Genomic DNA, 72,089 nt, shown 5'->3' on the forward strand with positions numbered 1-72,089 from the left:
TCTTTTTCATTTTTTTATATTTTCATTTTGTTTATGAATAACTATAAATTAAATTAAATTGTTGTAATATTACGTGAAAATCAATTATTTGTAGATTGATGGTAGATCAAACAATAATAGTAGCCAAGTAAATTTTAACAACTTTGATCATAATTTCATAAACCATCGAGAACAAAATTACAATGTGAGGTCGTTAGTTTAATTGTCAGTTAGTGTCACTTTTATTTTATTAATTCAAAAACAATTGATTTCAATTTCTTTACTTGAGTGGTAACGAATAATTTATTTTATGAGAAAATAAATGTGACTCGATTAACCTTTTACGTTTCCTTATTAGTTCGATTTCATCTGGAAACTTTAAGTTTAAGCGGGAAACTATGGTCATGGGGTGTCATGTTAGTTCTTCTTTAATTCCTAAAAAAACGTTAATATTTTTTTTTAATAGAAAAATAAAGGTCACACAATTGACCATTACTGTTTTTTACCGATAAAAAATTAATATATTTACTTATATTAAAAATTAAATATGACTAAATTTGACTGTTCACACTTTCGTTATACCATAAAAATATTTGTAATAATAAGAAAATATCATCATTTTACTAAATAAAACTTTTCAATTCTTTAAAAAATTATATAATTTATTAATCAAGATATATTTGTATTGTACATGCTATAATATCATTATTTGTTGTTTAATCCCCTTAAAATCCTTTTCCGGGAAAAACTCGAGACTCGAGAAATATTAACATTAGTTTGGTGATACTCGGGAAAAGATTTTCGCACTTTATCCACTGTACCTGTTAAATAACGGTCTTTACTTTATAAAAATCTTAGTTTTAAAAAATCGGTTTGAGTACGTTTTGTTTAACAAATTATTTTTCAAGTCCTAAACATGCACATGTTTCTTTTCTTGCATTTAAAATTGTATGCTAATATTAAAATGACGATATACTTGTGATTAATGTCAATAATTATCGAGAAAGGTACCTCACTTATCAAAATACTTTTTTATAAAAATATCATAAAAGTATTTTGAAATTGTTTATATAATTTTATATTTTATAGAATGGTTTGGGGATTCTAATTAAAAAATCATATTTTAAAATTAAAAATCTCAAACAAACGAACCCACTAATTATCTTGTTGTGGGCGTTGGACTCTTGATCACGTGAGAGGGATCCTCACTCAAGGCTAAGACTTCTCGGATGGATGTAAGGAGCCCTCACTCGGGTATGGAGCATCCTTGGTCGAGTGTAGAGGGTCCTCGGCCAAGGCTAGAATTCAACGGTCGGGTGTAGAGGAGCTCTTGGTCGGGGTTAAGATTCCTCGGTCGAAAATCATGTAGGGCTTTTTTCTTGATCGAAAATCAAGCCTAGACTAAAAATCCCTTGGTTGGGTGTAGGGAAGGGTTAGATTTTCTCGGTCGGAAATCAAACTCATGCGGAATCCTCGATTGGGCGTCAAGAACATCAAACTATAGGTTTGATGATTTTGACTAGGGCATTTATCTTTCAATCCAAGGGTATGGGGAGCTTCGTCTAGTCTCAATGATCATTTATAACATCATCCTGATGCATCATTCAATCGGGATGATGTTCCATTTATTCAAATAGATCTTTGAGCAAAAAACGTGTTTTTGATTTTAAGGATTTTATTGGTATAAAGATTTAGGGAATCTCAATCCATTACACTAGCTGCAGTAACCGTTGAAAGAAGAAGGGGACAGATTTATCAACATAAAACAAGACCAATGATGTTTTAACCAATTCAAGAACTGAATTTTTTTATTCTTATAAAAAAATATGTTTGATCAAACATGATCAGGGTTACTTGGAATTTATCTAAATATTCTCCTAACACCCTTAGGAAAGTTTTTGAGTCACTCTTCTTCAGTTAACAGAAACCTGATTTTGAAAATTTTCAAAATCAAATTTGGGTACTTTTGATTTAGATCGATTGATACAAATTAATTTCAAAAAAATCTTGTAAATGATCTTATTATCGTTTTCAATCAAGAAATTGAACAATCATGCAACATGTAAAAATGAAAGAACTGAAATATAAATTTTTTAATTAGAATTCATAAGTTGAATTGCAACATGTATGGAAGCTTATAGTGAGTTGGAGAACACTCTTGAAATCTTTTATAATCTTTGTGATTACCCAGAACCGAGTCTTACGGGCTTATACGAAATTTAAAAAATTTCAAGAAAATGAAATTTTTAATGGTAGATTTTGTATGAGATTGATTGAGGGCTTGGTAATCTAATCATTGCCTTTGTTTTGGCTGAGGAGAGCTATTTATAGCCTCCTTAAGTCGTTTGATTGATCAAGTGGATCAAATTTCAGACAAAACACCATTAATGGCTTTTGTGTGTTCTTCATCTAGTTGATCATTGTGTTAGGGTGATCATTTCAGCATTTGAATCAGTCAATTTGATTGATTATCGGCCGAGTTCCACTTTTTTAAAATCAAAAGTTTTGGTCGATCATCATTGATATTCGTCGAGAGGAAGTAGATAAACTAAAGTGGAAACGACACTATTCGCTTCTTCCGCGTTTGAGCATTGAGGGGTCTTGAAACGACATCGTTTCTAACCAAAGTGTGGACGCCTATGCATTCCGTCTGCATTCGTCAACGATGCACTCTCCAGATGTATTTTGACTAACAACATTGAGGCGCACGTTAGTCGATCCACTATTTCGAGGATGTGTCTCTCTTTCGTTGTAGTGGGCAACGCGACTAGCTGTTGGGTGTTGGATGAGATTTCAGCGCTCATCTGATAGTTATGGGGTCTTTTGTATTTGTTTTTTATTTTCGGATGTAGCAGATCACGATCATTTTTTAGTCTTAGGGCTTGTTTGAATTTTTTTTCATCCTTTTGGCTTTGTTTTCAACCTACAAAATATTTTAAATAAACATAATATTTATTTTACCTATTTATTTTTGTATTAAATATTTTTGAGATTTTATAAATAATTCATTTATGATAAAATGGATACAACTGTAAGCACTAAAAATTTACACTCCAATTTATAATATTAAAGTAATTAAAAACTTTTTCTTAGAACAGCGACACGAGAAAAAAGACACGATCAGAACGGGCGGCACGATATTGTCTAACACCGTAAGTCATCAAATCGTCGCCGAAATCACCATTATCAAAAGAAGCGCGATCGGCACAAGCGGCACGGCACGGGCGGCACAATAAGCACAGGAGGCACGCACTACAATAAAATTTACTTTCAACAACCCTTATATGTCAACCCATATTAAGCGTTGGTAAAAATCAAAAGAAAAAACTTTTGCCAACCTTTATACATTTACAACAACCTTTATTAATTTCTTTTATAAACATAGTTGACAACCTTATTTTAACTACACTAAATTTAAATATTATTTATGTTTTATTTTTTAACTTTATAAATATTTTAATTTTTTAAATTAAATTTGACATAAAATTTTATTAACACTAAAATATAATAATTAATTTTTTATAACATAATAATTAAAATTTTATAACATTAAATTTTTTTATTAACATCAATTTTTTTATTAATTTTTATTTAAATTTAATTAATTAAAACTAAAAAAACTAAAAACTAAAAATAAATTAAATTTAAGATTAAAATTTAACTTATAAACTTTTTTAATTAATAACCACTTTTAGCCAATTCTTCCTCTCTGTAAAACTACTCTCAGCCCATTTCTTTTTTTCTCCCTCAGTAAATATGAACCTACATCAGCCCAATTCTTTTCTTCTCTTGTAAAACTAATCACTCTCGCGACTGTTTTTTTTTTCTACCCAAATTCTAAGTTTTCTTCTCTATCTCTCTAGATTTTGCAGGTCGTAGAGCTTACTTTTTTTTCCTCTTTCAGATATGCGATCAACAATACAACTCATTTGTATACTTCAGCTCCACTCACAGTTCTAGTAAAAATACACAAGGTATGTGATTCTTCTTCCCGGCTTATATACATACCTATCTCTGAATGCATACTTATCTTGCATTGATTATGTCTATCTTCTTTACATTTCTAAACAATTGATTGTATAGCATTGCAGTCCTTATACCTAGAGGAATGTAACTTGGCCAAAATTTTGATTATAGTTAATTGGTGCTTCGTCATTGTACTATTTCAGCTCTCACCATCTTTTTGGAACTTATCTGAATTTCCTATTAAATTTGCCTCCATACATTGAGGATAAGTTGTAGTTTCATATTGTTCCTTTTAGTTGGTATCCCAGTTTAGAATTATTACCTGTTGTGTGCGGAGTAATGAATCTAGTGAAACTTGTTCTAATTCATTACATACTATTAGCCTTCGTTGAAGTGTATAGTGTTTTCTGTGCAATGATTAACCCCGTTGTGGAGATCATAATCCACATTTTCTTGAGTTGTTATTGTTTGAGATGCATCATAATCGGATGACTGGCCTTAAGAATAAGGTTGTTGATCTGGAAGGTTTCCAACTTTGGCCCATAAGCACCTGCAGATCTGGGAAGAAAAGGAGTGTAGTGAAATCCCTTATCAATAGCACTAAACCGGGTCATGAAAGCAAAGATCCATCTATAACCATTAAAGGTATTTCAAAAATTAAATCTAAAGCCCCCACATGTATGTCTTCTAATCCTAACTCTTTTAGGACTATGTCTATGCTAGATAGTTATGAGACTGAGAACCTGGATTCTATGAATGTGGATTGCCCTTGTCAATGTAGGAAAAGATTGTCTGTAATTTGCAGGTTGTAGTTCTGTCTTACAGTTTACTTTTTCTTCATCTCTTTCAAATATGCATTCAACGATACAAACTCATTCGTATACTTCATCTTCACTTTCATAGTTCTAGTAAAAGTACACAAGGTATGTGATTCTTCTTCCCAAGTTATTTACATGTCTATCTATAAATGCATACTTATCTTGCATTGATTATTTGAGCAAATGATATAGTTGTCTTCCTAATTACAGATGTTAACTGTTCTATATATATATAGTTTTTTTTAACAATGCGACAATTTGTCGTCTAAGATTTTGACTCATTTTGTTATTGAGACCGAATTTGCATAATCTGGTAACAATGTTGCGACAAATCCTTTTGCAAAAGTGCTAGGGACCAAAATAATATACTTCAGCGATTTACTTTGCATGTCAGTTATTGGATTTGAATATTGACTATATATGTGAAATCGTCACGGTCAGATTTGATTATTCTTGTAGAGAGGAATTCACAGTAGAAACAAGAAGGTGAAGGAGTACATAGCCAAATGTTGGAATTCTTTTAAGGAAATTGATAGAGTAAGGGATTATTGGGACTACAATGATGTAAAGGTAATTCCTTTCCTACGGGTAAACTCAACGTCTTGATGGAAACTTTCATTCACCATTTTTACCATCACTTTCATGTACATTCTAGGGTATTGCACTTGTTTAATTACAATAGTCCTATTTGTAAAAACTTTTGTCGTGGATCTGGTAGAGAAACTGCCAATAAAATCCTAAATTTGGGTCAAACTAAATTCAGATACATCCCGTTTCCAAATGAAATTAATAAGTAGGTATGAATTGAATTTGGATTAGGTAGTTGTCATCATTAAAGTATTTCCTATCATTTGAATGAAAAAAGTTTGTTTCACGTTCAATTTGATTCTTGAATTGTGATATTGCAGACGGCAAAGGAGAATTTTAAGTTAGCCCTGTAGGTTGACAATTCAAATACACAAGCTAGATACTTTTTTTTATCAAAGTTACATTTTAAATATCATACACCTAGGGCATGTGTAGTTGTGTAATTGATAACAAGCTCTAAATCTTGTGCCTTTTTTCCTTTGTTTGTTTCGTCGGCTTACTTCTTCTTCGATGTTTTTTATATTTTAAGGGATAACAATTGCATTCCCCTTTTTAGCTGATTATTAACTCCTCTCCTAGTAAATTGTTTCTGTTGACATGGTTATATCAAATAACTGGGTAGTTTGTCTACTTTAAACAGAGGGGCTCTTTTATTGGTTGAAGCTACATCATGGGTGATCCAGATGCACAATATGAACTAGGTTGTGAACTTAGAGTTGATGTTATTTTCTTATTCCTTCTTATTTTTAATAGTTCTAAAGATCAAAAATATGTCCTTATGAAAGTTCTCTCTTTGTGTTGGAACAGAATAAATATGTTCAGTCGGATCATCAAGCATTCTATTATTTGGAGAAGTTTATTAATAAGGTACATTTTTTTTGCTGCAAAGGTACGGGTTTTTGCTTGTATATAATAGTGTCTTCTGAAGAAAAGAAATTCTTTGTAACGTTACTAAAGCTCATTTTGTGCTTGAATAAATTAGACCAATAATTAATATTGGGTTTCATTTTGCTAGCTTCATCCAGTCTTTCTTTACCTTCTAAGAGCTGTATTTTCTGTTACCGATTATAAGTGAAGCTGCCAAACTAAATAATGAGAAAAGTGAAAAGCTTAGTGAAATATGATTTTGGCATACAAAATTTTTCATAGAAATTTTTCTGTAGAATCAATATGATAAGGAATATCTTATATGTTTATTATTTTCAATAATATCTACAATAATATCTTATATGTTTATTATTTTATTTGTTTTTTATACTAAGATCAAGGTATGACAGTTTTATACTTTTATGTTTGAGCTATAATACTATAAAAGAAAAAATAATCCTCTGTATTTGTTTTTTTTCTTTTGACAGTATTGAGTATTGATGACAGTATTGATGACTGGATGTAGTATCTAAAGTTCTATTTTTGGATTTAATCCATTCCAGGTTTGTCTTGTCTATCTTTGTTTGTTTGATTGTTGATTGAATGTTTCTATATAACATATATATGATATCTTCCAGATATAATTGTTTATAGAAATATTTGTTAGTGATAGATATGTGCACCAAACATCCTTATTAATCATGATTATCAAAGAAATTCGACAATTATTATTGTTCATCTTTATATAATTAAAAACATTATATATTAGTGACTTAAGTAGATTCACTAAGGTATTCTACTTTAAATAGTTTATACCTCTCATGATCTTTATTGGTTATTTCAAGTCTTTATTTTCCATATGAATTGTCTCATGGAATTTGAAAACATCTTTAAACTAGATATTTGTATTTCCAATGCTATTATTTTGCCAATTCTACATTGGAAACTCTTTTTTTTGTCTAGATTTATATAGGTAAACTATTGATGGCACTTTTTTGGATTGAAATTATAAAAAGTTGGGTTATTTGGTGAACTGACTTAACATTTATTAGTATTTTGGTTGATAAATTAATTGATGATAGAATAGGTAAAAGTTTTTGGATTATTTGAAGATTATTCAAATAACCCAAATCGATTAGTCATTGATAAACTGAAAAACTTATTTATGTTTCTGTCTTAATCTAGATACAAAACTAGATATAAAATGTATTTTCAAATTGGGTTATATAGAATTCTAGGACATGTATATCATTCATTTAGGGCATGTGAAACATAAACATAATCCAATGTAGATTCATATTTTGTAGATTCATATTTGGTTGAAATGGTATTTTTAAACCTTCAAGAATTTTCAAAGTTTATTCTTGAAATTTTACAATGAACAATCTTAATATCTAGATTTTAATAATTGAAGATCAATTCATTTCCCTTTTAACGGTTTAATTGTGAAGAATGAATGATTCAGGTGTTATATGCTTGTTTCATCCTTGAGTTGTCAATTGCATGAAGAAGCAACGAGTTTTTTTTCAAATTTTGTGTCTATTTAATTCACATCAATAAACTATTTTTCTTTCTTATCTTAAAAATAATTTCTTTTACATAATTGCAGTTGTGATCCAAGAAGAAGCTGATGTCCAAGAAGAATATTAGTGGATGAAAACCATTGCAACTTTGTTCAAAAAAAAAATTTTGTTTGAAATATTTTGATGTTGTAAGAATTTAGGTTAATTTAGTTATTATTAAAAATGTCACTAATGATTATGCAAACGTCTTTTTCAATAAATATTTAATTTCAAAAATGAAAATTCGAATAAAATTGTTAAAATAAATCAAAAATAAAATAAAATTGTTTTTAAAAGTTATATTAGACTTTTGGTGACGCTTAAATTGATGTTATCGACGCTTAAATAAGCGTCGTTGTAACTTGCGCACACCTTGCTTATGGCGACGCAAGAATAAGTGTCGGTGATATTTTTGGTGACGCTTTTAAGGGTTGGCAGAAGTCTTTTTAAGCGTCGTCGTAAGTCTATTTTGTTGTAGTGACGACACGATCGGCATAGGAGACACGGTATTGTCTTGTGTCATTCAATAAGTTTCTCTAGTCTAGGGTTTCTTGTGCATTTGTAAGCGCCACCAGAATTTGCCCTCGATTGCAGTTTATCTGTGATTATCTCTTAGGGCTTCTTCAATTACTTTGTTTCTGCCATTAAAGAAGTTATGGATTTTGTGTTGGAAGGAATTAAGGAAACAGAAGTTAAAGAAATTGAAAGAATTGTTGAAGAAATTATCATAGAATAACATGATACCAAAACAAGTAAGTAGTCTTCTCCAACTGCTGTTGGGAATATTCCTATTGAAAATAATGCAGAAAAATAGGGGGATAATGAAGGAGCTTGGAAGATACGCTATAATGAAAGAGCTAATCTGTTTGGGCTCAAAAATCAGATTATAAAGCTCCTTATGCATGCCAAAAGGAGAGAAATTGTCATCAATAAGGAGAAAGAACAGTATATTACAATTCAACTCAACATCCACTATCTTCAAGACTGAAATCTGCTGAAAAAATAAGAATATGAAGAAATTGTTCAATGGTCAGTTGCTACAATGAAGAAGCTGATGAAGGCTCCAAAATCTAAGACATATACCATGAGCAACTCGACATGGAAAACTAATGAAGTCTAGAAGAACAACAATGCAAAAAAAAGTCAAAAGATCATGCCTATAAAGAGAAAATTTACTTGGACAATACACAGACAAAAGTGGAGGTACTTAATTCTCTTTTTGAATTTAAATTGCCTACTGAAGTATAGGAAAACTATATAAAGGAATGGGAAAATGTAGTTGTGGGAAACTACATAGGAAAAAACAGAGTATCATTCTCAATTACTATAGATACATTATTGAAGCAATGGGAAGAAAAAGGCTAGAGAAGATTTCAGCAAATGTCAATGATTCATATTTCCTTAAATTCAAGAAAGGATTTAATCTAGAGGAAATTCTAGAAAATGGGCATACATATATAGGATTCAACTGTATAAAGTTGGAAAAATGGTCCGAAGACCTAAACCTATTGAGTAAGCTAAAAGAAACTGCATAGATATGGTTCAAGCTCTGGAATATACCTGCACATATGTACAATTTTGAAGCCCTTAGTCATTTTGCAGGTTTATTGGGTAGACCATTATACATGGACCCAATTACTGAAGGAGGAGAGCACCTATCATTTGCTAGAATTAGCATTGAGGTGCATCCTAGATGCACACTGCCGAAAAGTATGACAGTAGTAGACAGGAAAGGAAAATCTACTGTCATGAAAATCACTTATGAGTGGAGGCCAGACAGATGTTCTTTCTGCAATACTTTCCAACATGCAAGCCCAAAATGTGATTTGGCTAAGGAAGAAGATTAGAAAATTCATAAATGTCAGAAAGTAAAGATGCGAGAAAACAAAACAGAGGTGTCTATTTTCAAAGAGCAAAATTTGGTCAAAAAACATGAAGTAGAAGATAAAGAAAATTATGTACAAGAAGAAAGCAGTACGAAGAAGGAGGCAGAACCTCAACCTAATCATGTTGAAGAGATAGTTGAGGATTCTCAATCAAATCAAGTTGAAGTGGTTTCTCATGAAAACAGAGAGGAAGATACTCATACTAATCAAAATGAAGAAGAGAATTATAAGGTTGATACAAAGGAAGCCAAATTTGCTGAGGATTCCAAAGCTGAAGCTGAAAGAAATAAAGACAATGATCTCGAAATTCAAGTTGAGAACATCAAGGTGAAGAGCCCGGAAATCCTGAATAATAATTATTTCTATCAAATTAGAACGAGTTCATATAAAGAAAGAAATCAAAATGAGAATAGAAAGTATTCATCAACCTCTTCAGTTCATCCCCCTTTCATTACAAGAGGAAGAGGAAGGGGAAGGGGAAGGGGAAGAGGAATGATAAGGGGAAGAGGAAGACAACCTGTTGAAACATCAAGTTGGTATGGAAATAAAAATCATGATTGGGATAATTAGGATTTGATACAGTTTGTAATCTTTGTTTGTAATCTCAATTTCTTCTATGTTTGATTGCTATTAATCGGGTTCTTTAGCGTCGTTTGTTTGTCATCTTTTAATCATAGCTAAGCTTTGTCTAGCTTTGATTTTTGACCCTCCCACTTTTGGAATTTTAATGAAATTGTTTTAACCGTTTTCCAAAAAAATATATTAAAGTAATTATTTTGAATTATTTTAAACAAATAAAATCAAAACAACTAATCATATGGACAAAAATCTATTTAAAACAATTAATTATGATTAGTTATTCTAATTAATCAAATTAATTAAGAGTTAATGTCAGAATAAAAAATAAAATTATTTGGAATAAATATTATACCCATAATGTATCAAAATAATTTTAGAAAAATTAAAGGATAAAAATAAATAATTTTGAAGAATTGTTGTATCCATTTCATCTAAAGAGAATTATTTATTTAAATCCTAAAAATATAAAAATGTGTAGCCGGTTGTGTCCAAAGCAACGCGCACCCGTGCCATAGTGGAATGGCTAACGCCCCATTAGCTAGGATACTAACAGAAGGCCAGCGTGTATGGGAACGCCAACAAAGCACCATCGAAACACTGGAAAGTGCTCAAAACGACATCATTTTGAGCGCCACCTTTGTCTTTCGCGACCGACGAGCAGATATACATGAAGATCCGTGGATGATCTTCTCAACTTGGAACTCAGCCGTTAGTCAATGAAAATAGCTTATTCAAAACCCAGAATGATCACCCTACGATGTTTATCATTCTCCCCTACGACAATAGGGATGAATCACCCTATTCCAGCGACTACATGTCAAGAATAGTCAAAACTCATTAATATCTTTGACTAATTCAGCCAACTAAGATTCCCCAACCAACCTTGGGACAGTATAAATACCTCCACTGAAGTCATTCCAAAGGCAACCTACCAACACATAACCCTCAAATCGAATAAAATCATAATTCGCCATAAAAGCTTCAAAGCTTCAGATTTTTCAAATTTTATGTTTAAGGCCTTCAAACTTGGATCTATGCATCCAGAAATTTTCCCTAAGGATCAAGGAGTGTTCTCTAATTCTTGGTATGGTTCTATTCAACCTCTAATTCATACTTACAGGTTGAATTTGAAATTGTTAAATTTTAAATTGCATAAACTTGTGTGCTTGATGTTTATGGTGTTTTAAGGTTGAGAATTCATCCATAGATGATTTCTAAACTATATGGATAGGATAGAACCGATCAATCGATCTAAATAACAAAAACTCAAATTTAAATTTCAAAAATCATGAAACAGGTTTGCTATTCTTGGGTTAATTCAATCGAATCACAGTCCAAAAAACTTCCCAACATGATTCTAATTATGTTGGGCTACTATTTGGATCATGTGTGATCCATCCCGATCATATTTGATTAAAATCATTTTTTTCAAAAATAAATAAAATTTTTGAGTTTTTGATTTGGTCAAAACGAACAACTAGTGTTCTTGTTTTGGTATAAATCAAGTATATGTAGTATAATCAAGCTATTGGATAGTTCCTTACACTTCAAAACAATATTAAAATAAAAAACCCAATTTTTTATCATAAACTGTTTTGAAAAAATTAATCATCATCCAGGTCAATACATACCTTAAGATGATGATCAACATGTCATGGGAGCTTTGTGAAGCTACCCAAGCTCTTATATCAAAGAATCATAGCTAAAAAAACTAATCTAAAAAACCTACAATTGTGTTTTATAGGATCGAGGCTTGTTAGTCTAGGACTGAGAGATCTGGTTAAGGATCCTCGGTCCGGACCGAGACCAAGGACCGATAAAAATAAGCTAGGATTGAGACCTAAAACCGATGTCCTTGAGTTAGGACTGAGATCTAGGACCGATGTTCTTGACGACCAGGAAATCTGGCCGAGGATTCTTGCCTAGGACCGATAATATTCAAACTTAGAACTAAGATGTTTGACTTGGGACATAGACTCCTAGGTGTCACAACTAAGAAATCCAAACCTGGGACAAAGACTCCTAGCACCGAGAATTACAGACCTAATACCGAGAGTCCCAAGACTAAGAACTGAGTAACTTATCCTAAAGTTAACCCCGAACCGAGAAGTTTATACACCTCGACCAAGAAACCTATCCCCATGCTAGTCTAGGACCGATAGGTTTTACACAAAGACCTGTAAGATCATCCAAGGACTAAGAGTCCTTAGCACCTCGACTAAGAGACTCCGGTACATAGACTGAGAGCTCCTGAGCCTAGACCGAGGGTCTTTGGACCCTAATCGATAAAATCAGACCCAACCCTTGTGACTCTGGTCCTTATGCTTGTTTGGTTCACTTTTAAAAATTCAAAATTATTTTTAATATTTTGGAACTTTAAATCATTTTCTAAAAATTCAGAAGAATTACAAAATGCATTTTAAATATTTTAGGATATTTCCATAAAAATATTTCAACAAAGGCTTATTTGGTGTTTATTTCTAAACCTAATGCCTTTAAAAAATGACTAATATTCTTCAGGTATCTCCACCCTAGTTATCATTCGCAACAGGTACCAGCATTTAAATATTGATGTTTTAATACTTTAATTAACATTAAACCTAGAAGTTTGACTAGGACCGGGAGAATAATTGGTTAAAACTTAAACGTTATTGTAAGAATAAAAAATTACGCTCCAATTTATAATATTAAAATAATTATTTTAAATTATTTTAAAATAAATAAAATCAAATAATTAACCCAGTGGCCAAAAGCCTATTTAAAACAATTAATTATGATTAATTATTGTGCTAATCAATCAAATTAATAAAGAGTTAAGGCTAAAATAAAAAAATAAAATTATTTGGGATAAATGTTGTACCCATAATGTCTCAAAATAATTTTAGAAAAATTATAGCACAAAAATAAATAATTTTGATGAATTATTGTGTCTATTTCATTTAAAGAAAATTATTCATTTTAATCCTAAAAATATAAAAACAAAATTAGTAAAATATTAGCCATATTTATCTAATATTTTTTGTATTTACAAGATCAAAATTAAAAATAAAAAGGTAAAAGAAAATTTAATTTCAAATAATCCCATAAGGTTTTAATAAAAAAAATAAACCAGTAATCTAGTGTAGCGAAACCTGAAGGATTCACTGTTGTAGGATTCATGGTCATTGGATCAGCGCAGGATATTCATCTAGTGCCCATGAGAACTCTATGTAGCTAGATGTAGTCGAGGAGATGCGCGTCTTGGGCCACAGCGGATCAGGAGACGACCGTTAGTTGAAACGCTAACGAACCGCCAAGACGCCAACGGTGTCAAGATAGAATGCCAAAAACAGATGAAATGACGTCGTTTTTGGCTTCGGTTTTCTTCTACATCACGACGCCGCGAGGATAAGGATAAACAACCCGTGTTAATTTTGTCCTTTTGGAACTCAATCATTTGTTGATTGTTTTGACTAATTCAAAAGCCATAATAATCACCCTACAATGGTGATCATTCTCCCTACAAGAATAGACCTTATCACGACTATTTCGGTGACAACATGCCAAGAACAGTCAAAAGCCATTAATGACTTCTGACTGATTCAAGCCACTAAAAGCTTCAACCGACCTTGGGGTAGTATAAATACCCCCTGAAGTCATTTCGAAGCTAACTACCAACACAGAAGCCTTCAATAAAAAATTAAAATCCACCATTAAAGTTTCACAGTTTCAGATTTTTCAAAAATTTTGTTTAAGGCCTTCAAGCTCGGATCTGTGCATCCAGAAAGCTTCCCTAAGAATCAAGAAGTGTTCTCTAGTCCTTGGTAAGGCTCAAATCAACTTCTAATTCATATTTATAGTTTGAATTTGAAATTTTTATATTTCAAATTGCGTAAGCCCGTCTCAAATTTTGTTTTTAACTTGGGGTCATAACATTTATAGCTCGTTGATCGTTCGGATTACCCAATAAAATAATTTTTTACTATTTTGGGATCAAATTTTCTTTCATTTGGCATATAAGGTCTTGCCTCAACGGGACATCCCCAAATATGAAAATGTTTTATATTAGGTTTACGATTAGTCTAAAACTCATAATGTATTTTAGTAGTTGCTTTAGTTGGTACTCTATTTAAAATATAGGCTACAATCTTTAATACCTCTCCCCATAGGGATTTTGGTCAAGTTGAACGACTAATCATACTCCCTTACCATTTCCTTAAAAGTGTGATTACACCTTTCAGCCACATCATTCATTTTAGGTGAACCATACATGGTGTATGTTGGAAAAATCTCACACTCCTCTAAGTATCTAGCAAAAGGTCTTGGACGTTTTTCACCTAAACCGTCATACATACCGTAATATTCACCACTACGGTCATATTTGACTTTCTTTATCCTTTTATTTGTGTTAGTTTTCAACTTCAATTTTAAATGATTTGAACATGTCCAATACTTTTGACTTTTCGTGATTTATAAATATATATCCATATCTTCAGTAGTCATCTATAAATTATACAAAGTATTACTACCCATTCCAAAAAAATGTAGGAAATGGTCCATAAATGTCCATATGTATCAACTTTAAGACGTCAATTTCCCTTATTGCACACAAATTTTTTCTCTTAGTTTGGTTTCCTTTACTGTATTCAATACATACATTAAAATCTGAAAAATAAATTTTATCTAAAATTCCTTCGGAAACAAGTCTTTCAAATCTATTTCTAAAGATGTGTATTAATTGCTTGTTCATAAGAAACTTAAATTTTTATTATTTACTTTACGCTTAGTACCATGTGATTCCATCTTCAAGGTTTCCTTGTAAGAAACAACGGTTTCAAGCAAATAAAGATTGTCATAACTATAAGTGAACTAGTTTAAAAAACTTTAGAGTTAATAGATAAATTTAAATTTGTGTTTCCAAATTAACAATGATATCCCAATTTGTCCATACAAACAAAAGAAAATTAAATTACGTATAAATGACGGTACAACAAACATATCTATTAAATCCAAATAGTAACTATTACTTAATAACAATCTAAAATGCCTTATTGCTTCAACTTCTAATGATTTCTCATCTCCCACTTAAATGTGTCTTTCAACATCAATTGGTCTTCGATAATTCAGGAAACCCTACAATAAAATACTTATTCTAGTAGTAGAACTAGAGTCTAACCACCAAGTATTCCTCCATACTAAAGCTAAATTAACTTTAGAACAAACTAAATTAAGAAATGTACATTTCTTAGCACGCCAAATACGGTACTTAGGACATTCTTTTTTTTGTGTCCATCCTTCTTATTAAAGAAACAACTTTTATCAATTTTAAATTGAGGTTGAGCTTGAGTTTGTTTCTTTTGTGCTAAAAATTTATCTTCAGTAGACTCATTTTTCCTCTTTATACATTTTTATTTAGAAGTGTTTACTAAATGAGCACTTTCAGTCTTGTTTTGCATCAATCTCTCTTTCTCTTGTACACAAAATAAAATGAGCTCATTAAGAGATCATTTTTCTTTTTAACAGTTATAACTGACCTAAAATTGACTGAATTGAACAAAAAGAGATATAAGCACCAAGTGCACAAGTAATTTTTCAGATATCTCGAGTTTGAGCTTTTAACTTAGAAGCAATGTGAGATATTTCCATAATGTACTCCCTTATTATTTCCTTGTCTTTAAACTTCATTGAAATTAGTCTCTTTATAAGAGTGGTAGTTTTTGCTTTATCGCTTTTTTCAAAGTACTTTTCGATTTTGGAAAAGAAATCTTTGGCATTGATTATCTCATCTGATATTACACCCCTAAAAGTCTCAGGTATTCCACGCTTTATGATTATAAGACTCAAGCGATTAGAACGGTCTCACTTCTCATATATTCTCTTATCGTGAGAATTACTATCATTCGTAATAGGAGTGGACTCATCCATTTTAAACGACAAGTCGATATCCATGCATTCAAGAACAATAAGAATGGTCTCTTTCTAATCCTTAAAATTGCTTTGATTAAGGATTGGAACTAAATTAGCATTATCAGATAAAGTAGCACCAACTGAATTCAAAAAATAAGTAATAAATTACATTAATAACATGCTGAAATTTATAATTTTATGTATCAACTAAATTTAAATAATAATTTATCTCATCTCAAAATACTTAATACAACATTAATATCAAGTCTTTGGACATTATATTAACTAAAATTAGTATTTTGTTGTAATAATCAAATATTAATAATAAGACCTGTCACGATGGATTAATTATTCACATAAATGAGACTTTATAATTATTACATATTTATCAGCACAAATATTTATGTAAACCATTCAATTGATTTTTAGTTTTTAAGCAAAATAATATAATCACATGAATTATACAATACTACATTCAAAATTTTCTTGAATCAATGTTAACCAACATTGTCACTTTTGTAATTATTTGTATCAATCAATTCAATTCAAGTAATGAATAATAAATCATTAATTTAAACTTAAATATCATATTATTATTGTTGTATATAAACTAAAACAATAATATATAATATACCAAAAAAAACATATAATTTGTTTTGATAAATGACATATAATTTATTTTATTTTAATATAAAATAAATAAATTTATACAGTCTATCCAAATTTAATTCTTAAATTTGAAATTTTGTAATACATAAAGGACTCCCTTTAATGATTTATTCAGCTAAATTTCAAAATTTCTTATAGACAATACATGCAAACTTAAAATTTTCTTTTATTAATTCTAAATTTATTAATATTTTAATATATATATTATTATTTATTTAATGAGAATCTAAATATTCCTAAATCTAATCTTAACATAAGCAAGTTAAAAATAGAATTCAAATATCTCTAAATTGATTAGTTTTGATCATACCATCATACAACTTTATATTTTACACTAAATTATTTGAAATTATATATATATATATATATATTACAAAATTAAATTAGGTTGTTAGATTTATATGAATTAAATCCTAAATTATCTATTTATAAAAAATTAAAACTCACTCAATATTTTTTTTCCTTATAATAGAAAGATTATTTAATCTTTATTTCTTTAGAATGGGATGGTTTTTCCAATTAATAAGTATGTCAATTCTCTTTTTTTCTCACTATGTAAGTTATTTTGGTTTGAATAATTCTAATTTTGTCTTTTCATAAAATTAAAAATATCATTTAAGGTATTTTTACTTTATATTCATGACAAATACATTAATAAGTCCATAAACTTAATTTCACTTAGTTCCCATTATTTTTACTAGCTTATGTAAAAAATAAATTTTGCACAATTATTTATTATACTTGTAATCCAGCTCTTAAAAGTTATACATAACAGGGAAGCTCAAAAGATATAAAAACAATTAATGTCTTTATTACAAAATAAATTAGTATGTGTGTTTGATGAGGGGAATTGGAATTAGTATTGGAATTAGCATTGGAATTCTAATTCCAATTCCATGAGAATTGGCATTGAATTACAATTCAATTCCTATGTTTGGAAACATTAAAGAATTGTAATTCAATTCCAATTCCTATGTTTGGGAAAATGATAGAATTGTAATTTAATTCCAATTTCTATGTTTGTAAAATAAAATATCGGTTCAAAATGTTAACTTCTTAAATATGTTTTCACATTTTTGGCACGTTTAATACGTTTTTGACATGTTTAACACGTTTTTGATATTTTTAACACGTTTGACACATTTTTGGCACGTTTAAACACGTTTTTGACATGTTTAACACGTTTCACACTTAAAACACATTTTCACACGTTTAACATATTTTTCACGTTTTTGGTATGTTTAACACGTTTTTGACATTTTTAATACGTTTAACATGTTTTTCACACGTTTTGACAAGTTTAAAACATTTTTCACGTTTTTGGCACGTTTTTTGACATGTTTAACACGTTTAACATGTTCTTCACATTTTTTGCACGTTAAACACGTTTTTGGCATGTTTAACATGTTTTCCCCTTTTTTATACGTTTAACACGTTTTGGCACGTTTGACACGTTTTTCACATTTTTGGCACATTTAACACGTTTTTGATATTTTTAATACGTTTAACATGTGTTTCACACGTTTTGATAAGATTAACCCGTTTTTCACGTTTAACACATTTTTGACATTTTAACACGTTTAACATGTTTAACATTTTTTCACACGTTTAACATGTTTTTGGCACGTTTAACACATTTTGGCACGTTTTACACATTTTTGGCACGTTTAACACTTTTTAACATGTTTAACACGTTTTTGGTAAGTTTCACACGTTTTGACAAGTTTGACACATTTTGACAAGTTTGACACATTTTTGGCACATTTAACACGTTTTTCACGTTTTAGCATGTTTAACACATTTTAAACATGTCACAAGTGTGTATGGGCCAAAATGTATTAAACATGTCAAAATGTGGTAAATGTGCCAAAATTTATCAAACCTGTTAAACGTGCCAAAATGTGTTAAACATATTAAAACGTGTTAAACGTACCAAAAACGTGTTAAAGGTGTCAAAACGTGTTTAACGTTCCAAAAACATGATAAACGTGTTTAATTGTTAAAAACATGTTAAATGTGTCAAAAACGTGAAAATGTGTTAAATGTGCTAAAAACATGATAAACGTGTTTAATGTGTTAAAAACGTGTTCAATGTGTCAAAACATGAAAACGTGTTAAACGTGTCAAAAACGTGTTAAAAACGTGTTAAACGTGCTAAATTTGTAAAAAAAAACTTGTTAAACGTGTCAAAACGTGCAAAATGTGCCAAAATCTGAAAAACGTGTTAAACGTGTCAAAAACATGTTAAACGTGTTAAAATGTGTTAAACGTGTTAAAAACGTGAAAATCGTGTCAAAACGTGTTAAACGTGTCAAGGACGTGAAAAATATGTTAAATGTGTCAAAAACGTATTAAACGTGCCAAAAATGCGTTAAACGTGCCAAAAACGTGTTAAACGTTCCAAAAACATGAAAACATGTGAAAATGTGTTAAACGTGTTTAATGTGTGAAAACTTGTTAAACATGTCAAAAATGTGAAAAACGTGTTAATTTTGAATTACAATTCCGTCCTAAAAAGATTGGAATTGAGAACTCTCAAATTACACTATATTGAATTCCATTGGAATTCTAATTCCATTGGAATTCTAATTCCATTGGAAATCTAATTCCAATTCCAATTTCAATTCCTAATATTAAAGTGTCTAACAAATATAAGAATTGAAATTAGACCTTCAATTCCAATTTCAATGCCGGGTTTTCTTTATAAGGAATGAAATAATATAGGACGCAATATATATTATCCCCAATATAAACTATAAACTGGAATACCCCTCTTCTACTAATTTTGTAGTGTTTCAGATTAATAAAATCGTGAACCCTAGGATTTGGGGTTGTCGCTTCTTCTTCTTCAACACGATCTTCATCTTTGCGTCCTTTGAGTTCGTTAATCAGCCGCGATCCAAAGATTTAACAGTCTCTCACCTTCGCTTGCACCTTCACTCGTTCCATTTGTAACCATCTAGGCAGAGTCGGCCCCGATGTTTGGGATGCCCCAACCTAAAAAAACGTTATTTTTTATTACTAAAAAATGATAAAAAAAAATAAGTTTTTGTGAGATTTGGACTCATGACAAAATGATAATTTTATGTTTTCTTCTCAAACCACAAGACCTATTTATGTATAAAAAATTATAAAAAATTATTCTTTATTTTATTTAATGGGTTGCACTGGGGAATAGACTGCCCTAGTCCGGGGCTTGTTGGGCTTACCCCAGGGCCGGCCCTGCATCTAGGGCCTCTTCTAATTGTCGTCCCTGCTTCAGACCACAGTGCAACATCGACCCCGAAGGAACCATACTGCAGATGTCGCATTTCTTTGGTGTAAGTGTCTATTTCTAAATAGCCGCAGGAATCACCAATTTCCACATAAGCTCTGACAATTGTATTTTTGGATTAGGAGTGATTGTTTTTCTGACATGTAATTCATTAAGTTATTCAGATCATTAATTATGGAAAGAATAAGTTCAGATAGTACCATTCTTTTTCCATTTGCACATTTCTCTTCAATTAACTTATAGGCAGTTTGATTGAGTGTACCATTTTCTCTGTTTTTTGGGTTGTATGTTATGCCTTTTCATGATTAGCTATTCTAGTAAAATTTTCTACTTAATTTCCTCATAGTTATTTGAAAAGAAAGACTTGCTGATCATTGATTCAATTTGTTATTCTAACCGTAACGGCTGACTATTATCTAGCAATAGATCAAACTGAGGATGGAAGTCGTGCTGGTAGTGAGAATCAGGGCAGTGCCGGTCTCGAGATTTGGGATGTCTTGGCCCCTATAAAAAAAAATAGTTTTTGTTGTTTCCCTAAATTTAGTAATAAAAATTGATAAAAAAAATATTGTTTTTGTTGGGATTTAAACTCCTAACTTAAGTAAAATCTAAGTTTGTATCTGGAACCACTATGCTACAATATTATATGTTTAAAATCATATATTTATCTATATATCTTATATATTTATCTATATATAAATTATATATTTTATTAAATGGGCTGCTCTGGGGAGTGGGTTGCCCTAGTCCGAGGGCTTATCGGACTTACCCCGGGACGGCCCTGGAATCGGCCAAGCAAGATGGTGAAGTAAGTTCACTAGATTTATACGTGTATGAATAATGTTTCTAGGACATGTCTTTGTTGTTTGTTATCAACTGATGTCGAATTATGTTGCCATGTTCTATATTTTAGTACACAAGACTCTATTAACAGGTGAAATTTTATTTGCCATTTGTCATTGCTTTTTCTCAGATCCTCCACTTGCAGTTCATGCATGATAATTTTGCACCACTTGGATGGTATCATGAAATTGTAATTTACTTTCACATATATCATTTTCCTATAGAAAGATGCGCAGAACTGTTAAGTCTAATATGAGTCTCTACAGTTTGCCTAGACTTCTACTTCTGGTTTTTGTGCATGACTAAGTTTAGTTAAGTTCTTGTTGTCTTTCTAAGGGTCAAAGTTATATAATATTGGGGATTTACATGTTTCTTTGGGTTATCGTACATCTATGTCCCCTTTTTAGCCTGATACTGAAATTTTTACACATAATTGATGTTCTGCTTTTTTTTAGTAATCAATAATAGTACTAAGAAACATAACAGTCTTTTTTGCAATGGATCTCCTCTTACTTTTCGTGCATTGAGAAGTAGTTGTAATATTCTTCATTATTAAATTTTAGAGGTTTTTTCTTTACACAAGATTTTTTCCTTTTGTTTTCAATAGCAGGAAACAGTCGCTTGTCATGAAGAATTAAAAAAACTAGTGGAGGCTAAGATTGCTCTTCGACAAATAACTTAATCCTGAAAGACCTGGTTAGATATTTCAAATGAAATGTTACTATTTTCCTTTTGTCAGTGCATTCCTTTTAAAATATCAATAAACATGACTAGTAAGCAGTGACCCAGTTCCTTCACCTGATTGATGTTCGGTCTAGGTTTTAAAACTATGCTTATATGTCTAAATAGTAGGTATCTTACGTGATTAATTTAATTTTTTTTAAATGTATATTTTGTGTTTTTAGAGAAAAAATTATATATATATATATATATATATATATATATATTTGAATATGACACGTAAACAATATTAGTGGTAAAAAACATGTGAAGGGTTATATCAAAATCAAAAGAAAATTAATGTATAATTAGCTATTTTAAAATCAAAACCAAAATTATTTAGACCACTAAATAATAAGAAATATTAGTTAACTAATTATGCTATGTAATAGGGGTGTGAACGAACTGAATTAAACTAAATAATACAAAAAATTTAATATTCAAGTTCAAACTCGAAAAATATAAATGTATTTGAATTCAATTCAAAGTTTGAAATTTTAATAAAATTTGTTTCGAATCGAGATTCAAAGTAAAGTTTGAACTTGAGTTTGATTCGAATAATATCGAACTATAGCTCGAAATAGTTTAAATTCGCACTCGCTGTCGCAATTATTCTTTTTCACAATTTTATCTATTAATTGTAAAAAAAAATAAGGTCTTTTAAGAATAAGAAAACAAGTCTAATAAGAAATATAATATAATATATAAGGAGTAATATATATTGTTGGATTTGTAGTTTTTTTTTATTTTTCTTTTAAGGAGTTTTTGGAATTAGTTTTTCATCTTAAGGTCCTTTATTTACCGGAATCTTCTAATGATTTTGATGGATTTCTCGTTATTTAATCATGTTTTTATATGATCAGTTATCATTTAGCAAAACTTTTTTCGGTATTAGTTATCAACCCTCAGGCAAATTTTACTAAGCTCATAATTTCGGGTAGAGATTCTTTCGACGTTGCTTAATTGGTTTGTTCGGTTTGCTTTTTTTCATCACTTTATTGAATTCAAATGAGTTCGTTTTAGGAATTACCCTGAAAAAAGTAGCGTGATTAGTGTATTAGTTTCATCATAATCTTAATTTTCGCAAATTTATTTTATGTAACGTCTAGATATTACTTTTTAGATGTTATTTTCTTTTATTTGTAAATTAATGTTAAATATGTATCTCTTTAATTGTTTTAATGAGAATTAAATCTTTATAAAAGAAATAATATCACTAAAGTAGTTGAAGTGTTAAAGTCAATCCAAAGAGATGGGTCAAAGGTTAAGAGTATAATGTTAGTTTTCTATCTTAAATATATATATAAATATTAAATAAAAGTTCGTGAGCGATAAGGATGACAATTTGAAATGGTTCCGCGAAAATCGAACTGAATTATCTCGTTTGGGACGATTTTTCCTCGAAACCGAACGGGGATGGGATCAGGGACGGACCCAAGAATTACAGTTAGGGTGGACTTGAAAAAAAATTAAAATTAATTTAATTTTTTGGGTAGGGTTAAATAAAATAATGATAAAATTACAAATGTAACTAGAGATAAACATGAATTACCTTTTTAGATTTATAAAATAAAATAATGAATAAAAGTGAAAAAAAAAATTTAAGGACCCATCTCCCTTTCTTACTCTAAAAAAATATTTATTTTATTTTGTCCCTTAACCTAGATTCACTCCAAAGGAGGGTATAAGAGAATATTAAAAAATATATGATATAAAATCAAAATAAATTTAATAAAAAAAAATATTTGAAATTAACTCTAACAAAATTAAAAAATAAATAATATCTAACTAAAAAGAGTTATAAAATATAAGAAAGAAGTAAAAGTAACTATTATGTAAATAATAATATTAGTATTATTTTAGAAAGATTGGAATATATTATTTTAATATTAATTATTTAAATAAAATAATTATTTATTATAAAATATGATTTAAAAAAAATAAAAATAAAAAATACATCTAAATTATAAAAATACTAAAACTCATATCAAACAAATTCTAATTAAAATCCAAATAATAATTTAAATGCTTTTATATATATATATATAACTCTCTCTCTCTCTTTCTTTCTTTCTTTCTCTAACCATTCTTAAACATCCTATCTCTTTGGAGAGCCATGAACACTATTGAATCCGGCTAAACAACCCAGCTGCTAAATTGGAACAGTTTCCCAAACTAACCTTGTTTAGCGTTCACTTTCCCAAACTAACCTAGTTTGTTCATTTATTCCCAAACTAACCTAGTTTACTATTAAAACTCAGTTTTTATTTATTTTATTTATTTTTATTTTTTACCTTTCAAATTTATTATATATATATATATTTAAATTATTATTTATATAAACTAAATTATTTATATTTTGATATATATTTTAAATTATTATTTTTATAAATTTGATTATTTATATTTTGATATATAATTTAAATTATTTTTTTATAAATTTAATTACTTATATTTTAATATATATATATATATATTTATTTACATTTCAAATTTATTATATATATATATATATATATATATATATATATATATGCGCCAGTATGATTTTCATCCCATAAATTTATTTTTTTACTATTCAAATTATTATTTATATTTATTGGGTTGTCTTTTATTAAAATAATTTTGACAACTTTTCATTCAAATTATTATTTATATTTATTGGGTTGTCTTTTATTAAAATAATTTTGATAATTTTTCATTCAAATTATTATTTATATTTATTGGGTTGTCTTTTATTAAAATAATTTTGACAACTTTTTAATATAATTTCACAATAAAAAATTTATCAATTTTTAATGTATTGTCTTCTTAACTTAAGGTTGTAAAACAAGATGTCTTTAAGTTAATGAACCATTAAATATTTATATTAAAATATAAATAATTAAATTTATAAAAAAATAATTTAAATTATATATCAAAATATAAATAATTAAATTTATAAAAATAATAATTTAAAATATATATTAAAATATAAATAATTTAGTTTATATAAATAATAATTTAAATATATATATATATATAATAAATTTGAAATGTAAAAAAATAAAAATAAATAAAAAATAAAAATAAATAAATAAATAAAAACTGAGTTGAATAGTAAATTAGGTTAGTTTGGGAATAAATGAACAAACTAGGTTAGTTTGGGAAAGTGAACGCCAAACAAGGTTAGTTTGGGAAACTGTTCGCTAAATTGTATGTATATAAAAAATATTATAAACGAGCAGGGGTGCCTCAGCCTCTAGCTCTTTCCGTCTCGAGATGAGATGTCTCGAGATGAGATGGGATGGGATGGGATGGGATGGGATGGGATGGGATGGGATGGGATGGGATGGGATGGGATGGGATGGGATGGGATGGGGTGAGATGGGATGGGATGGGGTCTGTCCTGATTTCACCCTGATTATACCTTAAACACTATAAACATAAATAAATATATTAAATCACAAATATATTTATTTATTTATTATATTTTATAATAGTAGTAAATTTATTTTTTTATATTAATATAAAATTTCAATATATTATAATATATATTATATTAAAATTTTGTTTATATAATTTTTTTGTATAATTTTTTTTAAAATATTTTATTAACGGTGATTCGCGGGATTTTGCGAAACCGAACAAAACCGAACGGGACGGGGATGATAAATGAATTTCTCGCCCCATTGTCATCAGTAGTGAGTGACCTTGTGAACAATTGAACAAAATATTTTTGTTTCGAGTTCGACTTCAAGTATTATCGAACATATTCGAATTCGGCTTTGGTTCGACTTCAATGTCGTCCAAGAAATGCACAAACAAAGTACCGATAAACATTTACGAAAAATTTCAAACTCAAATCAAATATGTAAAGAGCTGGTTCGAAAAGTTCACGCGTTTACTTATATCGTATGTACCCTATGTTGCATGGATACTCCACAAAAAATGGTGTATCGGATACGATACGGCGATACGCGTATCGGATACGGAAAAACACGTATTGTTGACTTTAGGTAGGGTTGACCAATCCGATACAGTTTGGATACGGCTTCGATACGTGTATCGAATACATTTTGGGTAAAAGTTTAACAAAAAAAAATTAAAGTATGAAACTGAATAAAAAAAAGAATTGAAGGGTATCAATATTAATCTTTTTTACCTTTTCTCTTCTTAGCTGCATCCTAAATAAAACCCTAAAGGTAAAATATATCTCTCAGCCTCCATTACTCTTCCACCTCCGTCAATCTATAACCGTCGCCCGCCGTAGACGGGTGAGATCCGCCATCGGTCAGGATCGAAGTCGTCTCCGATCGCCTAATCATCTTCTCATCTATCGATCATCTTCTCATGTACTTCCCTAATCCCTATCTATCTTTATATTTATTTCAATATTAAATTTATATAAATATTATATATATAATTTGCCGTATAATAAACGTATCGTATCTTATATTTTCAAAATTTGTCGTATCGTCGTATCCGATAGGATACCCGTATCCTTGCAATATAGTATGCACCTTAAGCAAGACAAGAAGAATTGAGAGTTTTTTTTTATTTTATTATTTTTCTAAATTAGAATTTTAAGCTTAAGAGTTTTTTTTATTTTATTATTTTTCTAAATTAGAATTTTAAGCTTAAGGCTTATCACTTAATTGAATATATTAAGGATTTATTTAAAATAAATAGGTTTGATAATACATTTTATAATCACTTATTGCTAAATGAAAACAATAAGCTCAAATATGAAGCTTATTTTAAAAGAGGAAAAAAGTTTAACGCCCTACTCTAAAATAAAATTATATTTTCTCATTTTTTTTCTCTCTTTTTATTTTATTTATCATAATTTATTTAATTATTTTGTACGAGAATATATTTTATAAAATATATTTAAAAATATATATTTAAACTAATTATAAAATAAAAAATAATATATTTCAAATATTATCAAATAAAAATAAATAAGATTATATTTAAACTAATTATAAAATAAAAAATAATATATATATATATATATATATATATATATATTATCTCTCATATTTATTTATATATATATAAAAATATAAAATTGTATTAATTTTCCAATTTTTTCTCAATAATAAATAAACTTCTTTTTTGTTATGAGATAAATATATATTTTTTATTATCTCTTTTATATATATATATATATATATATATATATTAATATTAGTTAACCAAATTATAATTTAATATATATCAATTAATAAAATATAATATTTATTTAAATTTTTTTATTTAATATATTAAATTATATACTTCAATATATTATATTAAGTTTATTAACTAATATGAGTAATATACAATGGTATAATAGTCTAGACGTATTTGTTCAGATATTAATTTTAGATATTATCAAAATTTAAATTTTAGATGTTCTTATTTGTTAATTTAAATTTTTATCTCTTAATATTTCAGTATTTAGATCTTAATTTTATGTTTTACTTAATATATTTAAGAGAATATATATATGCCACTTAAAAAAAACATTATAGTCCAACTGTAAGAAAAAAGTGTGTATAGCTTATAAAAGTACAAGAGCAAAATAAATGAAAATCAATGTATAAGGATCTATTTCTAATTGAATATAAAGTACAGGAGCTAAATACCCATTATCCCTATTTATTTTATTTTTATCTTCTCTGTCTTCTTCCCTAGTAAAAGTAGTAACCAACGGCGCCTCTCTCCCTTCAGCAAAGAAGAAGACGAAAAAGCTTGAAGCTTTCATCTCAAGAACATCAGCTAGGTCTGATTTTCAAAAAAAAATTGTAAGATTTCTAATTCCTAGCTACGTTTGATTCTTGAAAAGTCAATGCTAGGATAAGTTAGAAAATCATGCATAGGATTTGGGATGAGTTTTGAATTTGGGCAGATTTGTCACTTAAAGTAATTCTGAAATTTGATTCCTGATTTTCTGTATATGATACTTGAAAACGAGATACGTGAAGATTCATTGGGATGATTTTCTGATTTTTTTTTATGATTACTTCAGTTCGAAACTCTATCAGTTCATGTTTAGTATGATGGTAAAGACATGAAGAATGATTTTTTTTTCAGAATTTGACATGGGTTGAATTGATTATAAATCGAACTACTGTTATGTTTTGAAGTATTATTCTAGTTTGATGAACCGAGAACATTCCATCTTATTGAAGGCCTTTCTGTAGCTAGGTATAGATTGAAAAAGAGTTCATGATAACTTGATTCAAGTCATACAATGCTTATGGGATGAGGGATTCAATGTTGTCTCTGTTTTATTTAGGTCAAGCATACCTATCTATGATTTGAGGTGTTCATACTCACAATTTATGTAGGTATCTGTTCATATGCCTTAGTTGATTGAGAATTACTTGATTAAAGAGTTGTTTGATTGTGTATAGGTTGGCCATGAATATTTCTGAAATTATGTCTATGGCTTGTTTAAGTTGACATGAAAATCTGCAATGCAATTGTCTTGGGGAACTTTATTTCTGAAATTGATGAAGGCATTGATTGATGTTAAAATATTTGGATTGACAGTAAGCTTGATTATGCCTTGGATTGAGAATAATTTGTAAAAAAGGTTATTTGATTTGAGAATCAATTGATGTACCTGTGTTAGTTTGAACAGACAATGGATTTGATTTGGAAATGTAACGCTTCCCTGAACTAATAATCGATTCTCTTTTTCCCATAAACTTTACTCTAACCCGATTTAAGCCCATGTCATGTTTTGATTGCATGAAATTGAGCCTAGATAATGATGGAATTTGATCTTTTTGCCAATATCATGATTTTATTATAATTGTTTGACAGATTTGTTGGAAACAATTTCGAGATTTGATATAAATTCATGATTAATTGATGTTGATTCCACGATTTTGAATGTACTTCACGATTACAATTGCTTCATTTACATGGCCTAGTTATTTTTACTTAAGGTTATTTATTTTAAATTGATCATACATGGTATGATCCCGAGAATTTATTGATAAGATTAACGATTATTTTAGTATATCATTCGATTTAGGGTTCTTGCGATGTTTTGAGTACGCCTACTTGATCTTTAATTGATTCACATGATTTGGTGTTGTTCCATTCAATACAGGGAGATTGATATGGAGGCGACACAAGAGAAGGAGGGACAATATCTGCTGGGAGAACCGACGTACATAGAGCTTGAGAATGGACGGTTCAAGTGTGTGGAGACTGGACACGAGTTGCCAGCCCACAACAAAGAATCCTACGCGCACACCAAACACTGTCGTCTTGGCCTCATTGACGCTGCCCTTGCTGCTAACAAGCCCCCTCTCAATATGTTCCTTCAGGACCCTGCTTCTAGGTAATTTCCCTTAATTAGTTTCTCGCTCTTTCCTACCAATCATCTATGGTTTAAAAGCCTAGGTTTATGTATATTATGGATTATAAAATTAAAACCTTGTTTGATGTAAAAGTGGGTGTTAAATTACTAAATTGTCTTTTTAATATGTAGAATCTAAATTTTATAGAAAATAATGCAAGGGTTTGGTTGATGTATTAATTGATTTGATGGTTGAAAGGATGTGTGATGTGATATGAATCATATGATAGAAGTTTTTTTTCTAAATACCCAAGATGAAACGAGTTCTAGGACTATAGGGGGAAACCTTGGAGTTGTATACTGCAACATCATCTTAGATTCCTTGTGACAGTATGCTGATACCACCCACACTCACTGTATTTCACTGCTTTGTAGGTCAAAATTAAGTTGTAAGCTAACAGGAGATACTGTGAACAAGTCTGAGGAGCATATATGGAAACATATCAATGGAAGACGTTTCCTGAACGTGTTAGGTTTGTTTGTTTGTTTGTTTTACTTAATGGATCAGCAACCCTCCAAGTAGTTAGTTAGTTCATCAAGGAGAAGTATTTATTGGTTGGCTTTGTATTGACAGAGAAAAAGGAAATTGAGAAGCAAACACCAAGTGCAACAGCCATGGTTGTAGAGAAGAGTCCACAAAAACCAAAGAAGAAGAAGTCAAAGCTAAAAGTGAAAAAGGAAAAACATAAAAAGAAAGAAGAAGAGGAGGAGGAGAATGGTGTTGAAATGCAGAATTCCTCTGAAAAGGAGGATAGTGAGACTACGGATATTGAAGGTTTTTGGATGCCTGCGGTGGGTGAGCGATGGGACTTTGACAATGGAGCAGACCGTTGGGGCTCAGGTTCTGAATCTGATGAGCAAGAAGAGACTGAAGAAGATGAAATTGAAAATGAAACAGGTTAGATAATGTATAATTTCTTCTTGATCTCAGCACTAAATGAAATAAAGATCTCACCCTCACTTTTGTTTCATCAGATGATGATGATGATGCAAATGCTGAAGAGAATAATAAAGAAGATACACTGGATATTTCTAAAAGGTAATGTTGTTTACCTTTACTATTAAGGTCACTTATGAAGAAGAAGAAGAGTATAATAACTGTGTAATATTTTTCTTTGTAGAACCAAACGGATGTGCATAGAGATTGATTCTAGCAACCTAGCTTCCGCCGCCAAAAAGAAGAAGAAGAAGACGGCCTAATGAAAATTTCTATTTTGTTTGTGGAATTTACTTGGATTGTTAGTCTTATGATTTGATTAATTAGTGATTTTCAGTGTTTATAGACTATTTATTTAAAAGGAAAAATTGTTTGTCTGAACTAAATTCATTTGCATCATGTGTTTGTAATCTTAATTATAGTTTTTTTAGGACCATTACTATCATAACAAATGCCTCCAAACATTTTGTGGAATTTTCATGTCTTGTCTTCCTAATTTAGGATTCTCCTATTTCCTTTTCAAATTAGTAGAAATATATTTGTTTCATAATTGGTTCTGTTTGTAAAAACATTATTCTTTTTTATGTATTTTTAGTTATTATTGATATAAACAATAGTGAGAGCTTCCATGAAAAAATAAAAATTATTTTTACTATCTCTACAAATTTGTTTTTTCGAGTAAATGAAGTGATACCACATTATTCTTTCATTTCCACCAACAATTTACTTTCACCTATCACTCTTCTATATTTATTTATAATTATTTTGTGTTTAGACATCTTTATTTATTTAATGAATACTATAAAAAAAAAATTATTGCACCCTTAATCTGTCACAAAACTTTAACACTACTTAATTTTTAAACACTTAAAAATATATATATATTATGATGAAAATTATGATCCCTTAACAGCACTGGATGAAAATTCATTTAAAAAAAAATAAAGTTAATTAGGACTATATGAAATTAAAACTATATTCAAAATTGTACAGCTTGAAAAAGATAGATCAGTCAAGAGGCAATCAAATGTTAACACCACAAATTTGAATATATGGTTGCTCTACAATTGTGGATTCTGAAACATTTTTATTGGAAAGTTCAAATGGTATGCAAAAACTGAAAAATGGTTTTATTTTGTTAGGTAGGTTTAATTAATTAGTTAGTTAAATCTTGAAATGGATGTGCTTTAATGTTTAAAATCAGTCTCATTGTGTATAATCTTAAAAGGAGAGTTCAATAGTAATCCTATTAGGCTGCCATGTTAGGGTACAATTTATAAAAATGATTAATAAGTATTGGTCTATTAAGATGGCCATAAAAAAGACAAAGATTCTCATTTTATACCCTTATTCATAAGTTGTTTTTGAGCTTCACGCTCCTGCATCCTCTATATCTACTTCTGCAGAGCCTGGTTCTAATCGCGTAACTGTTACGTGTTAATGCGCTCCCAGATAATATTTTTGTTTTTAATTAATAAAATAAATGTCAACTACTTAGGTGGTTGCTAAAATGATTATAAAGTCATATTCTCCCATGGTGGCTAAAATTATAAAAAAATCATTTATAAATTAGTAATTTTAATTTATATTTATTTTGTTTATACATAATTTTGTTAAAATTATATCAAATGATTTGAAAGATCTCATAAACTATTTATGTCTAATTATCTCATTTATTTAAAATATATTTTGGTTATAACGTGAATTTGAGTTAAATACATCAGAATATTCGCTTAATTAATAAACGTGATAATTCTTGTATATTCATTTTAACTTTTATTTTAGGAGATTTTACATACTAATATATTTTAGTGTCATTGAAAATTTTAATTTTATAGATGGATGTTTCAACAACTTTTATTTAAAGGCCGTAGTTCGCTAAGGTGATTGGGCATATATTTTTTTTAATGTTTAAAATTAGGAAATCACATCAATTTTAGCCCCTTAAACTTTGGTTAAATATTAGCATTATTTATCATAAAAATATTTTAAATTTATGTGACTATTTTAGCATGTAATGTGTTTATATTATAGCTCGTGCGTCATCTTATTTAGGATTGGGTCAGTATCCATATTGTACCGAACTTCGATATATGAAAAATTATACTGATACCCAGGGTTGGACCCAAGATTTTGAATTGGAGTTGGCTTAAAAAAAAATTATGGTGGGCTTAAAATAATAACCAGAAAATTTTAAAAAAAAAACAAGTATATAAAAGTAAAGTTTTACCATTTTTTAATAATTAGATAAAAAAAACAATGAATTATATTAATTTTTTTAAGAAATTAAGGGTAATGTTATATTTCTACCGTAAAAAAACAAAAAAAATATTCGGGATGGGCTTCAGCCCACCCGAGCCCCTACATAGATTCGTCCATGCTGATACCGTACTCATATTTTGGTATACCGAAATTTCGATATGATACAAATAACATACCGATCCTATCAAATATTGATGTTATACTGAAAATTTTCGGTATGACCGGTATATTTAAACTCATTGAGTCTATTATGTAAGAAAAACAAACACTATATGTATAATTAAATTAAATTAGTTTCATATTTCTTAAAATAAAATATTTTAAATTATCTATATTGAATAATATTATACTTTAATTATATTTTAATTTAAATTTCAAAATTTTGATTTCTATAATTGAATAAACGTCAAAAAAAAAAAATTGTAAAGAAAATAATTTTGTTAAGATTAAAAATATAATAAATATCTTAAAAGTTGAGTCTCAAATGTGTTTTTAGAATAAAATAAATGTGTTTTTAGAATAAAATAAATGTGTTTTTAGATTAGTTGATTCATTTATATTAATTTTGTTGAAATGTTTATAATTGTTAATGAATCTAATTATTGAAATACAAATTAATGTTTAATTATTTACAATTTAATTAGTAATTATTTATTTATTAATAAAATTATATATATTTAATTTATAAATATTATTTTGATATATATTAATATATATAAAATTTTGAAAATCTCATCTCGTAACTTTTTCGTACTAATAATTTGATATTGGTAATATATCTTTATCATTTATAAAAATATACTAAAAAAATCAATTTTTGAATATCTTACCATTCAATATTTTAGATATAATATTGATAACTTTGGCAACCCTAATCTTATAAATTACTAAAGGCCAACTAGATTGAAATGATAGAGTTCTAGGTTAGTTCGATATAACTTAACTTATTTATGTCTTATTTATTTATTCGTAGTGTTTTAATAATATTAATTAATTAGTTCAAGCTATAAACTTTTAATTTTATATCATCAAGTCATCTATTCACAAAAACACTATCTATTTTGATAAGAGTAAAAGAGTCATTGTTAATTCACTGAGTTAATAGAAGAGAAGAAAAAAAGAGAATGCAAAATGTTTTAGTGAAACCTAATTGATTCAATTTATTCATAATAATGTTTAATTATTCAAAAACAACTATTATAAGCTTATTTACAATGCCTACTTATTAAAAAAAAATATTCTAAATTCCTGAGTTCGAACCCATCAGCAGGGACGGAGCCACACATGGGCTAGAGTGGGCTCTAGCCCCACCTAAATTAAAATATTAAAACAAAACATTATATATATATTTGACAAATGGCTCTTAGCCCATTTGGCCATATGACTAAACTGTGAAGACGAGGTCAGGGAGATCAAAACACCCTGGTCTTATATAAATAACTTTAATTTATTATATTTTAAAATATAATTTTTATCTATAAATTAATTCATAATTATTTTATTTTATATTAACAATATTTTCTAATATACAAATATTTATAATAATTCATAAATTTTAATTAATATATAAATAAGATTTATTTATATAAATAAAGTATAAAAAGTTATTTTTATTTATTTTAATATAATTAATAATACAAATTATTTATAAGGGTAAAATATAAAAAATAAAATAATAATAGTGTTTTATATTTCTTAATTTTAAACTATTTCAAAAATTTATAAGAAAATATAAATTAATATTAATAAACAAGTTAAAATAGTTACATTGGTTTGATTCGGTATTTAAATAAAGAATTTGATATCGCTGCTCAAAAACCTAACAAATCTTCTAGAATTGATGTTGATGTAAGTTCTCTTAAACTTGATCTAGCATTACGTATTCCGATATGGAAATATCCTTTTAATAAAATGGATGAAATTAGACGAGCTTATATAAGATGGGATCATATCAACCTATTAAGGATGAGTACCCGCCGACCAAATTTGGAAATTAAAATCGACGGTTCCAAAGTCATTGGTTTAAATTTTTACTTGGTTAGAATACTCTCCTTTGAAAGATGCTACTTTTTGTTTCCCATGTTTCTCGTTTGAACATAAACAACCTCAAAAACCTACATTTACAATAGATAAATTCAAATATCGAAAGCGAGTTTATGATGGGGATATATGCTCTTTTGTTATGCATATATGATGTAATATTTCACCACATAATAGGGCAGTTGAATATCTTGATAATCTAATGAATATCCTTGTCATATTGACAAAGTACTGAATTATTAGTATTCAGATGAAAACAAAATAACAGATTACGGCTTACAGCAACTATTGAAGAACTCGGTGACTCACTTTGCAAGCGTGTGCATTGAGAGGGCATGACGAGTCTCCATCTTTGAATAATCGTGAAAATTTTATTGAAAAAAAAGCGGAATATAGAAAGTTAAATCTGAGATGCAAGTTGGAGTCAGCCCTAGGTAATTTTTTATCCTGGCTCCGCCCCTGCCCATCAGACAACAAATTTTGCGATTAGTTAAATGGTTAAGTGTATTTGCGGGTATGCTTAACCCGCGGGGATTAGTCGCACTCTATAGGAGTAGCGGACCCAGCGTTCTCAAACAAAAAAAAAAAAAATAATAATAATCAAACGAACCCATATAAATAAATCAATATCAAAACATTCTAAACTAGTACAACAGTTTACTCCATACCAAACCGCACCTAAAGCCCAAAGCAAAAGTGTCAAATAAATATAAAGTTAAGACGCAAAAGTCTCAATCCTCGTACTACCAGAATCCAGAGTCCATCTCTCTCACTATGATGACTTGCGGATCTTCACGTTTGGAAACCGCTTCCCTCATCCTGCAGAAATCATCATTTGGGTCTCTCCAATCCATAGAAATTTCCAATCTTCTATTGAGTTCTTCTCTATCTTCATGCAAGATCCCCAACAACAGCCACGGTTTTCCAGGGTTGCGGCTCAGGTCTGGACATGAGACATCTCTCTGTAGACATCCAATGTCTGTCTCTGAAAATGCTTCCATATCGATGGGTATCCCCGCCCAGAGGACCTCGAATCCGATTGTGGTGATTGATAATTACGACAGCTTCACTTACAATCTCTGCCAGGTTTATAAATCATTTTTTGAACTTTAGTTCAGTTTGTTTTATGGGTATGAAATTGTTTCAATTTCTTTTACATATTGGAAACTAATGGATTTCTGAGGTTCTGGTTAACATGATTTTCCTTTATATGTGAAATGTACTGAACTTATAAGGGTTTTTTTTAGCTTCTCAAATAAATTAGTCATACCCAAGTAGAACGTTTATGGGTTCATAAGATTGATGGTTTAGGTTGATCATCGGGCTTTTGTTACATGCTTCTTTACAAGTAGGAAAACCTCCCTTGAAATATGTGGTTTTGGCTATGGAAATGGATTTAGGACTAGAGGTGTTTTGGTTACTGTTATTCTCTTCTAATAATAAGATGAAAATGAAAAGTTGTTTTATTTTTCAAGTATTGGTCTTCTTCTTCCAGCAATAAGCATCTTTTTTACATAGAATCCACTTCTATCCATGTAAGGACTAGGATTTGTATGAATCATTATAAAGTTATTGCATATTAAAGTAGGTATCCTTTCAAGGGTTTGGGTCTAATTAGGATGGGTAATCAATCACCTAGATAAACACCTAATTATATCTTTTGGGGGCAACTTGTGGTGGCTTAGTTGCTATGCCTTACTCTAACAAACAACAAGAATGTTAGCATAGGCGGGTCTTGGTACCCATAATGTTTTTGGGAAAATAGTACCCATAATGTTAATTAGGATTGAAGAAATTCAATTTGCGAAAGTTGAAAAATATAAAACTTTTCATTTGAATTTGCTTGTGCAGGTCATATATTTTATTATCTTGGTTTATCATTTGTCATATGAATTTTTAGAGACATTATGGAGTTGATTTTGTTGTGATAACATAAGATGAATTGATAGTATTATCAATGTCCAAATGATTTTCTTTATTCTTAAGCATAATTATTTCTTCATTGGGTACTGCACAAACCATTTCATAGCAGGTAGTCGGGAAGTAAGCTTATCAAAGAAGCTCCCACGAAGAATACAACTCTAGTACAGTTGAGATAGAAAGTACTATTGGCGGGATATAACTGCACAATAACTATAAATACTTACTAATTGTACTATTGACTTAATAGCTATTGTTTAGAATGAAATTAATGTGAAGTTAGACAATGAGTAATAGAATTGAGCTTCTTCTCCCCCTTTCCATTGTTCTTATTCTCTCCCATCTTCTTGATCATCAATCCTGATTCCTAAGTAACATTTCTTCCCTAAGATGTAGCACTGTGATTATATCACTTGTAACCATGGAGAAATCTGGCATTTAGTCTAAGATGAATGTCGTATGCACTTCTGTTTACAAATGGGCAGAAAAGATGTCTTTAATAATGGATAAACGCATAGAGATGATGATGAAAAGAATGGAGGACTTATCTTGGAGGAATGAGAATTGGGATGTATCCTTACACCCTAAGTAAACTTTCCCAGCAGATTCTCAAAGATCGACTTTCCCTCCCTAAAGATGATATAGATGGTTGGGTTTATGTCATGTATTTTCCAATTCGATGAAACTTCTCTGGCCACAGAAGTTTATGTTGTATCTTGATCATTTCACGGGAATGATACATAAGTGGTTTAGTGCATAATAAACAATTTATTGAATTGTTGGAGTTATACCTCTCATGGCTAATGGAATTGTTGTTGAAATTTACCTTAACCAATTGCATTACTCAATTAGGCTATGAGACTCAAGATGTCACCACCTAAACCTTCTTGGTCAATTGCCTATAACCAAAATAATCCAAAGCCCTAGAGACAGTTTGTGCTGTGATAAATAATACAAACCTAGTCATAAATGTTAGCCAAGTTATTTGTTCTTCAAACCTCGTACCTTGAACATCATTCCTTTTATTCACGTGATTGTTCCTCACCCGAAGGCCCTCATGAAACTACGATGTAAATCCTTACATGCCAAGCTACAATGTATTGTTACATCCTTCAACGGTACACACAAATACCAAACTATGAGTATCACTGCATGTAGGTCATTTATTTCTTACCCTTTTATCACCTAGACCAATCATGTGAGTCTCCGATGGATGAGGTTGATAAGCATTGTAGTATAACTTAAATTGGTTGGGACCATACAAGATAGGGCGTTTCAAGCTTACGTGTGAATATTAGCCACACCTACATATGCATGGTGTAGAGTGTTGAAAGATGTGTTGCACGGATACTCCAATTTTTTTTAGGAGTATCGGATATGGATATGATACGGCAATACGTGTATCGGATACGTTAAAACAAGTATTGTTTACTTTTCGTAGGGTGACCAATCCGATACGGTTTAGATACGGCTTGGATACGTTTTGAGTAATTAAAAAAAAAAGTTAAGTATCAAGTGAATAAAAAAGAAAATTTGAAGGATTTCAAAATTTAACCTGATTAGAATCTTTTAATTTTCACCATTCTCTGCTCTCTCGTAAACATCAATTATCAAATCCGTCCCTGTCCTCCACTGCTGCCCAATCGATAGCCGCCACAGGTGGTCGAGATCAGCCGCCGCCCACGATAGAGAGCAGTCGCCGCCCTATCTATCTATCTGGTATAATGATCGAATATTAATTAGAATAATTAGTTATAGTTCTCACCACAACATAACTTTGCATAACTTTGTAGTGCTATATATATATATATATTAGGTTATTTTTCAAACTCAAAGTGTAGTATAATAGTATTAAATATGTTTGTCCCTATTCATTCCTCTTTTGTTATAGTAACTTCTTGGATATTTAAATTAGTTTAGGTAACTTTTTAGATATTTGTAATGACAAATACTCAAAATAAGGAATTGGATGTGGATGATAATTGTCCTTTATGGAGATTTGTTATAAAAATTGAAAAAAGACATGTGGAGAAAATGTTAAATGGTCATGTAATATATGCACTAAGTGTGCAATGGATCATATTTTCAATAGTGAAAGTTCACTTACAAAAAATGAAAAGACTTGGAATTGCTAGTTGCGGTTGTTACAATACATCAAATCAAACATATGGAACAACTTTTGGATGAAGTAGAATTGAGAAAGAAGAATGCTCAATCGAAACAACTTTCATTGACTTCATCAGCTGTATCATCAAAAACATCACAATGCAATATTAATTTTTTTCTTTATAAAGTGATAATTCAACAAAGAAGAGAAAAAGAACACTTGGCACTTTTGACAAAGTTTTTAACTTAAATGCTAGAGATGAACTACATCCTGAAATTGCAAGATTGTTTTACACCGGTGGATTGTCTTTCAAAAAGACAATCCACCGGTGCAAAACAATCTTGTAATTTCAGGATGTAGTTCATTTCTAGCATTTAAGTTAAAAACTTTGTCAAAAGTCCCAAGTGTTCTTTTTCTCTTCTTTGTTGGATCATCACTTTGCAAAGAAAAATTACTATTTTGCATTGTGAAGTTTTTGATGATACAAATAATGAAGGCAATGAAAGTTGTTTTGGTAGACCATTCTTCTTTATCAATTTTGTTTATCTAAAAGTTGTTCATATGTTTGATTTGATCAATTGTAACAACCGTGCACAACTAGCAAATCCAAATCCTTTCATTTTTAGCAAGTGAGTTTTCACTCTTGAATATGATTCATTACACACTTTAGTGCATATATTACATAACTATGTAACATTTCCTCCACCCGGTCATTTCTAACAAATCTCCATAAAGTGAAATTATCATTCACATCTAATTTCTCATTTTGAATATTTGTCATTACACATCTAAAACTTTATCTAACCTGATTTAAATATCTAAAAAGGTTTTGCAGTGGTAGTGATGGAGTCTGTAATTAATTATTCTAATTAATGTTCATGATCATTGTCAAAGATAGTGATGCATCATATAATATAATATATCTACAACACTGCATCATATAATATATAACTACTTATATATATATATATATTAAAGGAAAATCACGGGTACATTACACAATAACAATAAATAGGTGTATCAGATAGAGAGGGCGGGCGACGGCAGATCTCGACCGCCTGCGGCGGCTGTCGATTGGGCGGCGATGGAGGACATGGACGGATTTGATAATGGATGTTTAGCTTACTGCAGCAGAAAAGAGTAAAAGTTAAAAGATTTTAATTATGTTAAATTTTGAAGTCCTTCAAATTCTTTTATTTATTTATTTTGATATTTAACTTTTTTTTAAAGATTTACCCAATCGTATCCAAGCTGTATCGGATTGGTCAACCACGAAAAGTCAACGATACTTGTTTTGCCGTATCCGATACACGTATTTCTGTAATGTATCCGTATCCGATACTCCAAACTTTTTTTTTTAGTATCCATGCAACACAAGTTGTTTCTATTCTATAATCCAATGCAATTTAGGCATAAGCAAAAATTTCATAGTTGTTACTTTTAATTTTCCCTTTTGTCGTTAAGTCATTGGGGAGTAGTTTAGTATATGGTTCTTGCTTTCTTGGATGACTGTTTCAGCAAACTTTTGGTAGTCCCATGTCATTTTCTGTTATTCCTATTTATTGATGCTCCAGCCCTATGATTTTGTAGTATATGGGTGAGCTGGGTTGCGACTTTGAAGTTTATCGAAACGATGAGCTAACAGTGGAGGAACTGAAAAGGTATGAATATATAATGTTTTTACTTATTTGTCCTTATAATAAGTTGACCATCTGATTCTTCCTTCCATAGCAAATGTCCAAGAGGAGTGCTTATTTCTCCTGGACCTGGTAAGAATTGTCTAAATTTCTCCTTTCTCCTTGTGCATTTCTCGTCTTGACAGCGTTGTCTGATATAACATTATTCGGTTCAGGAGCACCCCAGGATTCAGGAATCTCGTTACAAACTGTGTTGCAACTCGGTCCTATAGTACCCGTGTTTGGTGTCTGTATGGGACTTCAGTGTATTGGGGAGGCTTTCGGAGGTAAGCTGATATAAAAAATATATCATTTTGGTTCTCTTTGAACTTTATGATTAGTTGGTGAATTCCCATTATGGCAATTCAACTGTTCAATTTAGATGACTTTACTTTTCCCTCCTAGCAGTTGGCCTGTATTAGTACTTTGGTCCCTTAGATCTGCTCTTTAGATTCAGAAGACAAGATTTTTAGAAAAATTCTATGCTAAAATATATTTGGATTGATTGTCATAAATCCTAGTTTTATTATTGATTATTCCTTCCAAAAATTTTGTTTCTCTTGGGGTTTTTATCCTTATAAAAATATATTGGTGAATGAGAAAAGTAGTTTATTTGGGTCACATGACCAAATTATCCTTCATATTAAGGTTTTAAAATGTTATAAAGGATGAATTAGGGGTATTTTAATTGATGATTTGTTAAAAAAGTTATTGATGATGGGATATAATGGTTTATATTTTTCTGTGGGATAGTGTCATTCTTATTCATTTTTCGCAGGGAAGATTGTGAGATCGCCTTCTGGAGTAATGCATGGTAAAAGCTCCCTTGTCTATTATAACGACGGAGAGGAAAACAGCTTATTTACCGGGCTATCAAAGTATGTGTTTCTGATTTACCTACATGAAACTGATTTCACAGAGTTGATTAAGCAAAAACCCATATTGGATTCGGATTCATTTCATCATTGTAATTTTTAATCCATCTCTACTTACTGCTTGTTTCAGCCCATTTATTGCTGGTAGATATCACAGTCTTGTGATTGAAAAGGAGAGTTTCCCCCATGATGAACTTGAAATCACTGCATGGACTGAGGATGGTCTGGTTATGGCTGCCCGCCATAAGAAATATAAGCATATAGTGGTAAGAAAGATGTTTACATTAATGCATTTGTATTACTAACCCGTAACCATGATTCTTGGTATAAAACGATTCAACAGGGTGTACAGTTTCATCCTGAAAGCATTATAAGCACCGAGGGGAAATCGATTGTTCGCAATTTTATCAAGTTGATTGAGAAAAGTGAACTGTTGACCTCAGAGTAAGAGCCCGGTATTTCTTGTAGCCTGTTCAAAGTAGAGTGCTTAAAGCACTCTATATATTTAAGTTTCAATCTTGGTGTTGTCTATGTAAACTTTGTGTCCTTAAGGAAAGCACTCATATGGGATGCTTATGATTATTATATTTCAAATGAATATAATGTGATATATTTACATAGACAATGGGTCGGATTATATTATATACACTTTATTTTCAAACAAAATATCGTCTGAACTATGAACCCAAATCCTATTAAAAAAATATGGATGAGATGGTGTCTCACCCAATAAAATTGTCTCAGATTCCATAGTGTAAGTGAAATTGGGAACACAAGTATTCACAACCAAACAAGCCTACTTTTTTTTTTTTAAAACAAGTGGTTATTTTGACTAAGAAAATGGTTGTTTAATATGGATTCATTTAAAACTCTATTTTTAATTAGGTTTGTTCGGTGTCCATACATCTGTTTGGACTTTCTAAGTTATATATATATATTAACAAATTAATGGATACATGTTTAGTTTTTGACCGTTTATGTTTACAAAATAATTACATTTGGTTAATTTTTTAAGGTAGTTAGACGGTTGTGATTTATAATGTTTACTTTTTTCGGTTCTTATTTAAAACGCCTTCAAAAAAAAATTTAAAATAAAATTGACAACTACTTTTTTCAACGTCTCTTTTCTCTAAAAGATTGATAAAATAATAAAAAAAATATACCGTTGAGATTGATGAAATGAGATAAAAAAAAAAAATATTTTTATGAACTTTTAAAAACTGAAAACTCAATTAGAGATATTTCTTTATATAAAAATGACTTCAAAAGATCAATTTTTGTATTTATTCATTTTCATCAATCATTATTATTAAAAAACAACTTACTTGAAATTTTTTACAATCAAACCATTTAATACATTTTACCATCAATGTAATTATTTTATTATATATATATATATATATAATAATAATAAAATTTAAATAATATTTTATTGATAAATTTAATTTTAAAAAATATCATACAAATTTTTTAAATGATATATCTATATTTAATATTATTTCTAATTACTAAAAATAAATCTAAATAATTTATAAATATTAATAGTATTTATAAATCCATTAAGGAATTAAAAAACCATTCTTTTTTTACCTTTCAATCTGATTCTTCTATTCTCTATGACCATTAGACCGATTATTAGAGAGTCAATTTAGGTTAGGTCCAACGGGTGTTATCCACCCCGTCAAACAATTTAGATAAATTGGGTTTAAATATTAGCAATCCATTTAAAAGTGGGCTTACACGAGCTAGCCCGCTCGGGTCGCGGGCCTAAACGGGTCGGGCTTGGGTTGGCAAAACAAATCTAATCTGATTTATAGCCTTATAGGCATTTGTTACACTTTTATTTTATTCGTTCTCGCCTTCGAGGGTTCGTGAATTCAAACTTGATTCCAGACTGCAACAGTCAATACTCAATACTTCGCTCATTGATTGCCGGCTATTTATTTGTCCCGTCTTTTTATCTCTTCGTTCTCGCCTTCAAGGGTTCATGAATTCAAACTTGGTTCCAGTTCCAGAAGCTTCACACTTAAACTTTTGTATTTCATATGTAGATAAAAATCAAGAAGCCAACGTAATAGTTACATTGATATTCTCCAAGCAAGGATCAAATGTTTTAGAGGATGCTAATTCAGACATTGAAGAGAAAGGCGATGAAGGAGAAAGATTTGACATGGATTATATCTCGATTGATGATATTTAAAGAATGTTGACTTTACTGAATTTTTTATTTTATGAAAGTTTAAAATTTTAATTTTTTATTGAACTATTTGATCAATTAATGTGTAACGGTCTTGTGTGTATTATGACTATTTGATCATGTTCTTGAACTATTGTTTTCTAGAACTATTAATGATTTTTATTTTTATTTATAATGAGACAACCCGCGGACTGGCCTGCCTAACCCGCAACCCACCTTGGGTTAGATTGGGTTGAGAATTTTCAGCCCGTCGGGATGGTGGGCCGGCCCGCTATCGACCCGTCAAATGATGGGTTTTGGTGGGTAGGCCCGTCCCGCCATGGGTTGGACCGTTTGACCGATTATAAACCTATAATTAATTATAATTCAGTCACGAAAATATTTTTAACAAAACGCTAGCTTGTGACTCATAATGTTCCAGAAGTTAATTATACTATGTTTAACGAGGTGTCAGCATACCTGTTATTATTTATTTGTGAATGTTTATCACGTCACACCTTATACTCGACTTAATTATTTGAGTATGATTATTGACTGTCAACATTGAGCCGAAATATCGCATCTAGCTCAAGTTTTATTTTCTTCTCATTTCAAAACTTACTACTCATTTAATCTATTCTCAAGAGATCATCAACCTGATGAAGAATGTCATGGTCATGGACTATTAAGTATAGTTTCGACAAAAGACTTTGAGTATATACATCATTGTTTTTGTTACAAGATTTGTCACTCTCATATTGGTTACTCACAATAACAATATATGTTTTACATATATCTAACCATCAACTTTTGAACGTCCTTTTACATATCGGTCGTAACTAGTGTCAAAGTATATGATTCACATATGATTTATTTGAGCACCTTAAATATAAGGATAATTCATCATAGTCGCTACGAGAGGCACTGCCAACACAAAGTTATTAATTCCATGAGAAATCTTGTGTGAGACATGAATCCCCAAAATCTGACATGTTTGAAACAATCTATAAAAACGTAAAAAAATAATAACACAAGAAGACACAAATTTATAGTGGTTCACTCAAAAGAGATACATCAATTTTTCAACCGCCACCTGATTTCACTATGAAGAAGAAAAAATACAGAGTTTTTTTTTGTCTCACACTGTTAATTTCTCTAAAATTATGTCTTATAATATAAAATCCTTAACAACAAGATATTTATATAGTAAATATTTCAGTAATAAAACCTAAATAACTATTGGTTCAAGCCCAAGCCTAAAATAAACTCTAATTAACTCATGTAGAGTTTATTATAAGTATAGGCTCCATAACTCAACAATCTTCCACTTGCAGACTAACTTAATATTCTCTTAATCGATAACGTCTCTTCATTCGATGTCTTGACGAAGAAGGCCAAGTAAAGTTGTGCATAACTTCATTTTCTCGTTTGTCACAACTTTTGTCAGCATATTAGTTTGATTCTCACTCCCGGGAATCTTCTCAAGAGTTAACACTCCATATTCTAAAACTGATCAGATGAAAGAATAATGAATCTATATATGCTTCGTCATTCCATAATAAACTAGATTCTTGCCAAATGAATGACATAGTGACTGTCGCATCACAACACACTTCCCTCGTAGACTTGACTCAATTCTCACAAAATGGTTGTAACCACATCATCTCCTTATCAACCTCTGTCTTAACAGTATATACTCTACATCACAATTAGAAAGAATAACAATGTTCTACAGTTTTGAAATCCAACTGATTACAGTATCTCCCAAAGTATAGATGTACCATGTTGTGCTCTTCCTATTGTCAATATCACCACCATTGTCAGCATCAACTTATCCTTTCAAGTCCATTTTAGACTTTCAAAAACACAAAGTGAGATTAATACTTCCTCTTAAGTATTAGTTTCCACTTTACTACTTCCCAATATTATCTACCCGAGTTGCTTATAAATCTGATAACAACTCCCACTACATGTACTATGTCTGGTCATGTGCAAACTATCACATACATAATACAACCAATGACATAGACATACAGAATAGTGGTCATGTAATTTTTCTCATTTTTTGTTGAAGGTGATTGATTTTTGGATAGTCTAAAGTGACTAGCTAAGGGGTAGTAATTGGTTTTGCATCATACAAGTTGAACATATTGAGAACTTTATTCACATATTCTTTTGTGAAAGTTTGAGAACCTTTTCATCTCTGAAGATTCTCATCCCATTGATTTGTTTTGCAGCACCCAAATCCTTAATTGCAAACTTCTCAGACAAATCTTTATTTAGCTTGTTAATCTCATATAAGTTTGTTTCAGTAATCAACATGCCATCAACGTAGAATAATAATATACGATTTATCAAATCTCTCAATATAACAACAATTATCAGCTTCACACCTCATAAAGTTGTTACATTTAATGAAGTTATCAAATTTCTTGTACCATTGTCTTATATCATATTTCAAACCATATAGACTCTTATGAAATTTACACACAACTTCAACATTTTATTTTACTTCTAAACCTTGTGCTCGTGGAATATAAATCTTTTCATCCAAATCACTATGAAAAAAAACGATTTGACATACATTCGTTGAAGATTAAGGTCTTCTTTCACAATCAAACTCAAAATAGTTCTGATTGTCATCAATTGACCACTAGAGTTCTCGTTGTAGTCAATACATTTCTTCTATTGAAATCCTCTTACAGTCAACCTTGTCTTGTATCTCATATTTTTATCATATTCTTTTTTAATTTTGAATATTCATTTGTTGTGAAGTGCCCTTCGGTAGCTTGGTGAGCTATAAAGTCTAATTCGACATTAAATAGTCTATCTCATCTTTAATCGCAGACTCTCACTTAACTGATCATCAGATTGTATTACTTTCTCGTAGCACTCATGTTCACCTCTATCTATCAACAAGATATAGTTTAGAGATGGGGACCACCGCTCAACTAATTTTCAATTTTTGACGATCTTCTCAATTGTATAACTAGTGTTTACTGATTTGACTTCTCAACGATTTCTTCTTCAATAATACATTGGTCTTCTTCGATAGTCGGTATATGTTCAACTACAAAATCTTTCAAATCGACTGTACTAATCTATTCCAATTTAGAATCACCATCTAAAGTCTTCCCAACACTATCTTTATAAAGAACATGTTCATTGAAGATGATGTTCCTTCTACGAATGATCTTCCGATTTTGATTATCCCATAAACGATAACCAAACTCAATATCACCATAACCAATGAAAAAACACTTATTAGACTTTGGATCAAGTTTAATTCTATCACATTCATTAATATGCACATATGATAAATAACCAAACACTTTTAAATAAGAAATGTGTACCTTTTTATTGTTCCAAACTTCTTCTGGATTTCTGAATTCAAGAGGTATAGAAGGCCTCTATTTATCAAGTAGACAGTATTACTGATAGCTTCTACACAAAAGGTTTTAGGCAACCCAACATGCAATCTCATACTTCTAGCATGATCGTTCAATGTTGGATTTATTCGTTCCACTACTCCATTCTTTTAAAGCGTTCGGGGAATAGTCTTCATCATACTGATCATATTCTTAACACAATATTTTTTGATATCTGAATTGATGTATTCGCCTCCATTGTTGGATCTTAAATACTTAACCTTCTAATTTGTTTTATTTTTAACCAAAATCTTCCACTTCGTGAAAACAACGAATATATCAGACTTGTTCTCAAAGTATTTTCAGTTTTAATCTAATAAATCTTTGATTCTTATAAGTAATTTTTACAATTAACTATGTTTCAATCAGTTCTAACAGGTAGGGAAATAAATCACATGCGTTTTCGACCCAAATTGCATAGGTAAAGGAAAATTTTCCAGTTTAACGATAGTTGTCTATATATGCAGTCTGATCTGAATGATATTTCTCATCTCAATTATGTCATGAACATTATAAACACAATTAAATATATAATATAATGAATATATTTATTTATTCTTCATATTTTATAAAACGTTAAATCTATTTTTTTATAATACTATAATATTAATATATTATAATAAATATAATATTAAAAAATTCGTTTATATACGAGAATTTTTTGAAACCAAACGAAATGGGTTGATAATAAAAATAAATTTCCAAAATAGAATGCGGGTGGATGGTAAACGCATCCCTCCCAATACGTCTTATTGCTGTCCCTATATCCATATTACAATATACATATTAATAAAAAAAAAACCTAATTACATATTAAATGACAACAATATAATTTATTCTCATAGTAAGGTTAAAATATTATATTAATTAATTTTGAATAAATTTTATTTTTCTAAAGAACATAAGTTTGTTTGATTTGGTTTTGGTTTTGACTTAAAATATATAATTAATTTAAAAAATGGTCTTACTAAAAAGTATTAAAACAATAAATAGTTTGAGATCCAAAATTGTATTTGATAGAATATTAGGGACCACTTTGACTATATTTTCATGACAGTCGAGGATATTACTTCTTCAAAACCCCACCGGCCGGCGTCGTCGACGATCTCTCTCCGATAACAGCCGACTTCCGATCACGTTGAGAATGAGCAATCAACGACTAGAATCTCTTCCTCCAACGGAAACCCTAGAATTGGACAACGGCCTATCTCTCCTTACCCGAGTGAAACTTCTCCTTACCGTCAACCGAGCCGACTTCTCTATCAAGCCCTTAGACGAATGGCTTCTCAAGAGCTCTCTGTGCAACTTCCTTAAGACCTCCTCTATTGTCGTCACTGAGGCCGATATCCAGCTGCGTCGATTCAAAGACATCAAGAAACGTAAGCGCGAAGATCCAGTCGCCGATGGCGCCCTCTTCATCCGCGACTCCAATTCTCTCACCAAGGCCTTACCTTCACAAGCAAGCGATGTCTCGGATGTCATGGCATTGGAGAGGAAGTTTCTAGATTGGAGAAGGTCACTTGTGAAGAAGATGGATGGTATTGAGCTAAATCTCGAGGGAACTAAATTTAAATTGACGGTTTCCATGCCCAAATCAGATGATCTTGAGGGGATGAGAAAAGAGTGGGAAGAATTTTATGCTTTTGGCTCCCGAGGTATGCATATCTCTGTCCAATTTCATATACTCAGCAAAAAGTTCCTACTGTTTGTGATTGTTATTGTTATTGAATTAGGTCATATCAGGGGTGGGAAACATGCACCTGACACGATTGTGGTGAGAGGCCTTCCATCTCGGTGGTTTGCTGAGCCTCGTGTTTCAGCTAAGCCTTCTATGCTGGTTACCCACACAATTTTTTCGACATTTGGAAAGATCAGGTTTTCAGTTGTATGATTTTAGGTCCATTTCTGCAATCTTTCTCTTTGGGTTCTATAGTAACTGCATATTCTTGATGTTCTCTGTTTTATCAAACTTTAGTAGGATGCAGTTGGTTAGAGATGTATGTATATTCTTGAAGGTCTTATTAATATATTGAAATCTTGGGAATAAAAAACTCTAGTCTTCTTTCTTAATCCTCTTATGGTTCAGTCTGTCTCCTTCCTCTGATTCTTCTCTCGCACATCCTCCCCGTTCTTGCTGATTCTGATACAGATCTTGGCCAGTTGAGCCTCTCTGCCTTAGGTCCGGAAAGACAGAAGGTTTCATGGCTATTAATTGCAACAAACCTTTAGCGTTTATACAATAAGAGAGAAAAGATGAGAAATTCCTAGAAGGAAAGGACAGGAGAACTAGAGAATATTATAAATGAGAAATGAATAGCCTAAGATTGAGGGAGAAAGAGTCTTCCTTACTCATGGTAGCTCAAGTTTTAAGAGTGTTAGACTAAGAGGCTGATGTCTTAGGTTCGATTCTCACTTTACTCACCTTGATTGAAGTAAGGGGATGGTGCTAGCCTCCTAGAGAAAAAACCTTGAATTAAGAAAAAAAAACTAGGTTATAGATGAAAGTATGTTGGTATGACATGGTTACGTTGTATATTATTTTATTCTAATTATTGGTTATTTTATGCAATATTTTTGTAGGAACATTAATGTTGCCGAGGATCATGATCTAGGAAAGAATGGGGATGAAGATATTCTAGACATAGTTTCTGGTCTCCAATGTAAAATTGTGGTTCAATTTGAGAAAGAGAAGGACTTCTGCAATGCTCTAAGAGTCCTGTGTGGCCGCTCTATGCAGAAGGTACTTAACTACTTATCAATGTTTTTGTATTCCAGTTTGCAGTTAAAATTGGGAGTAGTTAATCTCGTAGTTGAATTTGGTCTTTGCGCATATTTCTATAGATAATGGTCTTCCCAAAAGTGCATCTTTTCTTAGACCATGAATTTTCCCTCCAAAATGGAGGCTAGCATAGCATCCCACCACCATGACCCCCAATTTCAGTCAAGGTGTTCTAAGTAGGAATAGGAATTGGACTTGAGACTTCAAGACTCTTACCCAACTGAATTGCTGTGATCTCTATTATTTGTTGTAAAGAGCTATTTTTCATGGGCCTATTGTCTATTTATTCTTCTTGGGTAGCCTAAATCCATGTTGTCCTGTACTATGGTCGCTATTCGAATCATGTGGAATTTGTGGTAACAACACATAAAATCTACGAGAATTCTACTCAGTATCTTGATTGAAGTATTTAGAAATGTTGTGCTAGTAAAAAAACTGTGAATTTCTTACAATTATTTGGAAATGAACATGAATGTTTTCCTTTTGAGCCAGCTTTTAGTGGAACTGATATTTTAAAATGGTAATATACTACAGGAAGGATCAAGCTTGAGAGCTGATTATGAGGTTACCTGGGACAAGAACGAGGTTTTCAGGAATTCTAGAAATGAATCATCTCAAGAGAAGAGTAGTCGGCTGTCAACATTACCTTTCTCACGAGATTACAGAAATGAGGCCCCGCGAAACCTATTCCGACAGAATCTTTCAGGGCTAAGCCCAGAAAACTCACGGCCAAAGAGATTTAAGGTAAGAAACTGATATCAGTAACTAATTCAACTCTTTACAATACCTTGTTTATTTGTTTGTTACTAATATTGTACTGGAAAACAACATGCTGATTTGAAATTTCATCAAACTGTAGGAATAAAATGCCGTTTTTTCAAGTGGAAGTCATCTTGAATCTCACCCATATGGCCAAATCAAGTATGAGCTATCATTTTGATTGGATTGTTTTGAACTTGATTACTTATCATCTCCCCCTCTTTAAAGAAAATTGTATCAACATCTGTAGAAATTAGTACTAGTAAGTAGTAACAACCTTTTGGGCTTATTTATTTGTTTTGAAATTGGAGAATTTGGAAATCTGATAACTTGGAAGTTATAGAACTCTGTTTGTAGATGCAATTTACCATTAGTTTATCATATTAAAAAAAATCAACCTTGAAATCAAAGTATCAATATATTGACACATATGTAGAAAGAAGGGAATCAAGAACTCATTAATTATGATGATTTCTAAAAACCTAAGTAAAAGTATTCATTTCTAGCAACCAATTTTGAACTTTACTAGCTTCCAACATATTTTTTTATACTTAAATATCTGCCTAATCAACCAATTATATCTTTACAGTAATTGATTCTATATAACCCAAAAGTCATTTTTCTTAGTACTTGTCTATAAGAGTTTAATTAACAAAACTTTGATTCATTTGCTTACAATAATTTAACTTTTCTCATTATGCCTTACTATTTTCAGATAAAATTTATGATGAGGTGGTCCAATAACTTCATTCTTGTCGCGATGCATACAATGCAATTAATGTTTAAAATTCTTATTTAGAATAAATAACAAATAATATATTAGAATAAAAAATAGAACACTATCATTGCACATTTATTTATTTCGGTAAAACAATTAATTTTCTCACATATCTCATAACATATTATTTTCTAACGAACACTTCATCTCGTGACCTTACATTTTCACTTTAGTCAAATCAAAAATCTCAACCATTACTAATCTCCTTTTTACCCTCACTTTAGCCCACTAATATTCAATAGATCTCTCATCTCGTGACCTTAAAGCACTTTGATTGACCAACCATCCTATTTCACATTTATCTACCAATTCAAATCAGACTTCTCATATCGCGATCTTAATTTTTATTTCGGTCAAACAACTAATCTTCTCGCATATTTTAACCACCAATATCAATTTATTTCCCAATCGACCTCTAATATATTTATCTTACTTTCACTCCGACTAATCAAAAATCAACTCATTCCACATTTATTCATTAATCACAATCGACCTCTCATCTCTAAAAGACCTTACATTCACTTCATCAAACAACTCATCTTCTCACATATTTTATAATATGCAACCTGATATTCTTATCCTCACTTCGACTAACCATACATTTCATTCCACATTTATCCACCCTAATCGACCTCTGATCTCGTTACCTTATTTTCACTTTGACTAATTAACCATCTCATTTCACATTTATCCACTAATTCACAATCGACCTCTCATCTCGAGACCTTACTTTCACTTCGTCACACAACCTATTTCCTAACATATTTTACAGTATACAACCCGACCTTTATCCTCAATTTAACAACCATCCATCTCATTCCACATTATCCACCCCAATAACCGACCTCTCATTTATGACCTTATACTTTCGATTCGGTCGAATCAACCATCTCCAATATTAACAATCTCTTTTACTCTCACTTTGATCACCAATCCCCAACTGACCTATTATCTCGTGGCCCATCTACTCACATATTTTACAATATACGACCTGGCATTTTATCCTCACTTCGGTTAACTAACCATCTCATTCCACATTTATCCACACCATAATCAATCACTTATATTGTGACCTTACACACTTTCATTTCGGTCAAATCAATCATCTTCAACATTACCAATCTCTTTTACCATCACATTGATCCATCAATACCCTCACTTTGACCTTACTTACTTTGATTAACCAATCATCTCATTCCACATTTTTATCCCACTAAATCTCAACCGACCTCTCATCTCGAGAGTTTACTTTCATTTTAGTAAAACAAATCCTCGCATATTTTACAATAAATAATTTGACTTACTTATCATCACTTTGACTGACCAACCATCTCATTCCACATTTATTCACCCTAATTGGATCTCTCATACCGTGACCTTAAACTTTCACTTTGGTACATTACCAATATCTTTTATCCTCATTTTGACCCACCAATCCCCAATTGACCTCTCATTGTGTAGCATACTCACTTCGACTAACCAGTCTCATTCCATATTTATCCACCCTAATCGGACCTCTCATACTGTGACCTTAAACTTTCACTTTGGTACATTACCAATCTCTTTTACCCTCACTTTGATCCACCAATCCTTAATCGACCTCTCATTGTCTAAGTCACTTTGATCCACCAATCCTTAATCGACCTCTCATTGTGTGAGTCACTTTGATCCACCAATCCTTAATCGACCTCTCATTGTGTGGCATACTCACTTCGACTAACCAACCATCTCATTCTACATTTTTATTCACTAATCTCAATCGACCTCGTATCTCGAGATTCTACTTTCATTTTGGTCAAACAAATCCTCACATATTTTACAATAAACAATCCAACTTACTTATCCTCACTTCGATTGATCAGTCGTCTCATTCCACATTTATCTACCCTAATTGGACCTCTTATACCATGACCTTAAACTTTCACTTTAGTATATTACCAATCTTTTTATCCTCACTTTGACTCACCAATCCCTAATCGACCTCTCATTGTGTGGCATACTCACTTTGACTGACCAACCATCTCATTCCACTTTATCCAACCTAATCGGACCTCTCATACTGTGACCTTAAACTTTCACTTTGGTACACTACCAATCTCTTTTACTATCACTTTGGCCCACTAATCCTCAATCGACCTCTCATTGTGTGGCATACTTACTTCGACTAACCAACCATCTCATTCCACATTTTTATTCACTAATCTCAATCGACCTCTTATTTCGAGGCTTTACTTTCACTTCGGTCAACCAACCCACTCCTCACATATTTTATAATAAATAACCCAACTTACTTATCATCACTTCGACTAACCAACCATTCCATATTTTTATCCACCTCAATTGAACTTTAATCTCGTGACCTTACATTTTCACTTCGTTGAAATCAACAAACTCCAAACCATCTCATTCCACATCGTGAATGTCATTTACCCCAACCACTAATTTTATCGCATATTTTAACCATCAATATCACTTTGCATCAACCATCTTCTCACTTTAATAAACCAATATTATTATTTCACATATTAACCATCAATATTTTTTTAATAATTTAAAATTTGTGTTTAACGAGATTTGATCAATGGTCTCTATTATGTAGTATGAACACTTCAACCACTAGAAAATTTAAAATTGTTAATTTATATTTATAATTTTGTGTATAATTATATGACTAACAATTAAAAATATTATATATATATATATAATTATTTATTTATATTTATAATTTTGTGTAGCATATATAATTTATATGACTAACAATTAAAAAAATACTTATATATATAATGCAGTTAGAGAAATTCAAGAAGGAAACTGCAGCTTTAAGGAGTATTTCAGAATGAGTCAAAATTCTGAATCTGATCAATAATATTTAATTCAATGAAAACACTGATACAAAGAACTATAATACTATTATGAATGGAAAGTTTGTGACAGGAAATACATGAGAGATTATAAGAACAAAGTAGGTGGATCGATTGACAAGCTCAGTCTAATTTATGCTCAAAATTGTGTGTCGAGACTCAAGATTATATATATTATTGAGATTGACAAATTCTTAAATAATCATTGTTTTGATCACTAGAAAACAACTAAGCAAAATTATTTAAAAAATAAATCATTGCATATGTATTTTGAATCGAATTTTATTTGATATAAAATAATCAAAAGTTCATGTCATGCAATTTTTTGACTTTTTAATTACTTAGTTTGATGGGCTAATTCTTATAAAATTGTTAAACAAGCTCTAATTTTTTTTTTACATTAATTCTAATTTATTAGATGTTTTTGTAATAAATGTAAAATATATATAAGATTATCATATTAGATCCACTACTTTAGGGATCTCAATATATTAAATTGATTATATTTATTATATTGAGATCCCCTAATTTAGAGATCTCCAATATATTAAATATATTACATTAATTAATAAAGGAATACAATAAGTTCTTATTCTCATTCCAAGGATGTAAAATATATATACAAGATTATCATATTAAGATCCACTAATTTAGGGATCTCAATGTATTAAATTTATTATATTTATTATATTGAGATCCATTAATTTAGGGATCTTTAATATATTAAATATATTACATTTATTACACCCCGCAATCGAAATTCTTCAAAAAGAACTCTCGGAAGCCCCTTCATAAAGATATCCACAAGTTGAAAGCGAGATGGGACATGAAGAACTCGAACCTGACTGCGAGAGACCTTCTCACGAACAAAGTGAATGTCCATCTCAATGTGCTTGGTCCGTTGGTGCTGAATGAGATTACTAGAGAGGTAGATCGTACTCATATTGTCACAATAAATAAGAGTGGCAGTGGGAATCGGGCAATAAAGTTCTAGGAGTAAATTTTGTAGCCAATAAGTTTCTGAAACCACATTCGCAACCGCCCGATACTCAACCTTGACACTAGAACGAGATAAAGTGGTTTGACGCTTAACCGACCAAGAGATTAGATTATCTCCTAAAAAAACACAATAGCCAGATGTTGAACGACGTGTGTCCGGGCACCCACCTTAATCAACATCAGTGTAAACCAAGAGGGATGTAACAGAGGATGGAGACAAATGAAGGCCAAAATCAATAGTTCCTTGAATATACCAAATAATTCTCTTTAGATCCGCCATGTGTACCTCTCGGGGATCATGCATAAAGAGACAAACATGTTGCATCGCATATGTGATATCAGGACGAGACAACGTCAAATACTTCAGAGCACCAACTAGGTTGCGGTACAAAGAAGAATCTGACACAGAAGAAGAGACTGAAGCCCCAAGTTTCGGTGTGGTATCAACCGACGTAATTGACGGCTTAAAAGATGACATACATGCACGGTCTATAATCTTAGACGCATACTTTCGTTGAGAGAGGAACATATCATTTGCATGAGGCCTTACCGAAATGCCCAAAAAATAATGCAAGGGACCCAAATCTTTCATATAAAATTGTGCACTCAAGCTAGAGATGAAGAATCGGCGGAGAGAGTTAGATGATGTCGTCAATATTATATCATCAATATACAATAACTAGTATGCCATGTGCTCACCTTGACGAAACACAAACAATGAGTGATCTGAAACAGTCCGGGAAAACCAAGTGTGAACACAAAATTCGTAAAGCATTTGTTCTAAACTCAAGGAGCCTACTTCAAACCATACAATGATTTCTTCAAACGACATACATGATGAGGAAATGAGGAATCTCTGAACCTAAGAGGTTGATGCATGTATACAACATCATCAAGAGTTCTTGGAGAAAAGCATTATTTACATCAAGTTGGTGAACTAACCATTTCTTCGATAGGGCAAGACTGAGTACCAACCGAATAGTGGCCAGTTTGACAACATGACTGAAAGTCTCCCCACAATCAACGCCAACCTGTTGATTTTTTTCATCACCTATAAGACGGGCTTTATGCCTCTCAAAAGAACCATCAACACAATCTTTATGAGTAAAGACCCATAAAGAATGAATAATATTAAAGGAAATGTAGATTGATGATGAATCACATATGGTGATGAAGGATCATCGAGAAAATCATACGAGAGTGGAGGGGACTGAATTTCAACAAAAGGAAAACGAGACTCATCAAAGATGACGTAACGAAAAATAATGATTTTATTATTTGATATGTCAAAACACTTATAGCCCCGGTGATTCAATGGGTATCCAAGAAAGACACATGTGGTAGAACGTGGAAGAAGTTTATGAATCGTCGTGGATGGAAATAAAGGGTAACATAAACACTCAAACACGTGTAAATGGTAATATGTTGGATCTTTGCGATATAAACGTTGTAACGGAGTAACATATGTCATGTGTTTATGCGAAATAATATTTAGGAGGTACGTGACCATTTCGAGAGCATGGTGCCAAAATGAGGTCGGTATCTTGGCATGAGTGAGTAAAGTTCGAATCATATTATTGATAGTACGAAATTGTCTCTCGGCTTTGTCGTTTTGAGACGAAGTGTGAGGACATGAGAAGCAAAAAGTCATCCCATGTGTGGACGCAAATTCCCTAAACGAATGATTATCAAATTCTCTCTCATTATCACATTGAAAAGATTTTATATCTCTCTCAAATTGAGTTTTGATGAGTGTCCGAAATTGTAAGAAAACACTAAACACTTGGGATTTATGAGATAAAGGGAAAGTCCAAAAAAATGACGAAAAATCATCAAGAAACAAAACATAATATTTATGGCCCATAGAACTTAACATAGGAGACGTCCATACATCACTATGAATAATGTCAAACGATAATAAAGAAGTCGAAGTAGAAGCCTTAAACGGAAAACGAACATGTTTTCCCAATGAACACGAATGACAAATATGAGAAACATGTTGTTTATTACAATGAATTAATTTATTTAATCTAAGAGATTCAAAAAGATTTGTTAGGATGACCTAGGCAATTATGCCACAAATATGGCAACAAAGTAACAAAAATAGAAGACGACACATGTCTTCCAGTTGTGACCGAATATAGATCTCCCCGACTATCACATCTCATTAGACGCGTCCCCATCCAAAAATCCTTAACAGAAAACCCAAAATGATCAAACTCAACTTACACAGAATTATCCGTAGTGAATTTACAAACAAAAACTAGATTTTTAATAAGAGAATGAACATGGAGAACATTATTCAAGGTAAGTTTAGAATTCGAAGAAAAATAGTGGTATGCCCAATACCTAAAACCAGAATCGTATTACCATTACCTACAAGAATGTCATTTTTAATACCTGAATTGAAATAAGACGAGAGAGTACCTTGTTGATGTCATGTGGGACGTCGCACTAGTGTCCATGTACCATGTCAGATCAGGAAACGTAATACCAAGGGTATACATGGCCGCTTCAATGTCCGTCGAAGTTGGTGGAGACTGAGCCATGTATGATTGTGGACGTGGGGCACGAAGACCCGACTGTTGTTATGGTGTGGACGGATGAGAGCTAAAAGGAGGAGGTCTCTTCCATTGAGCCGTTGGATACGGGCATGGAGGAGAAGCCCATGGCCACTGCTAAGACAATGATGGTGGTCCTGAATTACCAGCCCATTGTTGCAGCCAAGGAGAAGGAGGCTGAGTTTGGACTTGGCACTAGGACTTCCTCGATCGACCCTCATTACAAGACCCCTTCTTCTTTGGTTTCTGCCGAGATCCACACGATGACATACATTGTGACCCATTCATACAGACGTGTCAGAGATAAGAGCTACACCCGACATCGGTGTCGAACCAGAGTCCACCATCTTCGCCAATCCAGATTCCTCTAAAATCAACATGGAGCGCGCTTGGTAGAACTGATGCAAAGGATCACTATGTTGCCACCCTATTGTACGCCTCCGTAAGGCCCGCGACCAACTGCAATATGAGCGGCGTTCGAGACCAGGCTACCGACGCCCTTCAACTGATCGATCAGGACTTTGAGACATTGACAATAAGCCGATACCCTATTAAAATCTTCCATGATAGTGGTGAAAAACTATTGTTCGAGGGAAACCGCACAAGAATGACGGTTATCTTGAAAAATCCCACGTAGTCTTGTCCAAGCTTGTTTGGATGTAGAGTCTGGTTCCAAGATCGTGTGAAGAAGATCCTATGAGATTGTGGCATAAATACACTGAAGGACAGTGGCATCGAGAGTTAGCCACATATATTTCTCTTCATCCGTCAATGGCGGCGGTAGAAGAGGGACCAGCGGGATGATGTGATGAAGGACCCGATGAGAACAAGCATGGATCTTGAATAACTCCGCCCATGTCGTGTATTGAACGTTTTCCAACTCGAGAACAATAGAGACATGATTCTTGATGTTAGAAACAACAAGGGCCGGGTGAAATCCTTGTTTGTTACTTGTCATTGGAAAAGAAGAGTGATTGAAAAAAAGATGAACGTAAAAGAGAAAATGGACCGTTAGGCTAGGGCGCAACGGAAAAAAAAAAACTAAGCTCTGATACCCAGAAAGAAATATGTTCTTATTCTCAATCCAAGGAAGTAGAATATATATATACAAGATTATCATATTAAGATTCACTAATTTAGGGATCTCAATATATTAAATTGATTATATTTATTATATTGAGTTGTCTAATTAAAAAATATAACTGTAAAATTTATTTTGTCACAAGGGTAAAATTATGAATGCTATTGAAAATTCACTAACATAACAATAAATCTATTGTTTTTTACCTTAATAGTTCGATTAAGTCGGAGGTTTGAATATTTTTTAATTAGAAATAAATTATATAATTAAAAATAAATTATATAAGACGATAGTTCAACTCTTTTAATATTATATAATAAATATATAACTTTTATTGGTGTGTCAAATTTTATTATTATTATTATATAATAAAATTTATAACCTTTACTCGGGCTACAACCTATTATGGCTCTGCCCTTCATTATCATGTTTTTTGAATATTACATATTTAAATGATATATATATATATATATATTTATATTGTATAGTGAGAGTTTGTATGGGTTATATTATTGAGTTTAGGTGTAAATTAAAGTTTAATCTATAAAATATCAAAGATTGTACAATTATTCAAATTCATCTCTAAATAATAAAGATGAATCGGTTAGTATTAAAGTTTAATCTATAAAATAACAAAGATGGTACAGTTATTCAAATTCATCTCTAAATAATAAAGATGTCTCTAAATAATAAAGATGAATCGGTTGGTATTAAAGTTTAATCTATAAAATAACAAAGATGGTACAGTTATTCAAATTCATCTCTAAATAATAAAGATGAATCGGTTGTATTATACATGCTAAATATCATAAGAGTAATGATATATACAGCACTCTTATACAGCACTTACCTCATTTGAAAAAAAAAAGAAAATATTTTTCTCTCTTGTATTTTTTTTAAGATATATATTTTCTCTTTCTTTCTAAATGAGGTAGGTGCTATGCGAATGTGTTGTATAAGGGTGTTATATATATTTTCTAAATGAGGTAGGTGCTATGCGAATGTGTTGTATAAGGGTGTTATATATATCATTACTCATATCGAGTAATGATATATACAGCATACTTATACAGCACATTCGCATAGCACTTACCTTATTTGGAAAAAAAAAAATTCTCTCTCTTTTATTTTTTCTAAATATATTTTTTCTTTTTTTTCAAATTCCATACTCATATATTATATTATATTATATTATATTATATTATATTATATTAAAATCCATATACATACATCTTTTAACATGCCAATTATATATTAAATATAATACTCTAATCATCTAAATACTTATTTTTATATTTTAAATTTAAGTACATATTTTTATAAACATACGCCAATAAACCTATAATATTTTCTTCATAAATATCATGTGAATGTGAGTTGTTGCAAAATGCACATCATTTCTTCAATTGTATCATTAATCCGAAAAATCTTACTGCCTCATAAATTCAGTCTTCTTCGAAAACTTTTTCAAAGAATTTGGGAAGTTTCATTTTCAAATCAAGATTACCCTAATCTCAACATGACATTTTTATTGAAGTGACAAAATATTAATTAAAGCTGTAACAGGAGTGGAAATGACCTGTCTTATTTACTCTGTCAGATTTCGGAAACACAATTGGAACAAAAATAAAAAATCAATCCTATCTTCTTCACACTAACAACAATTTCATCCACAGCGGCAGAAACAATAGTATAAATTTCATTCACAACACATCTATTCAAAATTCCAACTACACTTGCAATCTAGGTTATCTGAAAAAGAAAGTCACAGCAATCACAGAGCTTATTTTGGAGAAGATTCAACCTTTGTAACTTCACTAGTCAACCCAAGTTTGAGTCTGAATCCTTTAATCAGTTGATATCTTCTCAAAATCTCAGTCAGTCGCTAATCTGTCGGACTTATCGGCCAAAATCGCTGTGATTTGCGATTCGTTGGCAATGAGGTTTCGATCCGTCAGCAGTCTGTTAACCAACCCATTGCAGTCACTAGTCTATTAACCAATCCATTGCAATCACTTCCTATTCTATTCTATTTCAGATAAGTGACAACCATGCTTTAGTTTTGTTTCCAGATAGATTTCAATCCAAGTTAGTTGACTATGGACTCCGACTTTCTAATATGCTTACAACTCACCACACTTCATACTTCATTTTGAATACAATGAGAATGAGAATTACTAATTTTCATTTCATAACAAATTTTAACAACTAATATTATATTTATACTACTAAATTAATAATTATCACCAGCCGGAACAGATAATGATCAATAATTCAATTGGAGCTTTTACAGTTTCTATTCTGACTGGGTTGTATCCAAAAACTCATTGGCATTCATCTCCTGCAATTGGCTTTGGTGAATGAACTTGTCATAGAAACCCAAGTTTAGAAGGTAAAGTAAGGGTTTACATGGCTAACTTTTCATTTGATACATAAAACAACTTCAATCTCATCTAACTAAATCATATGCAAATGTGGATTCATCACAGTTTTTAAAATAGAATTTAACAAGATACAAATTCAAAAAATATTTATGGGTTTTCTATATGGATACAAATTCATAGATCTGAAAACAGGAATTGTTTCCTAATGGGTAGGTCTTATAGAGCAGAGTGAATTCTTCAAGAACAAGAACATATTTAGAAAATAATGCAATAGAAAGATCCATCGTGAAATAAGGGAAAAAACATAGTTGGCATCATTAAAACTAGTAGCAGAAATAAATGACACAACTCTCTTCTATTATAGGCCTTTACTTACAATAACACCGCTAAATTGTAGGTCGCGGCGGCAAGGGATGGCCAAAAATATAGAAACTCCATAACCAAACCAGTTCTTGTCCTGTACAAACTCATCATCTGCTGGAGTTTATTCATCACCTTTTCTTCATTTCATTTATCAGGCCAGATACTTAAACAGGTTGGGATTCTCCTTGTCCCTTTCTAAATAATCGCGAGTTATCAGATCTTCAATCCTCTTCTTGATCGCCTTGAAATCAGGCTGCATGTAAAAACATGTGTGCCCATGTTATGATCAATACTATAGATTCACAAGCTACATGTAGAATATTTCCCAAATAATAATGGAAACATTTATACTTTGTTTCGTAAGTGGATCCTGAATGAGAAATTGTCAATATTTGGAAACACCTTGATACAAATTATTAAGTTTGTAAACTAATCTTAGTCATAGAAGATTCAGAAAAAACAGAAATTATAAGTTATTCCAAACTTTACTTTTGTGGAGATTTTTTTAAATCTGTGTACCTTGAACATTCGGCTTAACTGCTCAACACATTCCATGACTAATTGCTGGTGACCCAAAACCTTGCGAGACTTCATTATGCGGACAATGGAAGCATCGATTGCATAACGCCTGTCCTTGTCAACATCTTCAACCACCTTCTTTCTTTCATCCACTGGCGGGAGAGGAATCTGGGCAAAATAACAGCAGATTAACAAACAACTAGACAGACAAGAACAAATGAAGAAGTGAAATGAGAGAGTCCATTACCCTTATTCTCCTCATTCTGTCTGTAAATTTGGTGTTGTATGCAAACCAATCATTATGAGAGACGATTTTAGATATTGGATCCTTAATAAGTATCTTGTACTTGCCACATGATAGAGACTGAAGAACTCTTGTCAAATCTTCATCAGCCAAATTTAGCTGGATCTTCATTTCTGAATAGCTGAGTCTATCAGTGGAGTTAAACAGCAGTAGAGCAGCAGCCTACACAAAAGAAAAATCTCAACTACTAACGAAAAAGGGTATACACTAGGTGGGTTATGATCCGCATTTATTATATTTCGCAAAAATCAAAATCTAGAAAATAATCTCAAACATGATTATTAAACAATTTGATCATGATTCAAAACAATTTCTATACAAAATGAAACACAAATTTAAGATACAATCAGAATCATGATTATCTAGAAAATGATTTTTTATACCAAATAAAGCAAAAACAATATCACACTATCATGATTTAGAAAAATATTCTTATGTCAAATGAAAAAAAAAAATCACTTCCAATTTTAGCTTAAGTGATTTTACAATGTGATCTTGTTTATGACAAAATATCAGTATTAAATAGGCTCTTTCTTTTACCTGATAGGTACCCAATATAAGCTCTATGGTTTTCTGCTCAAACTTCCCATTTATATTGCATGTACCCAAGGAGTAAATCCATGTCAGCTTTCTATGTTTTGTCTTTGTTTCATAAAATTCCTTGAAGACTTCAATACACTTCACCTGGAGAGAGAGGGAGTCGCAAGTGAGATTCAAGTCGGCAACAAACCAAAATAACCATCCTGCCCATTTGGGAACACACTTAATATTTATGGATGAATCTAATCCGGATCATATGAGAAACAGCCAATAAATTTCTGAATATGACTAAGTTCTATTTCTATTATATGACAGAAAAAAAATTGTTTCTTAATATGCCCTAATTTGTTTCACATCAACGATAACAGAAAGACAGATAGATTGCATCCCTACCATCTCTGCAGGAAGACTCAAGTCAGATGATTTGTATGTGGGCCAAAATCCAGTAGTAAGGACGTTAACGGAAAAATCAATTCCAGGACTTGCATTTGGATTTTTTGACAAGTAATCCTCAAAATGATTCTGATTTTCCTTCGCTAAAGTCAGATCAGTGACCTGGAGACAAAAGAGTATAAAAATGATGAAAATGTAGTACACCGAATCATAGCATCCATCTTAATTAACTAAAGGTTTTACTCACCATCCCCTCCATCTTCGATGTGAACTGACCACCACATTGCTGCTTTAGCTTTGTCAGAATAACTCTTTCATGATCATCATTAGCACTCTTGTCAAAAAGAAGTCGGCGAGAAAGTTTTTTCCTGCCATAACAAAAGACATGTATTGTTATTATTATACCATACTAACCTAAAAGGAAAGATTTGGGAGTGCGTTTCTAAAACTGAAAATTAATTGTAAGAATGTTGAGTAATAAATTTGAAGGTTCGAATGAGTCAAGTCCCTCTAAGAAAATGTTGAATAAACAAAATATCAAATTATATACTTGTATATAAGTTGATGTGATCATATGTGGAACTAGAGTCAGGAAAGTACTTAAAGCCTATTTTACTTTATAGTGAGGTAATTTAATTAATTTTCAAGGTTGATGTTGTCATTTGGACACTTACTAAATTACCGAGTTTAAGTCTTTCATAGATTAATTTGAGTTGAATCTAAATAACTAAGTGATTTTAAATAACACTTAGCAAATGAACTTAATCCATATAAGCACTTAATATTTAGAGCAAATGCTAAGTTGTGTTATCAATAACGCCTTATTATGTATTGAGAAGATATTTAAGAATATAGTTGTGCAACCTGTAAAATTCAGCAAACATATCTTTATCACTAATATAGGCCAGCAGCTTTACCACCTGCATAGACGACAATACAGTTTTTTCAATAATACGGTCTACAAAACAAAGAATAGAAAATTTAATAGCTTTACCACCTGTATGCTGAAGAAAGAAATTTACCTTGTCTAATGTATCTTCAATAGCTTCATCACTCAATTTCTCACTTCCCCCTTTTTTGAGGATGTTATCACAAAACGAAGCCAATAACTCAGCACTTGAGCATCCCGATACAGTTTTGTTACAAAATACTTCAAAAGCCTCTTTGATAGCCTAATGGTTTTAAGGCAAGGAATTTGCTAGTCAGAAATATAAACAATAGTCTGTTAACATATGCACCAAGTTCTCCAATTGCAAACCTTGTGAAACAGTGTGTGGTTAGCAAAACAATCATTCACATAAGTCATATACTTGTCATGCAGCTCAATTACTTTCCTCACAAAGACCTAAATTGAGAAAGTCAGATCAGAAACAATGATACACCATTGCAACAGCAATCAAATGTCAATGTGTAGGCAACAAAGGGATTTTACCTGTTCTTGTGAACTAGTACCATTCTCAGCCTGTAGGATAACAATTTGTAAGAAATCAGAAAGGAACCATTATCAATTTCTCTAAATAACAGGCTCATTCATTATTATGCATAAAAAAGTTAACAGAAAAGGGATGATGATTGAAGACACAAACAGAATAGGGAAGTTTCTCTAAATAACAGGTTCAATTGATTTCATATTTCATTTAAATTTGCACTAGGGACAATATACAAACATAGGATCTATTTAATTACACTTGAATGACTCAATAAAAAGATTACTCACGAGCCATATAAGTAGTAACAGAGATTTTAAAGAAATAACCTTGAACTTATTGCTTAAGATCAAATAAGTCCATAAACATTTTAAAAGATAACCTAATCCATAAACTTGTTACACATTGAATCAAATAATCCTGTTAACTGTCTACTAATATTATCCCTTTAAAAGCTACTTGTTCGATGTTTGCGCTAGGTGTCCTTCATTGTGACGTGTCTTATAGTGAAATACATGGCAGTTATCTAACTAAGAGCTTATTTGATCCAATATAGACAAGTTGATATGATCATTTAAAGATTTAAGCCCAACACATAAAGGACCTACAGCTCCATGTCATCTTGAGCACTATGAAAAATCTCGAAATGGATCAATGACTTTAATGTTCTTCTTTTTTGCTTTTTTGTCCTTTAGAGGTCCTGTATGCTTCCCTTATTTTCACTATTAAATTATGACAGTTGAAATTATGACTTATTTTGCAATGGTTCGGTTTTCCCCACAGTAAACACAACCATGAATCAATGAAATGAGATTCACTTTTCAAAATAAAAAGATGATCATTTTGAAAGTTCAAGGGCTCCTTCATCTTCCTTCCATTTTAAAATCATTATAACCCACCCTTAGAATTTGGTAACCTTAACTCCTTTAACAACATATGAATCTTTTTTTTCAGCTTACATCAACATCTTATGTAATACTGGTCCAATGGCCATGGGTTTTGGAATTATTTGACACCTACACAGTATGAATCTTATCTTTGTTATTAAGACGTGAATATGTTCTCTAATAAAGTATAGTTGAATAAAGAAGGTTTTAAATGCAAATGTCATGGGAAGAAAAGACACCTTGTTGGTTGCAGCATCCTCAGCCTGTTGCACCAAGGCAGTGCCTTCAGAAGTAACATGCTGCATCATGCAACCCACCAGAATTAGGAATAAACTTTGAAAGGGAAGAACTCCCCATACAAAATGTACATGCATAAACAGAGAAGGTACCAAAAAATTTAACCTTTTTGAATATGTTAGCCACAGGCTCCAAACCTTTAGTAATTTTACAGAAGAGCCTATAAATCCGGGAGAGGTCTTCCACCTAAAAGTTGCCAACATAATATGAATCTCTTAGAAAATCATAAACCACAGATTACAAATGTGAGTAACTCTCAGGTAAGAATACCTTGTCATCTTGAAGCAATGCATGGCATCCAGAATGCTCTTTTTCCAGCAATTGAGTACTATAAACAACTAGCAGTTCATTTTGCACTTTCTGAAAAATAGAAAATTGACATTTAGAAACAAATAAAATTGTTAACATCAATAAAAAAATGAAACCATATGTTTACTAGACTTGTCAGGAGGGAGCTCAATGAGAATATCAATTAAAAGGAAACACTTATTATTTCTGCACTTGACTCTGTTCAAATTTAGAATGAAACACCTGTGAGAATATCAATTAAACGAAACACTTATAATCTAGATTTTGTATCTGGATCCGTTTCCAGCTACAGAAATATAAATAGTAATAAAGTTATGAACTTGTATCTGCATAACTTAGTTTCCAAGCATTTTTTTTATCTCAAAACGGATCCAATACAGAAACAATGTGTTTACAAATAGGGCAATAAAATTTAAGCTTAATAGCAATTGGAACAGAAGTCACACCATTCTCATTCTACACAACTAGAATTTGAAGAATGCAACATTTGGAAACATTTTTCTGTGACGTTTGGAAACAGTACTTAGAAAGACACAGATTCAGAAATTCTTAATGGTTTCTCATCTGAATCCAGATCTGGATCCAAAAACAGAATTTGTTTCCAGATAGGCTGAAACCAAATGTTTTCTTCTTGAAGGAATGCATAGTAAAAATCTCCACACATTTACCATGTCTAATTGAGCTCCTAGGATTTAAAAGAAAAAATGTCCCTGGTGTTTTAGGCCACAATACACTGACAAATCTTTTTACAGAAAAGAAATACAAGAGAAATATCTGAGTGCACAATACTTGTCCATAGAGGTCTTTTACGACATTTTTTTCCCTCTAAAAAAGAGGTCTGTTACTTATGACAATTGAGCCTTTATTGGAAGCCACAATTTTTTTACCACTGGAAGGAAAATAGTACCAACAGCAAGTAGAAGATTAAGAAACTAACCTCCACAAGTTTTTCTTCACTGCTTGAATGCAGATAATGGGACACCCTATCCCTCTCTCTTTTCAAGCATTCCTCCGCCTATTATTTCCTCAGAGATGGTAAATTTTATCCAAGAGATTGTTTCAAGAAGTGAGTGACCAGTAAAGGGAAACTAGTTTACCTTCAACATATAAGCCGGACAAGAATCTTCCACAATCCAATTTGATGCTTTCCGAGAGTAATAATCTCCAGAATCTTTAAGCATATCTTCTTCAAAATCATTTATGTAGTGATCCATTTCTCCCATCCCAATTTCAACAAATATATCAAGGACATTCTTGAGCAATGCTCTGTCAATTTGCTCTCCTTCACGTTCTTGGTCAATCTAACCCACAGAATTTCTTAGTAAAACACATCCAAGTTTACACAAGCATTTGCATATACAGATGTAGTATGCACACTAAGAAGGGAGCTAATCAATCTTATTTCTTAACATCACAAAAATCTTACCAGTGCAATCACAGCCTCTTTCATTTTTCCCTTCAATTCCTGGTAAACCTGAGTTTTGAAGGGAACGATAATTAAAACAACAACAAAAATGCAGATATGCTACGATTATCAGGCTCATATTGACCAAGTTTCTTGCTCCAGACTTTTTCTCTCTACCTCTGGTTGTTTCTTATTCATTTATTTAATTGTTTTGGTGTATTTAGGGAGAGGATGAGATAAATATATATAAACTAGTGTGAGCTAATGTAAAATCATAGCATACCAAATCTCGGAAGCATTTAAGCCCAACTTCATTAAGAGCAGGAAGGGACCTTCTAGAGATGAAGTAGCGATCAAGGTAGTGGAAAAATCGTGAAAGCCACCTGACCATCACTTTGTGATTTGCCCATCTCTGTACAAGCTCCCTCAACATGAACTCATCATGTTTTTCTCTCAGGGAAGGTAGCACCTGAACAGTTTTTTAAAAAGACTCCACAATTAATAATTGTCTACATGATGTAAGAACAGTATAGCAAACAAAAACTGTAGACATTTGAACAATTCAAGATATTGAACACATTTGAAAATGGTAGATAAGAAAGAGTGGTGCCGCCTAGATATACTTATATATGTGTTACAATTTAAATTTAAGAAACCTTATTAAAGATGGTGATGACAAAATGTGAAGAGTTGTTCTTGGACTTGGACTTTTTTGAGAAATATAAACACATGGGCTTATTGCACTCTGATTCCACAGAATGAGGTATTGTGAAGCAAGCAAGTATAACTTAAAAACATAGGGCATCTTCAGACGCAAAACTGCATTGGAAACAAACAGCCAGCAACTACTAGCAATCATCATTATTCATGGATTTCACTTGCATTTCTTTTCTTCTAAGTTTGCATCTAAAGCATTAATTTAACCACGGCAATTGCCTTCCTTCCAGATGAAATTGAACAAGTAAAGAATGTTGTTATGCATAGATATGAGTTGCCAAATAAAGAAATATCCTACACCTTCCAGGAAAAGGCATCTATTGAACAAGAGTGATAAAGATTACAATTCTGCACTAAGATTAGCACTACAAGAAAATAACCATTCATACATGAGATATTAATCCAGATAATGTCTTGCAAAGTATATAAATGATAGAAGAAAATCTGAACACATACTTAAACTAAGTAAACCAAAAAATCCAAAATAGAAGATCCAACACTCAAATATTAAAATCAAAGGAAAAACGTAAAGAAGCTGAAAGATTTTCTCACCGTTGAATTAATATATTCCTCAAATGCTTCTCTGTACTTTTCATAGAGCTGCTGTGAATAATCATGAGGAGGCTTTTGGGTACACATATTGTAGATAGTACTGTTATAATGATCGACAAGTAAGAAGCCAAACTTTGAAATTAGAGAAAAAAAAACAGTAGTACATCATGATATCAGGTCTTGGAAAATGATAATACATACGTGTATAGCATCATATACTCTTCTGAGCTAAAGTTGGATTCTGGTAGACCCTCCAGAAGTCTCTTCAGCTTCATAATACCCCTTTGCATGAATAGCCATCCTTCGTCTAACTCTATGACTTTAAGTTGATTCATCTCGTTTAACAGAGTACTTCTATGATAAAAACTGAAATAAACCAATCATTAACACCCCTATAAGTTGGCAGGTTGTAACTCAAGCATCTTAGTAAAGTCATTAGGCCTCTTGTCATAGCAACCAAGGATACAAATCATGCAATTAATAAATATGGAGTTTGCTTAAAATAAAAAATAGTCAAGATGCTCAAGATATTCAAATAAATATTATTCTCAGAATAATTGTCAAGACATGTACCAACTCAATGTGGTTTGACAGTTGTGTTGCTCACTGAACAATGTTTAGATCAGAACATGTATTTAAGACTTGGTATTAGCCATCGTTTGTATGATTAGAAATTATAAACCAATGAATTCAACATTGTTCTTCTATAAAAGAACTAAAGCAGTATTGATGAATCAATGAACATATGTCAAGTTTTTTAATCATTCATCATAACCTTTTGGCTTACTAATTCTTAAACAGGTAATTTGCATCAAGAATCAATAAGAAAAATCAAGATTCTGCAACGTATAAGACTTCAAAAACATAGAGACACAAAGCCCAAAACTATAAACCTAAAGACCACAAATTTTCAGCACATAAACAGGTCCAAGAACAAAAGTACCGTCATTAGTTGTTAATCTAATTCCTAAAACATCTTAATAAGAAATAAATCGCAAATGATGAGATTAATATCAAAATGATCATACATTAAGAGCAGTCTGAAATTTTAACCAAATGAACAAACATCATAACATTGATATTGTGCAATTATGGGCTATTTCATGGATGGATGTTTAACTACTAAAACAGCAAAGTTTTACCTACTAACTTTCGGCTATTCTAGGGGTACCGGATGATGACGCCGGTTGAGCTGAGGCGAAGGAAGGTAGACACGACTGATGCAAGAGGGGCAAATGAAATCGGATGACGATGGAGTTAATGAAGCTGCGCCGGGAAGAGCAACGGGCTAGCGACCTGTCGGGAGATCGAAGGAAATGGTGATAGAGTGAAGATTCAACCTTCCTTAGGGCTTCTGCACCATGTTGCCTCGTATATTTGGGGAGAACCGAAGAAATGTGCTAATATAAATTACACCCTAAACTTCAAATGAAATTTTCAATTTGTCCATAAATTCTTGAGATTTTCTTTTTTAACATAATTGAGTTTTTACTAGAATGGTTATTCATTTGAGAATTTGTTTAAAATCATAAAAGTTATTTTAACGTATTATTAATTATATATTATTATTATTTATATATAATTAAGTATAAGAAACAAAATAAATAAATTACACTAAAAAAATGTCATAATAATAATATAAAAGAAATTGAATTTGTCATTATAAATTGAATTTAATAAAATAGTATAAAACTAAAATAATTTTAAAATTCAAAATATATAATCATAAAAGCTTAACTAATTTAAAATTTTATATAAATCAAACTTGTTAATTTTCAAAAAAAAATTATAGAAGTTAACAAGAGAATAATATGATCTATCTATGCATAGGTTACATTACTTTAAACATTTTTTTATTAGGTAGTTCTGAATTCTTCAAATTAGGGATGCAAACTAATTAACTCAAATTGAATAATACAAAATAAAATTAATATTAAGATTGAGCTCGAAAAATATAAACGGTATTCAAATAATTGTATTTAGTAAATTTAACATAAACGGTATTCAAATAATTGTATTTAGTAAATTTACAAGTTAAAGTGACTATCAAATTCTAAAAAAATTTAAATATTATGTTATAAATATTTTAGAGATTATACTCTTCGTTCGAAAAATATAAGTCATTTTGTGTGTTCAAACACATTTTACAGATTATATTTTCGGTACTTAATTACACGTGAGAAAGTGTTTCAGTGTTATGTTTTACATGTCTATTAATTAATGATCTCTACTTTAAACTTTTTGTCATTTAAAATAATATTATTTTATACTTTATTATTTATTCAATTATAGAACATGCATCTAAAGATAAATTCAAGTATAAAGATGAGTCTATGTCATGAGTCATAAATCGAAAAGTAAATAAAAAATTTGATAGTACATATAAAGGAGTAGCAAAAACTCGAGAAACAAGGTCCCTACACAAAGAAGTAACATGTTAGTTTTAAAAGAAAAATATAATTTAAGCACACCCTTATTCAAGTTTATTATTTATATATATTTTTTGTTTTTATTAGAAATGAATTTTCATATTTTATATATATATATTTCTTTTGGAATTTACATAATATAAATAAGAAAAAAAGGAAGAAAAAAATAAAATAAGGAACCAAATAGGGCTTAAGGCAAAAATATATTTTGGTTTTTTTAAATATATTGTTTTTAAGCGTTTTATATTTTCTTTGGGGTTTTTTAAATGTAAATAATAAATAAAATGCCAGAATTACAAATTAAGGAAAGATTAATAAGTTCAAGAAATACTATGTCTGAAAATGGGGTGTCTGAAAATGGGGTAGCGAAATCCCTAAGAGTCATACATCTTCTTCGAGCTATGATTGTTCTTCGTTCGTTGACCTACCCATGTTAAGCACTGTCCCTGAATGCGTAGTGGTTCATATTCGTATCATTTCCCTTAGCAAGTGATACCTTATGTGTTATTCATAACCATAGGAGAATCTTTCCTACCGAAAACTGCATATTCATGCGCAATCTTTGAGATCTCTTGAATTGATTCTCAAGAATCTTCACTGCTGAAAGTCGCATCGTTATGCGCAACTCTATCAGATGTCTCGAATCGATTTTCGAGAATCCTTCACTACTAGGTGCATTCTCATGCGCACTTTCAAAATGTCTTGAAATTGATTGTCGAGAATCTGTCGCTGAAACCACATCGTCATGCACAATTTTCAGAGGTCTCAAATCAATTGTCGAGAATCTATTGTTGCAGGTCGCATCGTCGTGCACACTTTTTTTGGATGTCTCGAATCAATCATCGAGAACCCATCATTGTAAGCCAATGATCTTCTCCCCAATATAGTGGATTAGAGTAACAATTCCTTATTTAACTAGGTGTTTTCGGAATTTTAAAATTTCTCGAGAATTCTTGAACCTGCTTGTCAAGAATCTTCTATGTTTCAAAAAGCTGCGTCTTTATGTGCACCATTTATCGAGAATTCTTGATTCTGTTTATCAAGAATCTTCTATGTTTCAGAAAGTCGCATCTTCATGCACATCGTTACTTAAGGTTTCTTAAATTCTACTTGTCAAGAATTTTCTCTATTTTAGAAAGTTGTATCTTCATGCACACCATTCATCAAGATTTCTTGAATTCTACTTGTCAAGAATCTTCTTTATTTCAAAAAGTTGATCTTCATGCGCATCGTTCCCTAGGAGTTCTTAAAATCTCGATTGACAAGAATCTTATTCTCCTAAAAAACCACATCTTCATGCGTATTGTTGTAAGATCCCCTTGTTATAGGAAAACGATTTTCATGT

The 72,089-nt window shown here is 31.0% G+C and overlaps 4 protein-coding genes across 6 annotated transcripts; 3 read left to right on the forward strand and 1 right to left on the reverse strand.

The window, feature by feature from the left end:
• Positions 1-27,281: 27,281 nt before the first annotated feature.
• On the forward strand, positions 27,282-30,387 carry LOC124945788 (histone H2A.Z-specific chaperone CHZ1). 2 transcript variants are annotated; one of them, XM_047486284.1, is made up of 6 exons: positions 27,282-27,408; positions 28,728-28,961; positions 29,355-29,452; positions 29,554-29,877; positions 29,955-30,018; positions 30,101-30,387. In XM_047486284.1, exons 2-6 carry the CDS (start codon positions 28,738-28,740, stop codon positions 30,177-30,179), a joined length of 789 nt encoding a protein of 262 aa, XP_047342240.1. In that variant the 5' UTR covers positions 27,282-27,408; positions 28,728-28,737; the 3' UTR covers positions 30,180-30,387. The 2 variants fall into 2 exon arrangements, with proteins under 2 accessions (XP_047342240.1, XP_047342241.1); XM_047486285.1 differs by having other exon boundaries at positions 27,334-27,386.
• Positions 30,388-34,966: 4,579 nt separating this feature from the next.
• On the forward strand, positions 34,967-41,416 carry LOC124945329 (anthranilate synthase beta subunit 2, chloroplastic-like). The gene is made up of 7 exons (XM_047485739.1): positions 34,967-35,304; positions 39,836-39,906; positions 39,977-40,014; positions 40,098-40,208; positions 40,700-40,799; positions 40,927-41,062; positions 41,140-41,416. The coding sequence occupies exons 1-7, from the start codon at positions 34,993-34,995 to the stop codon at positions 41,242-41,244; spliced, it is 873 nt and encodes a 290-aa protein (XP_047341695.1). The 5' UTR covers positions 34,967-34,992; the 3' UTR covers positions 41,245-41,416.
• Positions 41,417-47,475: 6,059 nt separating this feature from the next.
• Positions 47,476-50,301, forward strand: LOC124945190. The gene is made up of 5 exons (XM_047485580.1): positions 47,476-48,055; positions 48,134-48,275; positions 48,981-49,140; positions 49,714-49,923; positions 50,039-50,301. Exons 1-5 carry the CDS (start codon positions 47,545-47,547, stop codon positions 50,042-50,044), a joined length of 1,029 nt encoding a protein of 342 aa, XP_047341536.1. The 5' UTR covers positions 47,476-47,544; the 3' UTR covers positions 50,045-50,301.
• Positions 50,302-60,808: 10,507 nt separating this feature from the next.
• Positions 60,809-69,672, reverse strand: LOC124944670 (cullin-1-like). Of its 2 annotated transcripts, none has more exons than XM_047484987.1 (20): positions 69,466-69,672; positions 68,517-68,681; positions 68,316-68,415; positions 67,330-67,515; positions 67,068-67,115; positions 66,739-66,942; positions 66,579-66,656; positions 65,603-65,692; positions 65,438-65,518; positions 65,275-65,334; positions 64,154-64,183; positions 63,980-64,066; positions 63,744-63,893; positions 63,586-63,641; positions 62,969-63,089; positions 62,722-62,883; positions 62,329-62,472; positions 61,732-61,950; positions 61,485-61,652; positions 60,809-61,218 (listed from the first exon to the last, which is right to left on the reverse strand). In XM_047484987.1, the coding sequence occupies exons 2-20, from the start codon at positions 68,648-68,650 to the stop codon at positions 61,117-61,119; spliced, it is 2,220 nt and encodes a 739-aa protein (XP_047340943.1). In that variant the 5' UTR covers positions 68,651-68,681; positions 69,466-69,672; the 3' UTR covers positions 60,809-61,116. The 2 variants fall into 2 exon arrangements, with proteins under 2 accessions (XP_047340943.1, XP_047340942.1); XM_047484986.1 differs by having other exon boundaries at positions 69,458-69,672.
• Between the last annotated feature and the right edge of the window lie 2,417 nt (positions 69,673-72,089).

Source organism: Impatiens glandulifera, chromosome 7 (genome assembly GCF_907164915.1).
Source record: "Impatiens glandulifera chromosome 7, dImpGla2.1, whole genome shotgun sequence".
Taxonomy (NCBI): Eukaryota; Viridiplantae; Streptophyta; class Magnoliopsida; order Ericales; family Balsaminaceae; genus Impatiens; species Impatiens glandulifera.

What these genes read in the sequence shown, in the direction of transcription:
- LOC124944670 (XM_047484987.1), bottom strand. Translation starts at nt 68,650, where the DNA reads ATGAATCAACTTAAAGTCATAGAGTTAGACGAAGGATGGCTATTCATG. An exon ending in GTGAAGAAAAACTTGTGGAG is followed by an intron (nt 65,693 to 66,578) that starts GTTAGTTTCTTA and finishes TCTATTTTTCAG; the next exon opens with AAAGTGCAAAATGAACTGCT. An exon ending in AGTTAAGCCGAATGTTCAAG is followed by an intron (nt 61,219 to 61,484) that starts GTACACAGATTT and finishes TTTTACATGCAG; the next exon opens with CCTGATTTCAAGGCGATCAA.
- LOC124945788 (XM_047486284.1), top strand. Translation starts at nt 28,738, where the DNA reads ATGGAGGCGACACAAGAGAAGGAGGGACAATATCTGCTGGGAGAACCG. An exon ending in CTTCAGGACCCTGCTTCTAG is followed by an intron (nt 28,962 to 29,354) that starts GTAATTTCCCTT and finishes ACTGCTTTGTAG; the next exon opens with GTCAAAATTAAGTTGTAAGC. An exon ending in ACACTGGATATTTCTAAAAG is followed by an intron (nt 30,019 to 30,100) that starts GTAATGTTGTTT and finishes TTTTCTTTGTAG; the next exon opens with AACCAAACGGATGTGCATAG.
- LOC124945190 (XM_047485580.1), top strand. Translation starts at nt 47,545, where the DNA reads ATGAGCAATCAACGACTAGAATCTCTTCCTCCAACGGAAACCCTAGAA. An exon ending in TTATGCTTTTGGCTCCCGAG is followed by an intron (nt 48,056 to 48,133) that starts GTATGCATATCT and finishes TTATTGAATTAG; the next exon opens with GTCATATCAGGGGTGGGAAA. An exon ending in GTGGCCGCTCTATGCAGAAG is followed by an intron (nt 49,141 to 49,713) that starts GTACTTAACTAC and finishes AATATACTACAG; the next exon opens with GAAGGATCAAGCTTGAGAGC.
- LOC124945329 (XM_047485739.1), top strand. Translation starts at nt 34,993, where the DNA reads ATGATGACTTGCGGATCTTCACGTTTGGAAACCGCTTCCCTCATCCTG. An exon ending in TATTGGGGAGGCTTTCGGAG is followed by an intron (nt 40,209 to 40,699) that starts GTAAGCTGATAT and finishes CATTTTTCGCAG; the next exon opens with GGAAGATTGTGAGATCGCCT. An exon ending in AGAAATATAAGCATATAGTG is followed by an intron (nt 41,063 to 41,139) that starts GTAAGAAAGATG and finishes ACGATTCAACAG; the next exon opens with GGTGTACAGTTTCATCCTGA.